Below are 72,089 nucleotides of genomic sequence, written 5' to 3' on the forward strand. Positions count from 1 at the left end.
GATTTAATGATCGGATGGAATTCCTATGTTATCTTTGATCTGTTTATCTTTTGTGCTATCATTGGTTACATTTGCCTTTAACACCATGTTTATTTGCCTTTAACACCATGTTTATTTATTTTTTCCAGTACCTGCTTGGTCAACGTGTATATTTTAATATTCATTATTGTTTCATATCCCTCATTCGCTTCTGGACCAACACTTTTTTCTGGTGGTGGTGGAGATCGCTTTTACACTCGTTTATTGTTTGTTTACCTTTTACACCTGTCTAAGAGGGGGCCGATATTTCTGTTCTATAGTCCTACGTTTATCACTACTACGCACGCAGCACGTTTACTAACTTCACCGACACTCTGAATGCTTGAGACGCTTCGCCGAAGGCAGATTGAGTTAGTCCACGGACTTCGATTTCAGTGAGTACCTCTACTGAGGACCTTAGTGAACTTGGCTATGTGGCGGTTTATCCACGTGTTGCGGTCACTCACGCGAGCTTTAACTTCTACGGGTTGGCATTACGGTTAACTGCTTATGTAAACATCCCCGTCAATACCAGTCACAACTAGGGGTGTTACGGACTTTGCATATCCGGGTTTCTGGTTGCTTTTAAACGGCTTATTTCACACTCCCTGCTTTAGCGTTTTTCTTGACTGCTGGCATACACAATTCTTTTCATTAATTCATCGATACTCGTTGTCACTGGGCTTTCTCAAATTTTTTTAATTCTTGGGTACTTTGGTTTGAATGTTCTCACCAACATTGTTCATCATTCATGATACCACTATTGAGTTTTCAGTATTACTTTTATGACACTGTGGCATATGTACAATTTTAGTTACATCTTGATATTTTCCTTTGGTTTGTAGAGCTGTCCCCTGAGGAAGGGCTTGACATCAGCCCGAAATGCATTGGGATTATTGATGATTGGATTACACTTACGTGGATTATGTTTATTTCATATGTTTTGAAACATTGATGAACCATACATGAAATACAATGAATATGGATTAAATTTGAGAAACAACGTGATTTTGTGAATTTAACGTTTGGATGAACTTTATTTAGAACTTTAGACTTCTTAGTGTCCTTTGTGCTGTGCACCGGGGAGTCTTCCTCCAAGTGGGGGAAGCCTTGTAGTAGTCTAGAGTGCAGTGTGCCAGGGCTATCATCCACAGGCAAGTTGTGCGTTTCTTCCCCCGCCATGTCAGCTGCTGCTGACTCCATTTCTAGAAGTGGGGCCACAACATGCCTCCTACTTGGATGTGATGCAGGTGTTGTGTCATGCTGTGGTGCTGCCATTTCTGGGGATGACAGCAACAGAGGGGATTGAGATTTTAGAGGGGACGCCTGCAACTCTGGAGCCATTTCTGAGTCTTGTGCAGGAGGATGGCTACTTGGTGCACCTGTGTCCTGTGGTACGTTCTGGGTAGTTGGACCTGGCTCCTGACTCTCCTCCCTCTCTGGTGGTGTGCCTTCAGTCTCCTGCGAACGCCTGCGAGACATTTCACCTGTGGACATATGAGCGTACATTAGCTAAGCGCTACTGTCTCACAGTCACTACAATTAAATATTTCACACTTTAGCTTTATTCTCTGTGAAATCATTTCCCTAACTTGGTGGTTGCTGTGCTGTATGACGTGTTCTTACATTTCCTGACTACATGTACCATGATGCATTGCTCCTGTATAGTGCTAGCAGTACTGGATTGGGGTTCACTTGACCACAAAGGGTACAGGTAAGGATGATGGTAGGGGGGAATGCTGTGCCTCTGTCTTACCTTTTCTGCTTGCAGCTCTGGCAGAGCTGTCTACTTCTCCCAGTCCGCAGACGCTGTCTGGTTCAATGGTTGAGGCCACCATCTCCTCCAGGTCAGTAACGGGGGGTGCTGGGTTCTTGCCTCCGCCAGTTTTTGTTGCCTGCTTGTGGTGTTCAGCCAATTTTTTCTTAGTTTTGCTCCTGAGATCGTAGAATCGCTTTTTCAGGTCCTCTGCGTCTCTGGTAGTCACCCCAACTGCATTAAATTTGTCCAGTATGTCCAGCCAGAGTTTCCTTTTGGCAGATTCTGCCACAGTGAGGGACTGCCTGCCAAACAGTTTTTGGTGCACCTTCACCACCTCCTCAACAAGGACCTGCAGCTCCATGCTGCTGAATTTGAGTTTCCTCCTCCTCTCTGTCTGCTCTTTTTCTTTGCTGCTTGCCATTTTGCAGTTTTAAAAGTGCTCAAAACTTTTTCTGCTGCTCAGGGACTCAGCTCAGCTCAAACTGCCTTTCCAGAAGCTTCTAATTAGTTGTAGCTGCCTGTGTAGCCACTTCCTGGTAGGGAGTGGGAGGGTGGTAGCACCTGATTGGCTGCCTACTCATGTTTCACTTTTGTTTGCTTTCCGATTCGGAAATTACCGAATCAGTATTTACCGAATCGTTATTTACTGAATCGGTATTTCCCATTCATTCCTATCGGCCAAAAGGCCCATAGGAATGAATGGGGAATACCGATTCGGTAAATACCGATTCGGTAATTTCCGAATGTCCGATTCCGAATTTTACTGATTCAGTATTTTTTACTGATTTTTTTTCTACATACCATTTACCAATTCTAAAATACAGATTCGGTAAAATTCATTATTTTTGAATCGGTAAAATCGGATTACCTACATCTGGCCCAATGTTGCTAAGCAGACTTAGTTATCAGCCCGATCCGCAGCAAGAGGGAGAAAGCTGAGTACGTAGAGGTTTCTATGGGGGCGTGACCTTACAACATGGGCAAGTAGTCGCACTTTGCAGAGCTATCGCCGGCATCAACAAATCCTGGGAAAAATTCCAAGACATCCAGGCCACCGTTGCCACAAGAACATCACAAAGGCACACAGGAAGGACAAGGGGCATTGTTGTATCGAGGCGCAACGGCCACTAGGCCCTGCAAAAGACCAAAGTGAGGGTTCTGCCACCGGACACCAATTCTGGTCAGGGAAGGGGACGGGGACAGTTTGAGGAGACCAGCGGAGTAGGAGGAAGTGCCTGTGAGCACCAAGAATTAAGTAATTGTAAACACCTGTGTCCTGTGATTCCTTGGGGGGTGGGGCAAGCGGGCGACATGACATCTGGTAACACGAAGGTGGGATTACCAGATCACCACCAGTCCTGTGTGCCCTTGTCCCAGCAAAAGAAACAAAACAGAGCCAGGATGCCATCTTGGTCTGCCTGCTGAAAAAGAGAAATGCTACATCGGTGTCCACCGTGGTCGCAAGGAGAGTCGCCAAGCCAGGAGAAGACCCTGGTCTGCCTACCCAAGAGAAAGCACAACATCGGGTGCCCACCCCAGTCGCAAGAAGAGCCACAGAGCCAGGAGCCCACCCTGGGCCGCTTGCTGAAAAGATAACGTGACGTCAGGTGCCCACCTCGGTCGCATGAAGAATCATGGAGCCAGGAGCTCACCCTGGTCTGCTTGCCAAGCAGAAGAAGGATTTGACATCGGCAGCCCACCCCGATGTGACCAGGGGTAAAATCCCCGACAACTGCCTACCAGCAATCTGTACTCACCTGTGTGATCGCAGACGCCTGCAGAGCAATCTGAAATCCCGAGCCTCCCGCAAAGATTTCTAGGCTGAAATCTCACGAAAACTCAGCGGGTATCTTGAAGCCAAGCGGGACAGCCAATAACAGAGGGAGGGGCTGGTCTCTTTGGAGTGTTCGCAATTGGCTGAGACCAGCCGCCAAAGTGGAGGTGTGGGCAAGGGTGTTGGTGTGCTTTGGTGCTGTTCCATGTGCCCCACTGGATGGTGCCAGTGGTTGGAAAGACTTATGCTTGCTGGTTAACACTAAAGTATTCAAGGGACACCATAATATAACGGCAATACTTATTTTTAGATGCCACCTCACAGTCACGGTGTGGCACAAAGTATACCATTGCACCCTATAGTCTTTAACTAAGTGCCTTCCCTGTCATTCGCAAAACAGACAGAGCTGATCCTAAGCTACAGTTTGATTTATGAAAAAAAAATAGGAGCCACCATGAAAGGCACAAAGATGGCAGAAGGGGTGCAGGGCACAACCTAACTGGAGGCAGGCAATGCCTTACATTTCATTTTAGCAGAGATACAACATATCCTATTTAAAATCAATGGAAAACTCAATGCTCTGTCATATCAGATGGATAGAATGTTGGAGCACCTGGGCAAACACACTGAACGTCTTGATATGGTGGAAAGACAGGTATCTGAAGTCAAGGATGAGCAGGTTACTGCCCCAGCATCTTTGAAGAAAGTGGAAAAGAACCGTACCAATCTACAAGCTATGGCAGAAGATCTTGAAACCAGATCGCAGCACAACAAATTAAGGATTGTCAGTCTGGTCGAATCCACCAACACTGGCAATTTTGAGAAATTTGTGGAACAGCTCCTGATGGACCTTAGGGGCGAGACACTTTTTCTGAGATATTTCTGATGGAGTGTTCAGACTAAACATTGGCGGAAAATCCGTTACGCTCGTGGATTTTGCAGATTTTCGGTAAATTTGCAATCCGCGAACGCTCGCGAATTTACCGAAAATCCGCAAATTCGCACGCAGCGGATTTTTTTTCTTCGCGGTGTAAGTTCGCAATAGCGAACATGTAGGTGGGCGGGCAGCAACAATCTCGCACTCGCGAAATTACAAAAATTGCAATTCTGCACAAGAAATCTACTAGCAAGCAGCATAGACCTTCTGAAAATGATGATTTTTATCAGAATAACTCCTCAGGTTGACATTTGCCTGCACTTTTTTGGATTTGAGGCCTTTTGATTTTCTTTGGATAACTTTTGGATTAGAAATCAAATTTCTCATATAAGCTTGGTGGGGCATTACAGTTGCTGTAATGCTGTTCTGCAGAAAAACGAGTTTTGCAAAAGTGAAAGCAGGTTCAAAAGTTCAAACTCATCATTAGTAACCGTTCCCTGTAGTGGTTCCTGACAAGGGCCCCTCCAGAGTTCAGTTGCTAGTTGCAACAATTGTATGACCCTGCTCTGACCCTCACAGCAGGCTCATAGAATAGCTACAAGTAGGCCACAAAGGTCCTGGAAAAAAAAATTGCACTGCAACAGAAAGCAAATTACAGATAAGGAAGCAGGTGCCAGACTGGAATTTTAAAACAGTGACACATTAATAAATCAACCCCAAATTAATTCATGTCAGTTGAAGCAGGCAGGTGTGCTTGCTTTTCCCCCCCATAATCTACAGTGATGATGAACCAGAGGGTGGCATTGATGTACCAGAGGGTGGCATGGGTGAAACAGAGGGTGGCAGGGGTGAAACAGAGGGTGCTGGGAACCTGTGATGATGAACCAGACGTAGAAACAACATAATCGAGACCGTTGCGAGCCGACATGTAAGTTCGCAATTGCGAACTGTTACAAAACCCTCGCGAACTGTCAGAAATCCTAGCGAACTGTCAGAAATCCTTGCGAACACAAAAAAAATCTGCAAATTCGCGAGAATTTGCGGATTTTGCGGATTGCGAGTTTGCAAATTCGCAAAATTCGCGAACGCCAGATTCGCAAAATTCGCCCATGCTTAGTTCAGACTGGTCCCTGGTGCAAAGGCTGGTGCATGGAGCGCAGCTGCATCCAATCATAGCAAGACTATTAAACTACAGAGACCAGGATACAGCGCTCTGCAGCTCACATAAACTGAAGGTGCTGCGGCACAAGTGTGCAATGATCTTGATCTACCCAGATTTCATGCAGTAGGTGCAGAAGGCTAGGAGACAATTCATTGTAGTCAAACATAAATTACAAGAGCTCCACTTAGACCACAGCATTGTCAAGAAGTTATTGTCCTGATATGTTTTAACCTCTAGAAAGATGAAGAGAAACATCAAATACCTTTGGAGTATGCAGTATCCAATGTGGATGACATTATACCCTTGCAGGTAGCTGTTATTTGAAGCACTATTAAAAGAACTGGAGCATCAGAATTATGCAATTTTCAAGATGGCCGCTTTTCCCTAGTGAAACGGTCATGCAGCCTGGTTGTTAGATTAGAATTGATCCAATGTGCATGCTCGAGTAATGCGCAACACACTTCAACTGGAATCTCTGAGGAGACAAGAAGTGTCTCTTCAGTGCACCTGAATTGTGAAAAGAGAAATTATCCTTGTAAGGTCATAGTTTCTTCCGCTCCAGTTCTGCAACTCTAATGTCTTGTTGTCATCGCACATGAGTAGAAATTAACTGCTTGAAGAGCCCGAGTTTCAACCGTTCAACTGCAGAAGAGCAATGTCAAGCCATCAGGCATGAGTAGAAATCGACTTTTTGAAGAGCTGGAGTTTCAACCACTCCAGTGCAGAAGAGCAATGTCTAGTCATCGCACAGAGTAGAAATTTGTGAGTAGTGTTCCAGTTCTCAGGCAGCAGTTTGAGGTAAAGACTTATTTTGGAAAAAGTTGTGTTTTCAAATTTCCTGCTTATTGATGTAGTGTTTCTGGTACTGTTGAGCAGCATTCCAGTGGAGAGCAAGAGCAAATCAATTCATATAGAAGAAAACACTATCAGGGAGTAGAGAATCCCCAGTCAGTAAACTGAGTTAGCAGAGATTAGTGTCTCTCTAAGAAAGGAGCAAGTGCATCATCAAGGCTGTGTCCAGAGAGAATATCACCCCAGAAAGACAGTGCAGAGCCTAGGAATCTTCCTCAAGCTCTTTCTAGGAAAAGACTCAGGGCCAGATGTAGGTAGCCCTTTACCGATCGGAATCGGCCGAAAATACCGATTTTGGAGATGTAGGGGCACATATTCGGTAATTTTACCGAATCGTTATTATTACCGAATCGGTAAATTTACCGATTCGGTAATATTTACTGATTCGGTAAAATTACCGAAAATGCAATGCGGGTAGCCAATTTTCCATTGGCACATGGCTTTCAGAATCGGTATTTTACCATGGAATACAAATCCATGGTAAAATACCGATTCCTGTGTCCATGCACATCTGTGCATGTACACATGTGCCATGTGACAGACAGACGTGCCCTTAGGGCATGTCTGTGTGCCACATTGCACACATGCCCGTTTTGGGGGTACTAGAGGGTGTCAAAGTGACACCCCCTGCACCCTTGACAAATTCGGTATTTACCGATTCGGTAAATACCTAATCGGTATTTGAATTGAATCCTATGGGCTTCAAGGCCCATAGGATTCAATAGCAAATACCGATTCGGTATTTTCCCGAATCGGTAAATACCGAATTTCAAGGTATCGGTAAAAAATCCAGATGTTGGTACCTACATCCCATTTACCGATTTTGAAATACCGAATCGGTAAAATTCGGTATTTCAAAATCGGTAAATGGGATTTACCTACATCTGGCCCTCAATTGTTAAGGATTTCAATATCTACTATATATGCCAAAAGATGTGTTTTATGTTTTTGTTACACGTCATTATTTATTCCACCTAAAGATGGGGCACTCTGTCGTGATCAAGGCTGCTGTGAGCAGTTGAAACGCGTTGACAGTTTATCACTCTTAGCGCTTTAATAAAGACTTTCTGAAAAACTCACAGAGGAGTTCCTCCGTATCTCTCTGTTTGCTAGTGGATACATTTTTTGCCGGAAACATGGTGCTACTCACATAGAGTTTTGGACATGAGCATGTCAGTACATATAGGCAAAAATCGGATAGATATGTCAGATGCTTCTCAATCTGCCTGTAAGTACTCATGATAGGAGAGAAGACTGTTTTTGACATTAATGCTGAATTTACATGCCTTACAGGACATGCAAGTACAGAAACCTTGTATGTTAGAGCCCCCTTGTTTAGTATCTGTTATTTCATTCACACACAATTTATCCCTTAAGGAGGTCCCTTTTCTATAAGAGATATTGGGATGATCTGCTAACACATTTGTCATGGTAGGCTCGGTTTTTAAGATCTCCCAATGTCTTGTGAGACATCTTTTCAGGTCTTGCCAGGTGGTGTTATATGTGAAAATAAATCTGATAACGCTCTCATCTGAGTTAGCATCCCTCATCTTAGGAGTGAGTACACTCTCGCGGCTCAAATTGGTAGCTTTGATGCGAGCTTTCTCAATGACCATCTCTGTGTAACCACAATCATTAAATCTAGCTGCAATACACTCATATTCCTCCCAAAAATTTGAGTCAGAACTGCAATTCCTCTGGGCCTGAAGGAACTCCCCATAAGGAATGCTATTTATCAAATTTCCTGGGGTGGCTCCTGTCTCATGAAGCAGTGTATTGCCAGCAGTTCTTATACGGAACAATCTTGATGTCACTTGAGGCTTAACTACGTTAATCTGTGTGTCTAAAAATGTAATACAGTTTTTACTGAAGTTACCCTCAAATCTCCAAATGTATTCATTGATGTTGAGCAAAAACTGTATTGTAGCCACCCCAGGAATTTGATAAATAGCATTCCTTATGGAGAGTTGCTGACGAGTCCCAGCTTTTATGAGGCATGTTAGATAAAGGATTTTGTTTGCCGGTTGAACGTGATACTGGAATTGCTGTTTGAAAAGGATAACACAAGGAGAACATAAGGAAACTGATCTTCATGCTAACGGAAGCAGAGTGGATGTGGAGGGATAGCGCTGGCATTAGTGCACCTGTTGAGCCTAGCACCGGAGTACCACAGCACTGGAGCAGGTGAGACGAGATGTTGGTGTCCGCTGCACGCCCTCCCTCCTTCATATCCCGTTCAACTACATTGTGTAGTTCAGCTTTTCAGTTTATCACAAGCTCTCCCAGGAAGTCTGGGTCTGTTAACGTGAGACCTGGGCATTTAGGCTTCCACGCACAGTGAGGCAAGGTAACCGCTTAACCACGGCGGCAATTCCGCCGCGGCGGTTCAGTGGAGTGGGCGGGGCCGCGTCAGCCAACAGATGTGCGCAGCACTACGAAGGTAGTGCTCGTGACGGCCGTTGGCCGACAGAAGCATGCAAGGGATTAATCTGGACTATGTTTGGCCTCAGGAGCATGGGGATAGTTATATGCAATTGGTAAAATCATTATATCAAGGATATTCAGTCAAAGCTGATATGGAAGAAATCACAGAAGCAAGATGAAGGCCGAAGAGCCAATACTATGTTTACCAGAGCTAGTAATCCAGTGCAAATCTCAGAAAGGCTGGTCCTCCCTACCGCACTAAATCAGACGTATCATAACCTAGAAAAGATTATGAAAAAGGAAACATCATAATGGTGGGAGGCCATAACTCTGGAGAAATATTTGGAAGAAGGAAGAGTCCTGCAAGGCTTGAGAATTCTGATTGCTCCCTCATATGAGGAACCTGACCGTGAGCTAACGAAGGAGTGGGCAACTAATCTGATGGACTGTTCAAATCGCATGATGTCCATCCTGAGTAAGTTTGCATGGAACGAATGTGAAGTCCTCCTAAGAGCAATTGAAGAACTAAAAGAGGAAATTAATAACGTATGGATGTATTCAAATTAAACTAGGAGATATAACCAAAAAGAATTGAAAAATACGAGGAAGAGATCATTTCGAAGGAGAGGAAATTTGCAAGAGACCAAATTGACTATCAAGTTGGGAGAATATTCACCTTTAGTGGCAGATATGACTCAATAAGAAATAAAATGAGAACAACACCATCCGAAGAACCCACGGCATTGGGTGTTCCTGAAAGCCAGCGAGAGTGATGTCTCTGAGGATGGCAAGACAGTGGGTGACAAAAATTCACCCTACCCAACAAATTTTGGGGAGGAATTTTGTTTGCTGCTGAATCAGAGCAGGAATCAACAAAACTGGCAGAAGGATCAAGGACGGGGCAGAGGAAGGGCTCAAAGCGTGAGAGGCAGAGAAAGAGGACAAATAATTGGAGAAAAAGTAAAATTTACATAAAAAAAACAAGGAGGGGCCGATGGGGCAAGAGCAGCAGTAACCCCAGTGGGATTGGAAACAAGGGGTCAGAAGTGACGAGGAAGAGGAAGAACAACAATGTGATAAATCTTTCTAAGCATCCATTACATTATATAGAACTGAAAGTTTTACAATATGGGCTTTCCTTTTGTCCAACCACACCTTCTAGTCATTCACAAGGTAGAATCAATCTATTTCACTTTGTGAGAAAATTGAAACTGCGCAAATGGCATAAACTGAAAGCTAAGTCGGCCATAATTCCCACCACCTCTACACGACCTAGCCCCAATGTTCTAACTTTTGGTGATGTTGATTAATTAATTTGGAATGGATTAAACATGGATTACCCTAATCACACACTTTCTGATGCACAAGCCATGGGTTTTGAAGTTGGTGGCAGTTGCCCTAATGATTTTAAACCTAAAATATTCTATTAACCCCTCTCTCCCCCCAAGTGCCATTGACAAGTTTGAAACATTGATGATCAAAGACTTGAAAAATTTGGCCTAAAAGAAAAATTGGTAAAATTATAATTATGACTAAGAAAGAGAGATTAGCATTGAAAAAAATTCTATTCCGATCACAGTGTGATTATTTGTCAATCGGACAAAGAGGGTAATGTTGTTTTGCAAAACACAGAAGATTACTTACAGGAGGGTATGCGACAACTGAATAATTATAAGTGTTATGAGAAAACTTCTAACAAAAATATCCAGAGCTCTAATACCTTCTATTTTGAAATGTTAAAAACATTGCACAAGAAAGGTCTTTTAGAGTGGGATGAGCATGCCTTCCTTTTGAATAGATCTACCAAAATAGCCACACTGTATCTTCTACCGAAACTCCACAAGGATCCTTTGAAACCGCCTTGGAGACAGACCTATTGTGTCTTCTATGGGGTCATTGTTGGAACATACCTCAAAATATATTGACTATTTTTATGTCCTTATATACAGATGTTACCATCTTACTTACAGGATGGTAAAGACTTTCTAAATAAAACCAGGGGTGTAGCCTGGGAAGACAACTTCCTCTTGATAACCTTGGATTAAACATGCGGATGACCTTCAGGCTTGCAGACATTTCTTAAAATCTTGTTCTACCTCTTTTTTGCCGCACACTGACATGTAAATATCAGTGATTCAATTTTGTTTGGAGAATTTTTTTTTTACTTTCAATTATACATTCTTTCAACAGAAACAGAAACAGGGGACTGCCATGGGCACCTACTTTGCTCCCAGCTATGCCAACCTTCTAATGGAGTTGTGCCCTAGACTTTTAAACAATATAACGACCAAGTAAAACTTTGGTTACTTTATATTGATGACCTTTTTCGCATATGGCAAGGCAGTCATGATTAGGCTACCAACTTTGTTTCTCTGCTCACATCAATGAATATAATTTGAGATTTGAGGGTAACCATCAGTAAAAACGATATTGAATTTTTAGATACACAGATTAATGTGGTTAACAATCAAGTGACATCTAGATTGTTTTGTAAAAGAACTGCTGGCAATACACTGCTTCATGCAGACAGTAGCCACAACAGGAAATTTGATAAATAGAATTCCTTATGGGGAGTTCCTTCGGGCCCGGAGGAACTGCAGTTCTGACTCAGATTTCCTGGAGGAATGTGAGTGTATGGCAGCTAGATTTAAAGATCGTGTTGCACAGAGATGGTCATTGAGAAAACTCGCTGAAAAGCTACCAATTTGAGCCGCGAGTGTACTCGCTCCTAAGATGAGGGATGCTAACTCAGACGAGAATGTTGTCAGATTAATTTCCACAGATAACACCACCTCGCAAGGCCTGAAATGATGTCTTACAAGACATAGTGAGATCTTAAAAACCGAGCAACCCCAGACAGATGTGTTAGAAGATCATCCCAATATCTCCTATAGGAAAGGGAACTCCTTTAGGGATAAATTGTGTGTGAATGAAATAACAGATGCTAAACAAGGGGGCTCTAATATACAAAGTTTCTATATTTGCATGTCCTGTAAGGCATGTAAATTCATCATTAATGTCAAAAAAGTATTCTCCCCTATCAATAGTACTTACAGGCAGATTGAGAAGCATGTGACATGTCTATCAGATTTTTGCATATATTTACTGACATGCCCCATGTCCGAAACGCTATGTGGGTAGCACCATGTTTCCTGCAAAGAAACGGATCTTGGAGCAAATACATGCCATTCAAAATAAAGACAAATAGCATATATATATATATATATATATATATATATATATATATATATATATATATATATATCTCTGCAAATACCTCGCAGCAGCGCTCCTTACAAAGAGACTCGAGGCAAGGACCAACTTTCCTTCAGCATTCTTTATTCAGCCATTAGGTAGTGTGTCATGACGTGTTTCGGCCGTCCCAGCGGCCTTGGTCACAGCATATATATATATATATATATATATATATATATATATATATATATATATATATATATATATATATATATATATATATATATATATATATATATATATATATATATTCACTGAAGAAACCATAGGTTTCACACATTTTATAGTTAGCTGGACATTTCACTCATACAAAACCATTGAAATTCCCCCGTTATAGTTAATTCTGCTAACTATAACTCGCACGCCCGCAATGCACTGCTTATGGCGTCACATATTACATCACTCATGACATGGTCAGTGACATCACTCATGACATCACTGATGATATCTCAAATGACATCACTGATGACATCACTGATGACATCATCCAGTCAATGTGTGCCTTTCTGAAAAATAAATATGTTTTATATATGTATATCTAAAGGTTGATGGAAGAAAAAATGTGTAAATAAGTGTCTAAATTGATTTTTTTTGTATAACTGACTTATTAAGTGTATCTTAGTGAATACATGTATTAGCGAGTAATATTTAAATATGTAAATATCTGTATCAGTGTCTCACTTTGTGTATAAGTGGCTGCATGGGTTGGTGACTAGCTACATGAGTGTTGATATGGGTTATTAGTTGGTTTTTAGAGTATCAGTATGAGTGTCTGTATGGTTTGGTGGGGTGTGGTTGATGACCTACTTACCGCATAAATGCTTGAATGGGTGACTCACTGTTTGTATGTGTTTTGAAGACAGCATGTGTGCAGGACTGTATGGGTGGATGAGTGTGTATATGGGTGTGTTAGTGAGTGAATCACTGTCTCAATAGTATCTTTATGAGTAACTACATATGTGTTAAACTAGTATATGTGAGTATTGATGTATATAAGTGAGTATATGTGAGAACGAGAGATTGTAAGAGCTCCTGTATAAATAAGTATGTGTTTCTATAAGTGATTGTTTAAGAGAGTAAGTATGTGTATGATTCTGTAGAAATAAGTGTAGTGGTGGGTGTATAGCTGTATATGCAAGTAAATGGATGTTTGATTTTCATTTGTGAGTTTGTGAGTGAGTAACTCTAGATGAGTGTCTGTGTGTAATAAGATGTATAGGTGTATGAGTACATATGATGAGTGAGTACATGTATGAGCGCCTATATAGAACTGTTAGTGAATGACTGGATGTCTATGTAGATTTTGGAATTACTGAATAGGTTGTTCTAACTGGAATTGGTATCTCCATTTTTTTGAAACTTTTTGTTTCTATTTTTGAATGTGTGTACCAAGGGTTATATTACGCTGATAGGAGGTCTGCCACTCTTTCACAAGAATGATGTCATCAGTGATGTCATCAGAGATGTCATTTGAGATGACATCAGTGATTTCATGAGTGATGTCACTGACCATGTCATGAGTGATGTAATATGTGATGTCATAAGCAGTGAATTGCAGGCGCGCAAGTTATAGTTAGCTGGATTAACAATAACGGGGGAATTTCAACGGTTTTGTATGAGTGAAATGTCCAGCTAACTATAACATGTGTGAAAACCTATGTTTTTTTCAGTGAATTTCTAAGGGTTTTTAAATGCTAATTCTTAACTATAACGTTTGTGAAACCTATGGTTTTTTCAGTGAATTTCTAAGGTTTTTAAATGCTAATTTTTAACTATAACGTTTCTGAAACCTATGGTTTTTTCAGTGAATTTCAAAGGTTTTGTAAATGATCATTTTTAAATGTATTAATTGTTATTTTTTTTATACTGATTTACTACATTATTTTAAACTATTTATTTTTAGATATTTTATTTGTTAAATTACATTACACATTTTTAATATGAATTTAAAAAAATGTTTTTAAAAACATTGAAATTGTAATATATTTTTTTATTTAATATTTTTTTAATTTATATATATTTTATATAGCAGGCAATGATATCCTATGGAAGGAAATTCGAGTTACTGGTAAGTACAGTTAAATTTACTTTTCAGGAATAGTAGTGAGCTAGATTGGGGAATTAATTCCTCCCACCAGGTACCTCCAGTATGCGACAGGCAGCTGTGTTGCAGAGAGTCGTTCAAAGGGCATGCCCCCTTTTTATAACACTCTGCAACACAGCTCCGTGGCGCTTACTGGAGATACCTGTTGGACTAGTTGCCCCTTAGAGGACCTCTGGTTTGAACAGGAATTAATTCCCCAACTTCAAACGCGTCTCAGGGCATGTTTGCACTCACATCACCTCAAGCCCCGCACCCTACCTTCATCACTGTGCTAACGTGCCCTGTAGAGTGTTCTAAGTTGGGGGATTAAGTACCCTTGCATACTGGGGGTTCCTGGGGGCCAACTAGCCCACCGTGAACCTCCAGTATGCGCCAGGAGGCCGCTTTGCAAAAACGTGTAATGAGGCCATGCCCCTTTTTACACCTCTCTGCAACGCAGCCCCCGGACGCGTTTGCAGACGGGGAACTAATTCCCTTTGCATACTGGGGGTCCCTGGGGGCCAACTAGCCCACCAGGAATCTCCAGTATGCACTAGGGGGCTGCATTGCAGAGAGGTGTAATGAGGCCATGCCCCTTTTTAAACCTCTCTGCAACGCAGCCCCTGGGCACGTTTGCAGAGGGGAAACTAATTTCCCTTGCATACTGGGGGTCCATGGGGGCCAACTAGCCCACCAGGAACCTCCAGTATGCGCCAGGGGGCTGCATTGCAGAAAGGTGTAATGAGGCCATGCCCCTTTTTAAACCTCTCGGTAACGCAGCCCCTGGCGTGTTTGCAGAGGGAGAACCAATTCCCCTTGCATACTTGGGGTCCATGGGGGCCAACTAGCCCACCTGAAACCTACAGTATGTGCCAGGGGGCCGTGTTGCTTTGCCCTGGGGGGTGGTGGTCCCCGGGGCAGTGTGGGGGGGATTGCCCCCCCCACACTACTTTTTCACTATGCCCCCGGGATTTGGTTCCCACGGGGGGTAATTTGAAAAAAAGCAGACCGGGTTTAAAAAAAAAAAATTGGGGGCCTTGGGGGTCTTTGTGGGACCATCTGAGCAGGCCTGGGGGGTCAAGCTGTTTCTACCCTGCCCCCTTTTTGCGTTCTACACGTTTGTTTTTCTGCTTTCTTGTGCCTTGGTCTACCGAGCACAAGATGGCTGCCAACACTTCCTAGTTTGGAGTGTTCACAGCCAATGAGCATGCAGCTCGTACTTGGAAAGGTACGCGTACGGTACTCGTACTGTACTCGTACCACGCGATTTTTTGTCAAAATGTTTTTGGGGGGGGCCTTGGGGGTCCTTGTGGGACCCCTGAGCAGGCCTAGGGGGTCAGGGTGTTTCTATCCTGCCCCCTTTTTGCGTTCTACACGTTTGTTCTTCTTCTTTCTTGTGCCTCAGTCTACCGGAGCACAATATGGCTGCCAACACTTTCTGGTGTGGAGTGTTGACAGACAGTTGACAGCCAATCAGCATGCAGCTCGTGCTCAGAAAGGGACAGAGTACAGTAAGCTTACAATAGGCTTTTTGTATGCACCTCTAGATATACTTATGATTTTACTTTTGATTTTCTCAGGAACTACTGAACGGATTTACACCATTTAACAAAAAGCGTGATCTGCGAACCGAACTCTGCCTTTTTCCCAAATTTGGTGTAATTCTGTTCAGCCGTTCGGGCTGTAGCCCTGGCTAAAGGTATTATGGAAAATTGCATGGGGAAAACACGTTTTGGGACCCCCCTTTTTTCTCAGCCCCCGCTGTACGAATCACCCCCAAACTTTCAGGGAAGGAGCGGAGTGGAGCAGGCCATTTTCTTGGAGAAATTCGCGAAGATTCGTACACCGGCGGCAAAGTTATTCCAAATAGAATGTTGCGGATTTCCTATGGAAACTAAGTTTTAACTATAACTACCTACTGGCGACTGCCAGTAGGTAATATATATATATATATATATATATATATATATATATATATATATATATATATATATATATATATATATATATATCAATTCGAGCGCGGTTACCAAATTCGTATGGAGCCACGAGAAGACTGTTCAGTTTCACTTCAGGTTTAATGGCAGCTCACACGCAATACAACCAGCAGTTCATTTCAGTAATAACAGCATGCCTGACGCGTTTCAGAACACTGAACTAAATTTGCCTCTGAAGAAAGGAAGTCTGTTATTCCTGAAACGCGTCAGGCATGCTGTTATCACTGAAATGAACTGCTGGTCCATGGGCAATTATTAAACTTCCATCCAATGTAACCCGGCATCATACTAATTTGTCCGTCAACAATAAATAGAAGTGCCCACATCCTAAAAATGATTAAAAACAGCATATTTTAAAAGCAAGCAGAATAATAAAGTGCGAAATAGTCAGCAGTCAAAATTCAATTACTCATACAGATGAATTGATAGCTCCTCACTTACATTAAGGCCTTTGGGTGTCGAACAATCAAAGTCTATGATATAACGGGACACTAGTTTGCGAAGTGACAGTTCTCTGTTACCACCTTGCACACCCAAATTTACACAATCAATTACAACCATCTGTACTAGATTCTCATCTTGCATGTGCATCTCTCGGAAATGGCGAGCAATGGGATATTGTTTATTATAACCCCTTATGGCACGTAGATGTTCAAGCACCCGTTTTTTGGCCTCATGCTTGGTGCTTCCAACGTACCACTTGTCGCAGGGACAGATTAAAACATATACACTGTATGGGGTGTTACATGACAGTTTTTTTCTGATGACAAATTCCCTAGATGTATTGGGAACTAGCAATGTCTTAACATCTTTACTGTTTTAGCATGCTTTACATTTGTGACAGCATCTAAAACCCTGGGACTTGGTATTTAAATCAGAGTTAGTGTTAGTCACGTAATTATGACTCAGTTCATCCCGTAGGGATCTGCTTTTCCTAAAGGTGATTTGTGGGTTGTCACTCAGTTCTCTCTTTAGGTGTTTCCGAAAGATTCTGTTATCTTGTTGGCCTGTCCTGAGAATGTAGTGATAAATCTCACACTATTAGCGTCTTCCTGGTCTTTGTTGGGGTATACTAATTCATCCCTGGATTTCATTTCTACTCTTGCAGCAGCATTGGTTATCATTTTCCTGCTGTACCCCCTCTCTAGAAATCTTTTATGCATCAGTTTTTCTTCCTCATTATAGGCTGCCAAGGTGCTACAGTTCCTTTTGGCGCGCAATAGCTCGCCATAGGGGATACTTTGCACCAGATTTCTAGGATGGCAGCTTTTCGCACTAAGAATACTGTTATCCGCAGTTTTTTTGCGGAAGCGTTTGGTTGTAAGTGCTTCATTGTGCACTTCCACCAACACATCCAGAAACTCCATTCTTTCTTTACTGACATGTTGGGAAAATAAAAAATATGTTGTCAATGTACCGCAGCCACTGGGCAACGTTGGAAAATTCTGGAAAAATCTGGAAAAATCTTTTTTATTTGGTCAGGGGACACAATGTCTGTGAATCATTTTATTGAGAAACTCAATAATAACACTCTGAATCTACAATTTTCCCAACATGCCACTTACCCGGAGTGCTTTGATCTTTTTCACAAAGGAATTGGATTATTGAGCTGCCATATATCTATATATATAGTTAGATATTTATATTTATATATACATAGTGTGAACAAGAGCATATATATATATATATATATATATATATATATATATATATATATATATATATATATATATATATATATGCTATTTGTCTTTATTTTGAATGGCATGTATTTGCTCCAAGATCCGTTTCTTTGCAGGAAACATGGTGCTACCCACATAGCGTTTCGGACATGGGGCATGTCAGTAAATATATGCAAAAATCTGATAGACATGTCACATGCTTCTCAATCTGCCTGTAAGTACTATTGATAGGGGAGAATACTTTTTTGACATTAATGATGAATTTACATGTCTTACAGGACATGCAAATATAGAAACTTTGTATACTAGAGCCCCCTGGTGAAAGGTAGGACCTCTCAAGCATTGTGGGGTGTTTGGTGTGCGAAAGCACTCAGTAGACGGAAGGTGATTAACACCCTTCAGCCCGAGTTATACTTTCAAGTGAAATCAGCGTTTCTTTCTTTCAACCTAATCAACATGTCGGCCGACACGTTAAAGGATCGAGAAGCGGCGGCACAGGGACTTTTCGTTAACATTGCCCAGGTTTGCGACCGCTCTGAACCCTCAGGACAAACTAATGACAAGCCTGACGATACCTTGAAAAACAAAATGAAAACATTGGAAGAGTTGATGCGAGGAGAGCAGGCAAAATGGTGGGAGCATAGATCACTGCAGAGCTATTTGGACGCTGGCAGAGTACCGAGGGGATTACGAATCTTATTGGCTCCAAGCTATGAACAGCCTAACCCCGAGTTAATGAAAGAGTGGGCACAAAAAAACCTCGACTCATCTAGAGAACTGGTAATCTTACTTGTCAAGTATGCAGAAATTGATCGCATCGAATTGCAAAAAAAGGTGGTAGCCTTAACGGACGAAATCGCACAAATGGGGACACCTGAAGAAATAAACAAGCTCAATGCAGAAATTACTACATGCCTTAGAAAAGAAGAAGAGAAAATTAAGGCGCGCAAAGCTTTTAAATTTCAGCGCGATCTTGCAGATTATGAATGCGGGCGTATCTTCACTTTTGCCCGCAAATTCGACTCCATTAAAAGTGGCAAATCCATGGGGAAAAATAAAAACAAAGCGCAAGAGGTACATCCTATGCCTCAAATGAATCCACACTCTCAGACTTCAGCTCTGCCGCTGAAAGTGACAATGAAGGCAATACCACCAGAACAGCACCTACCGACCCCAAGGCAATTCCGTCTCCAGGGGATGAAATTCTTTTTTTATCCATGGATCCACTGTCAACTCTGCGGCCCAGGAACCGGCAGACACAAGCCGCAAACGGAGAAACTACAAACGCGGCCAAAGGCGGAAAGCAAGGAAACGCGCCAGCAAACAACAATTACAGGGGCAAGAGAAAAGGTCGCTGGAACCGCCAGTAATGGCATATACAAACAATCGCAATTCGACAGCTCTCATTGACCGTAACACGGAAGATAATTTCAACAACTCTTCAGAAAAAACGGTCATTAATTTAACTGAGACAGTTCTAACAAAAGCAGAAACACAAATCTTATCCTTAGGACTCTCCTTCTGCAAAGAATCCAGCTTTGATTATGCCACCACTCGCATGGATGTGTATCAATTTATCCGCAAACTTAAATTGCGCAAATTTCACACCATCAATCAACTGAAAAAACCAGATAAGGACAGTGCTGTTCAGATGGAAAGCCAAATGTCCATTGGGACTCCACCTTGTACAGGATTACCTTCAACTTTGCTCACCGTTCTAACGGATCTTCATGCTCAAAATCGCACAGAATTTTCGCAACAATTTTCAGATAGTCAAATCTCCAGCCAATCCATCAAAGTGACCGCTGCAACTCCTTTCAAGAACAAATCCAAGTTCAATCCCATCATGCCACGAGATGGAATCGACATTTATAATGAAAGCGTGATTAATGAACTGAAAAAACTGAATCACAAAACCTGCGCTATGAAAAACAAAATATCTAGACGCAATAGAACATATGACAATCTGGTGGCCAAAATACAACAAAACAATCAGATTGTCATCCGAATTTCGGATAAAGGAGGCAATGTGGTACTATGGGATAAAAATCAATATATGACTGAAGCCATGTCCCAACTGAACGATCGTAAATGTTATAAAATTAGCAGTGCTTTGGCAGTCAAAGAGACTTCTAATTCATTCTATTTGAAGCTTCTAGCTTGGAAAAGTGCTGGCCTAATTACAAAGGACGAATACCTGTACATGAAAATTGATTATCCTACCATCCCCAACATTTACTTTATTCCCAAAGTTCATAAAGACCCTCTGCACCCCCCCGGAAAGCCCATCATTTCCGGTAGGAATAGTTTGTTGGAACACACCTCAAACTACATTGACTTTTTTTTACAAGACTGTGTAACTGGATTGGCCTCCTACCTAAGAGACACCAGTGATTTTCTTGATAAAATCAAGGGCTTTGTTTGGGATCCTGGGTTTCTTTTACTTACTTTGGATGTATCATCCCTTTATACTTGTATAGATCATAAGGATGGTATAAGAGCTTTGGATTACTTTCTCACCAAGAACAGACCCACTTCCCCTGAACACAGCAATATGCTGTTAGATATGGTGACTTTTTGTTTACATCATAATCTGTTCACCTTTAATCAAACTTTCTACCAACAAATGAGGGGGGTGGCAATGGGGGCCAGCTTCTCCCCCAGCTATGCCTGCATCTTTATGGGCTGGTGGGAGGAGCTGGTCCTGAAGGGCACACTTGGTGAATGGTATCACAAACATGTCAAAATGTATTATAGGTACATTGATGACCTTATCTTTGTCTGGAATGGCACCAGGGAAGAGGCCCAGGAGTGGGTCAACCTCTTGAACACTAATAACATCAATTTGAATTTCACCTGTACCATGAGCCATACTAGCATTCATTTTTTTAGACATAGAATTATACATTTCTGACAACGTATTGGAAACCAAGCTCTACAGAAAGGAGACAGCTGGCAATTCCATCTTACATTATACCAGTTTCCATCCTAAACACCTTATTCGCAGCATCCCCTACGGGGAAATGTTGCGAATAAAAAGGATCTTCAGCAATCCGACCGATTTGATGATGGCACAAAATGAATGTAAGGAGAGATTCCTCGCCAGAGGATACCCTATCCATATCATTCAAACAGCCATTAACAAAACTGCGGAACTGGATAGAACCCTTCTCCTTGTTCCTAAAACAACCAAAAACCCACCCATATCTGAATCTACCAAATCACCTGAGTCCAGCACGGTCAGACTTATTGTGCCCTATAGTGCCCAAAAAGGTGCGATAAACAAAATCCTTAATCAAAATTGGGCCCTCATTCGTTCTGACCCAGTAATAGGCCATACTATGCCAGCCAAGCCCAGTATCACCTACAAGAGAGCTATTTCTGTACACTACAGCCTGGTATCTAACTGCCCTGAAGTCACAAAGACTGGCTGAAAACCTCACAGGGGTTCATAAAATGTCATTCTTGTAAAGCATGTACTTACGGTATCAATAAAACCAGTTACCGTACAGCCTTCAGTAGCAAAGAAATTAACATCTCCAAATCCCTCCACTGCAAAACTGAGTACGCCATTTACATCTTGGAATGTACGTGTCCCTTAAGGTACGTAGGAAGTACCAAATTACCGGCTAATGTAAGGATATTGCAGCATATCAGGGCAATCACCAACTCTGACCCCACCTACCCAGTGGCGAGACATTTTCGGGAGGTCCACAATAACAACTTAATGGACCTCAAGTACTATGTCATCGACACGATTCCAAAAACTAAACAGGGAGGTGACCGTGAGCAAAAAATGCGCAAGTTGGAGACAAGGTATATCCTGAATTTCAGCAGCAAAAGCCCTGGAGGTCTAAATAACACTGAAGATTTACATACTTGTTTATGATCTAAACTATTTCATTGAGCCCCCCTGGAAGTGACCATTTTCTTTCCTCTCCCTTGACATTTTGATAACCTGCCCTTTGCGTCCTTTCCCTCCCTGTTTTCCTTGTGACTTACTGTTCACAGATTAAACTTTCTAGCCAGATTATTTTGTCAGATGGCATGCAAATACTTCAAAAACCAAATTCTTTGGCGTCTTGCCCCATGTGGCTGCCATTTGCTTCTCCCAAACCACAACCCTCATATCGGGGTTGTTTTTTAACTTATTTGCACTTTATTCACTTTCGGCACCTAATGGCACTTTAACTAATATTTTCCCCAAACCACTAACTGTTTTTGACTATGGGTCATTACACACCCATGAGGGTTTCTTACAATACGACATACCCAGACATACTACAATTAAGCATTTATGCTATGTTATGACCTACAAGCTTTAACCGTCAAGCTAAGATATCTGTGTAAATATATGAAATGAAAAAAACTTTTTATCAAATCTATTTTTGTATGAAAACTATAATTTTTATAAGAGGTATTCATATATTTCTACATGCACTTGATCAATTTCCCCTTAAATTCAATGTTGTGCAATGGTCTATGTATTTATACTGTCATTGATGCATTTAAGCTATGAGTTTTGTTTTTTGTAAATCTCGATGGTTAACAACCCTGGTCATTATATGCATTTTTTACCACGACTCCCTCAAATCAATCGGTGAATGTGTTTGCTTTTAATAGCTTCATTGTTTTTGTAAAGCAAGTCTTTTTTTCAAAAGAAGGAAAATATGTTACATTTCACCTTTTCTTTATGTTCATTATTTCCACAGTCACGTGCATAGGGTGCTAGCTGTCTTAATGGTCCATTCAATGTTTGAACGTTGTCATGTGATCAAGCCACTCCGGTGGTGAAACGCGTTATGGCTGACTAACGAGAAATAAACGCTACTGCTTGCACTCAATCTGGGCTCGTGTCTGCTTTTCGTTGCATGCATGCTGGAGACAACACGCTGCATTCGATTTCCTCAAGCGGCTCTCGAGAGATATATATATATATATATATATATATATATATATATATATATATATATATATATATATATATATATATATATATATATATATATTCACTGAAAAAACCATAGGTTTCACACCAGTTATAGTTAGCTGGAAATTTTACTGATATAAAACCATTGAAATTCCCACGTTATAGTTAGTCGGACTCACTATAACTTGCGCGTACAATGCACTGCTGATGACATCACTCATGACATCACTGATGAGACCATCCAGTGAATGTGTGTCTTTCTGAAAAATAAATTTGTTTTATATATGTATTTGTAAAGGTCGATGGAAGAATAAATGTTTAAATAAGTGTGTAAATGGATGTTTTTTTAAAAAAAATTGGTTGGGTAACTGGCATATTATGTGTATCTTAGTGAATACATATATTAGCGAGTATTGTTTAAATATTTAAATGTTTGTATCAGTGTTTCTCTTTGTGTATAAGTGGCTGCATGGGGTTGGTGACTGACTCACTGTTTGTATGTGTTTTGAAGACAGCATATGTGCAGGACTGTATGGGTGGATGAGTGTATATATGTGTGTGTTAGTGAGTGAATGACTGTCTCACTAGTGTCTTCATTAGTAACGACATATGTTTTAATCTAGTATATGTGAGTATTGATGTATATAAGTGAGTATAGTATATATAGTGAGAGATTGTAGGAGTTCCTGTGTAAATAAGTATGTGTTTCTATAAGTGATTGTTTAAGAGAGTAAGTATGGGTAAGTTTCCTTAGAAGTAAGGTGGCAGTGTGTGTATAAATGTATATGCAAAGAAATGGATGTTTAATAGTTTATTTGCATGTGTGAGTATGTGTGTGAGTAACTTTTGGATGATTGCTGATGTGTAACAGGATGTGTAGGTGTATCACTACATATGATGAGTGAGTATATGTATGAGTGACTATATAGAACTGTTGGTGAATGAGTGGATGTGTATATAGATGGTGGAATTACTGAATTGGTTGTTGTTACTGGTTTGGGTATCTCCATTTTTTAGAAAATGTTTGTTTCTATTTTTGAATATGTGTTTCAAGCGTTACATTACACTGAAATTAGGTCTGTCACTCTGTCACAAGGATGGTGTCATCAGTGATGTCATGAGTGATGTCATCAGCAGTGCATTGTACGCGCAAGTTATAGTGAGTCCGACTAACTATAACGTGGGAATTTCAATGGTTTTATATCAGTAAAATTTCCAGCTAACTATAACTGGTGTGAAACCTATGGTTTTTTCAGTGAATTTCATAGGTTTTTTAAATGCTAATTCCTAACTATAACTGGTGTGAAACCTATGGTTTTTTCAGTGAATTTCATAGGTTTTTTTAATGCTAATTCCTTTGTATATCGAGTTTCTAACCTTTTTTTTTTTTACAATTTGCTGTTTTTTTTAAGTATTCATTTTTTTTATAATTTTTTTCTTTTGCGCTCTGGGTGCGCGCTCCTGGAAGCTTTCAGCTAAGCTCTCCTGTAAGCTTCTCCGAGAGCTCATCTGAAAGCGCACCCAGAGCGCAACTGTCGTTCGTGAAAAAAAAATATGAATGAAAAGTTAATAATAATGCAAAACATTTCGTACCATACAAATAAAATTTGTTTTTTTTAATATTGAAAATGATTATGCATTTCTATTAAAGATTGATGACGTCACTTCAGCGCACAACGTACGTGCCCTCGGAAGCGCCTACGTGCGCGGCTCCTAAACGCACGCAAAAGCGCCTACGATCGCGCCACGTGTGCGCCCCGGAAGCGCCTACGATCGCGCCACGTGTGCGCCCCGGAAGCGCCTACGATCGCGCAGCGTAAACGCACCCGGAAGTGCACCCGAGCGCGCAGCGTAAGCGCGTCGGGTCATGTGACCCTAAAATAACACTTTTCATTGGTTGCTAACAGTTTTTTTTTACAATGAATGAAATCCCCACCCATTTCCTTCACTTCTTCTTTCACTTTTGTGACTGAAAGACCTGCTTTTTTGCTGCTCCTTTTTTCTTGGTTCATCATGGCTGCCAGATCATCCAGCAGTGAAGATGACTTCATTGATGAAGAGCCACCTACCCCAAAGGTGAAGGGACATTTCATTTGGAAATTTTTTAAGTTTCCAGAAGGCCAGAAGAAGGTGAATGCACCAAAAGTAGAGTGCAGGATCTGCAAAAAGGTCCTGTCACGGGGTAACCCCCTAAAAAAATACTCTTTTGGCAACTTCACGATGATTCGCCATGTGGAGACCAGGCACCCCCAGAATTTTGCCCGAGAAAGTGTCAGGGCTCTGGCACAGGAGGTTCCCTCTACATCAACAGGAGGAGCAACTTCTTCTGGAAGAGACCAATCTCAGGGGCAGGTAGCAAACATCCAACCTGCATTCAACCATGGGGTCGTCAGATGCAGATACTGCAATCAACTCCTCACCTATGGGGAGCAAAGTGTCCTGCTCATGGTTCGGGCATTAGAGAACCATCACTGCCCTTCCCACCCCTAATTTTTTTCTTTTCTTTTTGCTCCTGTTGAGCAGTTTCTATTCCCTGTTTTTGTTCCTCTTCAGTTAAAAGAAGAAAACCAAAAGTTCTTTTCAGAACTACCTCCAATTCTCATCAAAGAGCTATAATCTTAAAAAATGAAGAGTAAGTGAAATATAGTGCATTGATAATTGAAAGGAGAATGAGTAAGAAAGAACAGAAAGGTATGAGAGGTGAAAGGAAGTGAAGTAGGAGGACTGAAAGAAGGTGAGTGTTAGAAAAGAAATTTATGACACAGTGAATAAACTGGAGGCCTCATTTCTGAAAAGTGACGCATCGCTACGTGAAAATAGCGATGCGTCACTTATCTGGACGCACTCCTTATGACATTCCACATATGTCATATTTAATATATGACTAATCAATTCGCAAGGAGTTACAGATATGTCAGTATTTCTGACATATCTCTAAACACAAAAGTAACGCATTGCAGGAGTGCGTCACAAAAGTGACGCAACTCCAGTAATGTGTCCTTTCACATGGAAAAAGCACCATGTGAAAGGTTTGCTGAGAAGCAGGCGCAAGATTTTGGCGCAACTGCATCCTAAAAGTGACGCACTGCGTCATTATTACCAAGCTTTTTGCAAGGAACACCCCCTCTGCATGCATTATACCTGACACTATTTTTTAAAAAGTGACGCATCTAGGTACATGGGTCACTTTTTAAAACTCTGCGCCATATTGTATCTGCATCAGGTATAATGTATGCAGAGGGGGCAATCCCTCGCAAAAAGCTTGGTAATAACAACGTACTGAAATCTATGAGATTTCCCTGCGTCATTTTTTGGATGCTATTGCGTCAAAATTTTGCGCCGGCCTCGCATCACTTTTATGTTTACACATATGTCAGAAATACTGACGTATCTGTAACTCCTTGCAACATGATTCGTCATACATTAAATATGACACATCTGGAATGTCATAAGGACTGTGTACAGAAAAGTGACGCATCACACCAACAGTGTAATAAAATGTGCCTCGTTGCACTATATTTAAAGGATGCAACAGCATCCTAAAAGTGACGCAGTGAAATCTCAAACATTTCACTGCGTCGCTATTACAAAGCTTTTTGTGGGGGAACACCCCCTCTGCATACATTATACCTGACGCTATTTTTAAAAAGTGACGCATCTAGGTACATGGGTCACTTTTTAAAACTCTGCGCCATATTGTATCTGCAACATGATTCGTCATACATTAAATATGACACATCTGGAACGTCATAAGGAGTGCGCACAGAAAAGTGACGCATAACACCAGCAGTGTAATAAAATGTACCTCGTTGCACTATATTTAAAAAGTGACGCATCTAGATAGATGCGTCACTTTTTGAATATTGCATAACAATGCGCATTTTTTTACACCGCTGGTGCGTCACAAAAATTGACGCACAGGAAGCGCAAAACTAACAGCGCAAGGCCTTCATAAATATAGTCCTGGATTTAGGGGGTCAGAGGGGGTCTACTCTTCCCCCTTATGATCCAATCAGCTTCCTGCGCGCAAGTCGCTCGTCGCGCCTGGAGCGCTCTCCCGTGCGCGCACGGGAGAGCGCATATTCCCGCGCAAAACGAAAAAAAAATTTTAATGCCCTGCAGGACCCTATTTTAGTCCCTACATCAAACCTAGGGGGTCAGAGGGGGTCTACTCTTCCCCCTTATGGTCATTTGCCCCTTTTTTTTTCAAACCCCTTCTGTCTCGATTTTACCGAGACACAAGATGGCGGCCGCTCCGCACTGTTTAGAATGTTTACAGACAACTGAGATCCAATCAGCTTCCTGCGCGCAAGTCGCGTGTCGCGCCTGGAGCGCACTCCCGTGCGCGCACGGGAGCGCGGCTATAGATATATATATTTTTTTGAACCTTAATTACTTAAAATCCACTGGAGCACATATCTTGAGACATAGCAAAGGCACATCGGGCTACCAGTCCCTACAATTTTGCCAAGTTTGGTGGAAATCCATTCAGCCGTTCGGGCTAAAAGTGAAATCGACCGCCCTATGGAAATTAACATGGGGAAAACGCGTTTTGGGACCCCCCTTTTATCTCGGCCCCCGCTTGACGAATCCCCCCCAAACTTTCAGGGAAGGACCGGACCGCCATGAGACCATTTTCCTGAAAATTTCAGGCAGATTCGTCAACCGGCGCCAAAGTTATTCAAAATAGAATGTTGAGATTTAACATTGAAAATTATCCTAACTATAACTACCTACTGGCGACCGCCAGTAGGTAATATATATATATATATATATATATATATATATATATATATATATATATATCAACAGTTACAATCTAATAGTGACTAAAGCCCAAAGAAAAGGTTTTCTCTAACTCATTGAACATAGAGAACTTCAATGTTTCAACCAACAATTTCAGGCAAAAGTTAGAATATGCGATTCCAACAAAAATTGTTGTACACCAATCAACATTTACAGTGAGAAGCTATCCTCAGACATTAAGCAGGCAAATAAAGGAGTAGAATTTAATTACCATTCAATTAATGTGGTTGAGTGAGAGTGGCTATTAATGTGTCCCTAATAACTGCTGTGATAATAGGTGGGCTCTTGATATCTCAATTAAGAAGGTAGACCAGTCGAGAGAAGAAGCACCAGACGTCTCTCTGTTATCTCAAACCCCTTTCACCCTTGCTCATATTAGAGACAGATGCAAATAAACTGTAGCTGATAGAAGTAGTTGGGACTGTGGACTAATCACCTCTCATCTGCTGCACCTGAGGAAATTGATATCAGGTACCTCTCTTTGACAAGCATTCTCTACCTGGCACGACTGTGAGTGAAGATAGATTCGAAAGCCATATTCTTTAGAGATCCCAAACAGCTACAACAGTACTTAAGAAGTAGGCAGCTGCAGGGACTTGGCACCACTCGCCGCTGTCCGACGAGGGGGTGTCTGTAATATCACAAGACCCTAATAAGCAAGACTAAAGCCCTCTGGGACAAATTGACCCATCTTTTGCCCTTGGTGTACTGAGATGCCCTGTTCTGGAGCTGCCATACAGATTGCATGGACTGGTCTCATCCTCGACCATTTTGAGTGTGACCTGGTTTTTCCTCTTGGGCACTAATTGGTGACCTGCCTGCATTGAACTGGATATGACTGATTGTACTTGACCGAGGGACTCAGTAGGGCTGTTGGGATGGTACTCCATCAGTGGGCTGATTGGCCTTGGGCTTCTCAGCTGCTGCCCATCGGGAATAGTGGGCAGTGGTTGGTATACTATTCCTCTTATCATAGACTGTATGATGTTACAGCATTTTTAAAGTTTCTCACCTGGAATGTCAGGTGTTTGAATGATTGCAGGAAGGTATGCAAAGTGGTGGCTTATTTGCAAAGGTGTTGTATAGATGTCACCATTCTGTAGGTGATGCACCTAGCCCCTGGCAGTGGGCTGATGATCATTCAGCATCTCATGAAGGGAGGCTATTGCACAGCGGGCTTTACTGGGCAGGCAAGGGGGTGCTGTTTTGGATGCAAAGGGGGTTGGGCATTAAACTGCAGCAGGTATGTGCTGACTCTGGAGGACAAGTATTTGGTGGCACGCTGTTATAAAGATAATCTGGCAGAACTGCTGGTTTATGTATACATTACTAATTATGATGATCTGCAGTTCTTATACAACCTGCATGCCCAATTCGCCCAATATGGAGACTAGCCTCAGATATGGGGTGCAGACTAATTGTGTCTTGAACCTAGACTGAGACCAGTCTACAGGCCCATTGATGCTTCCTTTGGCACGGCTCGTGCCCTTCACAAAATCTCCGAATAATCTGACCTATGGGATATTTGACATCACAAACTCTCCATTGCAGTGGGATACACACACTGCTCCACAGTACATGACATTCACACACGCATTGACTACTGGCTGGGTAGGAGTTTGGTGTTGTATGTCAAAAAGTGCGAACATTTGCCACTCACCAAATCAGATCATTCAGCGTTTTTGCTGGAGCTCCCAGTGGACAACCCTAGCCCTCCGCATCTGCCTGGTGATTCCCTCCCTACTGTCTTTTGGACACAGTGTTCCGTGAGGAGCTTTGCGAATGATAGATGACTTCTTCAATAATAATATTGGCTCTGTAACAAAGTTTGAGACTGTCTGGGAAGTTTTTAACGTTTGTATCCAGGAGGGTCACAATCTCCACGTTGGTGTAATGAGATCACTTTAGGCAGGTTGACAAGGCTAGAATTCGAGATAGCTACCTTAGAGTGAGTGCGCAGTGAGACAGCTGAGAGGAGCGTCCTAGGGGAGATTAAGACTAAGCTGGAGGATTATCACGAGGTGGTGCACAGTGAAATCATATATTCGGGGAAGTACGTGACTGAGAGGGACCAAAAGGAGGGCGAACATGGTAACGCAGTGCTCTTAAGACCTCGTCAGGAAGACAACACGATTTTAGCTATCAAAGATGAGTCAAGGGTAACATTGCACACATTGCTGCAGGCTGCAGACCACATTCTTCTGTTATTATACACAACACGCCTTCTCCAATACGAACAAGCTACGGTGGACTCTAGTACATATTACAATGAATTGTCTTACTGGAGCACACAGAGAGCACCTTTTGGCCCGCTCTGCGCATCTGAGATAGTGACAGCACTCAAAAGATATTCCTGGCGGGAAACACCAGTTACTGGGGGTCTAACGGTGGCCTTTTACAAGGAATACGAGGCGAAACTGGTGCCCCACCTTGTCACACTTTATGAAGAACAAGCATTTACAATGCAATGGTTTTGCCTTTGTTAAAGTTAGAGCTATTGGCATTGCTCTTGACATTATTTTTATTTATGTTTTTTTTAACATAAATAAATGGCATTGTCATTTACAATGCCAATAGCTTAATCTCTCGCAAATGCCACACACAAACACCCACAGAGAGCCCCCCCACACACACACACAGCGCCCCCCCACACAACCACACAGCGCCCTCCACACATACACCCACACAGAGCCCCCCCCACACAGAGCAGAAGTATGCTACATTTAATGCGAGTCACAGGGCTTTAGATCTCATCCACAGAGGATACCAGACCCTTCTGGTGTGCATTAGTTATCATTCTGCGCAGTCTGTATTCGATCCATCAATCTCGGCGTCACTGGAGAGCGCGAGATACCCGGAAAAATAAACTGCGCGCGCATGACGCAGCCCCCACCTCCCAATCCTGACAGGAGCCGTTCAACACCCCCTTCGTACGCTGCGCTAGCCTCCAATTTTAAAGAGCAGTTTAGCTAAGAAATGGCACTTAAGTGAGGCACACTGATATATCCGCGGTAAACACAAGTACAATAACCGAGAATATGAAAATATATTTTTTTTAAACCCAGCAATAGAAGCTAAAGAATTGAAGCACTGAACATACAAAGTAAACTGTCGTAGTAGGTGAATGCACAACAATACACAGTGGGCAAAACTGGACTGCAAACCACAGGAAGACTGTCACAGATTGGGACGTCCTCCAGGATGTGAACAGGAGATACCACGCCACCAACAGAGATAAGAACACCACTTCGCCGAGGACACAAAGCAAAACGCACTTTAATAAAAAGCTGCCAACAACAACATTACTGTTTAAGCCGGATTTGTTTATTTTTATCTGTGTGCCTGCCAAAAAAGCTGCATTTCTAGCGCGACTACCACGCCCCGGGTAAAATTATTCCCTATTCTGCTTAAAATAACGTTTCCCATTCAGTGAAGTAATTTTCGGGGGGGGGGGGGCGGTGGCCCCTCCACGCTGAATGTGTCCTTTTATCCATTTCAAAATTCAGATAAATGTACTAATAAACACGGTGACTCAAAGTGGAGCATTTCCAGAATAACAGTGAAAAACGCAGGCAACGCCTGATGACAGATCTCAAGTGGTCACGTCAGGTGTGGATTCGTTTCCAGGGACTGTTTACCTGGGAATTCTGGAACGTGTGGTTGTGTATTTATTGCCATGGCGAAATGCACGTGTACAACAAGACGTTTGGCTTTTCCTGCCTTACTAAAAGAGACAGCACGTGTTTTAAAGTTAATATTTATCATTTTCCATGCTCCCTTCGAAACAAAGAAGAATGTCGGGAACGCCCCCGTGTCTGTAGTCCTTGCTTGCTAGAAAAACATATAAATCCATAACATAGTGAGGGGGTGTCCTTTGGGAGTTAGTAATAAGGACTAAGGTAAATATTTCCACATTCTACGCAACATCGGAGGCTTCCACATGTGCCCGCTTCCTAGTGCTGTTGTTCTACCTTCGGTGCTTAGTCAAGAGATAAGAATGCAGATATTTTGAGCGGACATCTCACCAGCCTGTTGCATTCTCAGTCGTGGGTCTCTCCAGAAGAAGCGGCAGAGGCCTTGGACTATGTCAATGACAGGCTGGCAAAAAAGACGCCAATCTATGCACCCGCCATTAACTTACCTTACTAAAAGAGACAGCACGTGTTTTAAAGTTAATATTTATCATTTTCCATGCTCCCTTCGAAACAAAGAAGACGTGTGCATGAGTATCACAATATGGCTGCCGCCTGTAACGCACCAGATACAGTGACTTTCATCATTTTCTTTTACAGAGAGCATCTTGTGACAGCCTCGTTCACAGTTCCATCATTAACTTTCCAAATAGACACAAGGTGCAGTCAGAGCGTCTCTTCCGTTTCTTTATAAGGTTTAGTCCCGGCAATAGATTAGCATGGTAGCAAAACTGTTCCTCCGTTCATGTGTACTGCTAAGACGGTTAGACAAGAAAACAGTAAGGTGTGCCTCATCTGGAACCAAGAATCCGCTCCAATCACCGGTCAGCCCGTGCAAGCCCAGAAGCAGCGAGGTCCATCCATCTTTTGAAATCTGCAGGAGCCGCTCGTCCAAGGGGATCTTCCAATGCACCACCCAACCCTAACCCGAGAACTAAAGGTGAGAAATCCCCAATGACCTACCGAAGTTTTGAAATTCTAGGCGTGGCAGCAGACAAAGAAGATTGACTATGCTGCCTGCCTCTACCCGAAAAATGACCTCTTAACTAGCGATAAATAAAGGATTTATATGCTGAGGCTGCTCAGCCCATTTTGCAAATATGTGCTTAAAAGCCAAGAGCTTTCCGTATTGGTGGTGCACGCAGCAGGCCCGACTAGTCAATTCCAGATCCCTAGCCAAAAGACTACTGTGTGTAAATCATTTAAGTAAAGGGTCTGGTTTTCCCTCAAACAAACACTGGCCACTAAAAGGATGTTCAGCACCTGGGTGTGGACGTTCCCTGTCAAGCCTTTAGATCTCATCTACGCATATCAGCTTCAAGCCAACACAATGGCCCGGTTGCAGCATCAACCACATCCAGATAAGTCTGCATGGCTCTTTCGCCACTTCAATACCAAGAAATCTCAGATGTGACTTCGCAAATAGTCATGTAAACTGAAGACCACCGTGGAGGGTAACTTCCACAACCCTTTTGCACTCTAGGTCCTCGGATGCAGAGCATTACATGATCTTAACAACAGACTACCTCATACAAACACCTTGGTCACCAGAATATCCAGTCTCTTAGCCTACTTATCAACGCACTAGAGTGATCCCTATAGATTTATCAACGCACCAGAGTGATCCCTTTATATATATCAGGCCCAAGTTATCCGAATCGGATCGGACCCTGCGAGCTCCCGTTAGACCGAGAGCCCTGCATGTTGTGCGTTAACCCGCCCGCCCTCTTGAATTGCCGAGATGGGGGTCGTTTCCCGTGGAGGTTGCACTGGCAGTAGCCGGTGCATTGATCCACCGAGCATCAACCAGGAGCTGCTGTGCCTGGCAAGGAGTGAAGCCGTTAACGAGGTTCCTGGCAGGGCATCGGTGAAACGGAGAGTGGCCGAGACCGGGTCTGGCAGGAGACAGCGCCGCTCCGAGACAGCCTCCCGCTCAGATGGCCGTGAATGTTTAATGCCCGGCCGTGGAGGGGGCAGGTTTACCGCAAGTTCACCTTTTAACCCTGCGGATTCCGATCCCGGTGCCGCCGGGGTCAGGTCTGCGGGAGGACATGACGAGCGACGAGTGAAGGTAGGAGACAGGGGGAGAGAGGTTGGGGCAGAAAGGCAGGGGAAGAGAGGAGGGAAAAAACAAAAAAAACAAATCGACTCACCTGCACCTTGCGACGGCGGCACTTCTCCGGTCTCCCTCTTCGGCATGGGAGACCGGCAACGTCGACAATCTCTCTGGCACTTCTCCGGTCTCCCTCTTCGGCATGGGAGACCGGCAACGTCCTCCGCATCTCCCGGGGTTCCCTCCAGGCCACGGGAGCCCCGCGGGCGCCGCCATACTTCTTGCCGTCTTCCTTCTTCCCCCGGGCTGCGGGGGGCGGGCACTTCCGGCCGGCCGCGCTAGGATTGGCCGTCCGGCCAGTCACGGGGCGGGAAACGGGGGAGGAGAGACGCAGAAGTGCCGGCAATGCCGGAACAGACTCGGGGGCGTTCCCGGCGTCGCGTGACGTCGGCAAAAGCCAAAGAATGTCGGGAACGCCCCCGTGTCTGGTCCGGCATTGATGGACAGGCCCCTCATCCAATGGCTAGGCTCCATTTACGGAGCCAGCCAATGAATGACGAGGGCCGACCCAAAGCACACTACAGTTCTCATCAGAGCGCATCTTTTTGGCGAGGCAAAACCTAAAAAGTGAGCGGGAGAAATGAGAGCGAATCTTTGACCTGCTCCTCCCTTGCTGCCAGCATGTCTACATGACTCTGCCTCACAGCTAACTGCATTCGCTTAGCCCACTGTCTGTTTCTGCTCCCATTTTTTTTACCAGCAAAGGAGTTTATTTTTCTGCATGTAAATTTGGTCAGTTATTTTCCTGCCACTCATTTTGTCCTTTATCTGTCTGTACTTTATACTGTTCCTTCCTGCATTAACCTATTTGTTATTTGCCCACCAAAGCCTGTATTAGCCTTATTTGTTACTTTTTTGCCACCTATTAGTGATTTGTTCACATCTGCTGTATTTTCTTTATTGTATGTGCCGTTTTAAAAAGCGCACTCCTTTTTCCCCTGGCTGTTCACCCCTCCCGCTTCCCACTACCCAGAACCCCTCCCAGGACCTACTTAATGGAGGCCATAGCGTGGGCGTGTAGCAGGCACTCTGCCGGAATGACGAAGGCTTGGCAAAGGAAAGCCTGTTTGTGTCAGTCAACAACTGGACCGCCCCTAGCGACAGGAACCCTAGCCTTCCTGCTACTCACAGATATGCAACTGCATCTTGTAGCCAGTGGGTGGTGATATCGGTGGTGGGGGAGGGGTTGATGCAGGTCTCTGTAATGATGGTGAAGCTGGGAGTGAGGGTGGTGATTGTGTCCTAGACTTCAGCGACGTGTTTGCAGAGTGATCGTGCATTGAGCAGGATGCACTGAAGTAGTACCAGGGCGGTCGTGGTTGGTGAGGTGGGTATGGTGATGGTTTCTGTGAGTGTGGGTGGTCCTGAGTTGCAGGTGAAGAGGCAGTGGCAGCAGGTGAAGAGTCCTACCATTGATCGAGGAGATGCAAGGCAGCAGCTGTTGCTACATTGTCCGGTGTTCAGGGTTCTCAACCCCTCCTAAACCACCAATATCACAACCCACTGGCTACAAGATGAGACACTGTGTCCGCACCAACAAACACGGAGGCAGCAACACCATCATCCACAAAGAAACCATCCCCTGCACCAGCACCAAAGACAACACTACACCTATTATGGAGCACCTCAATTTCCAACTCCAAAACGATGGAAGAACAACCATGAGAGACATCCTTGCCTACAGACCTCCAGGACCACACCCTGGCTTCTGTAATCCCATGCCCAAATTAATCGCACCACTTGCCATTGACTCAAAGCACTAAATCTTCCTTGGTGACCTCAACTTCCTCCTTGACGACCCCAAAGACACAAACACTGCCAACCTCCAGAAAAGCATGAGCAACATCGACCTCACCCAACTGGTCACCATCCCCATACACAGGGCCGGACACATGCTTGACCTGATCTTCACTGCCAGTGACAGAGTCAGGTACAGCCATGTCACCGAGCTTACCTGGACTGACAATACCATTGTCCATTTCACTATCGACGGATCCTCATGCACCGCCACCAAGCATCCGACCTCCTCCCACCGCAGCTGTAACAGACACCCTCAAGACCACCCATCCCGACCCTCTAACCAATCTGGAACATGCTGTTAAGAACTTATCGGCCTGGATCACCAACTGCACTGACAGAGTTGCCCCAATCAATCCTTTCAAGATGATGGAGTTTCATCAAAGATCCCACAGACCGAGCTACCTTCAAGTCAGCCCTCAAAAAATAATTTCAACACCTGAAAGAAATGAAAAGCTGCACAGCCTCCTCATACCAACTGATGCCACCTACAACCATCTGCTCACCACATGGAATGCGCTCACGACACAGAGCACCACAGCCATCATGAACTCCATCCACTCTGGAGCACCCACAGACCCCTGTCCCCACCACCCCTTCAACCTCTGAAGCAAGGAAATCAGCTGCAAACTCATCTCCATTATCAGCACCTCCATCACCACAATCACCTTTGCTGATCAATGGTAATGCAGAGGTCAGACCCCTCATCAAGAAACCCTCCGCCGACCCTAGTGAACACAAGAACTACTGACCCATCTCTCTGCTCCCCTTTCCAGCAAAGTCCTTGAGAAGGCCATCAACCACCAACTCACCATACACCTAGAGAGCAACAATCTGCTGGAAACCTCACAAACGCCACAGCACCAAGACCACCCTGATCGCCCCCACCGACAACATTAGGTTCCTCCTTGACTGCAGAGAAACAGCTGCCATGAACCTTCTGGACCTTTCAGCAGCATTAAACACTGTATCCCACCACTCCCTCATCAGAAGACTCCCTCACAGCGGAATCCAGGGAGACACCCTCAAATGGAGTGTATCCTTCTTGACAGGTCGTACCCAAAAGATCTGTCTACCACCCTTCACTTCAGAACCAAAGAGATTTTTCTGAGGCATCCCTCAAGGCTCATCCATCATCCATTCTTCACCCTGTTCAACAGCACATACATCAAGCCCAGCTGACATAATCAGAACCCATGGCCTCAACATTATATCCTACATAGACGACACCCAGCTGATTCTCTGACTCTCAGAAGATCCCTCCGCCGGGAAACACCCATTACATCGATGTAAATAAATTGCGGAGCAATCGCACCGCGACTTTAACATCGCATTGTCGTTGGCATCGCAGCCTTTTAGTGCGCATGCTACAACGGCGCCATGGCATTAACATCGCATGCAATTACAACGCATGCAATGTTAACATGCCATTATTTGCAACGCAAGAAAATGCGACTTTCATAAAAACAGAACTTTTGAGGATGCAAACGGAAACGGGCTAACATTTATGTTACAAGTACAATAATTAACAACTATACAAAACGGAAACAGTAACAAACGGGCTAAAAAATATTATATATACAAAACGGAAAAGGGGTGACACAAAACGTTTAAAAAAAGGAGAACAGAAGCCAATGGCCTTTTACTAAAAAAACGGGCTAACATATATCTTCGAATGACCGCATTGATGCCAGTGAGAGGAAGTGGCCTGAGGGATAGCTGTGCCGCCTTTGGTGCTGTCAACCACAGTTCGAGCCTCCTATCAATTCGCCAAAAGTAAAAGTGCAGCGCTACATTACATTTTTCATACCGTATGGGTGGATGGATGCATGTATAAGTGGATGGATGAATGGATGGCTGTATGGATGGATGCATGGATGGATGCTGTGTGGTGGGTGGATGGATGCATCGATAGGTGATGCATGGATGGGTAAAAGCCACGCAGCGCTAGATATGTTATAATGGTGCAGATGTCAGATTTAATCAATGGTTGGCGGATGGCAGGGTGGATGGATGCATGAATGAAGGCTGGGTGGAAGGATGTGTGTGTGGTGGGTGGATGGACGGATGAATGGATGGCGGATGGCTGTAAGGATGGATGCATGGATGGGTGGATGAATGGATGGCAGATGGGTGGGTGGATGAATGGATGCCGGATGGATGAATGGATGGCTGTATGGATGGATGCATGGATGAAGGCTGGGTCGAAGGATGTGTGTGTGGTGAGTGGGTGGGTGGGTGGATGGATGGATGGCTGTATGGATGGATGCATGGATAGGTGGATGGATGCATGGATGGCTGTATGGATGGATGCATGGATGGGTGGATGAATGGATGGCGGATGAATGAATGGATGGCTGTATGGATGGATGCTTGGATGGGTGAATGGATGGCGGATGGATGAATGGATGGCTGTATGGATGGATGCATGGATGGGTGGATGAATGGATGGCGCATGGATGAATGGATGGCGCGTGGATGAATGGATGGCGGATGGATGAATGGATGGCTTATTTACGTTTCCAAGTCGTTTATTTGATTTTCTGTATGCACGCAGCATACACCCAAGGATATCCGTCCCCAAGGTCACATTGTGGAATCGGGAGAAAAAACAGAAGCTGTCTTTTTCCTGAGAGAAGAAATTGTATCTGCGTTGCGTGTGCATGTGCGTGTTTATTAATAAACATTCGTGGCATTTCCCAGGTTGTTCAAGGCAGCACATAAGATTAACCTGTCACAAGTTTAGTAGCAGATATGTGATGAATTTCAAGCAGAGAAGAGAACTGGTCAGTGGTCGCTCCAGAATAGCATCCTGTCTAGTAAGTCTTCAGAGTTTGGACCAGGTTTTAGCACTATCAGACAAAGCCAACGGCACTGCTTACACTACACTGCACTGTCCTACAAGGCCACTTCCACTGCTTACCCTGCACTGCACCACGGTCACCTGCAGTGTTGCAATGCACTACAAGGCCACCCGCACTTCTTACACTACACTACAAGGGCACCTGCACTGCTTACACTGCACTACAGTACAAGGACAAATGCACTGCTTGCACTGCACTGCACTGCACTACAAGGCTACCTGCACTGCTTCTACTGCACTGCACTACAAGACTACCTGCACTGCTTACAGTGCACTTCACTATAAGGCCACCTACACTGTGCTGCACTACAGGGCCACCTGCACTGCTTATACTGCACTACAAGGCCACCTGCACTGCTTATACTGCACTGCACTACAAGACTACCTACACTGCTTACAGTGCACTGCACTACAAGGCCACCTACACTGCAATACAAGACCACCTGCACTGCTTAGAGTGCACTGCACTACAAGGCCACCTACACTGCGCTGCACTACAAGACCACCTGCACTGCTTACAGTGCACTGCACTACAAGGCCACCTACACTGCAATGCACTACAAGACCACCTGCACGGCTTACAGTGCACTGCACTACAAGGCCACCTACACTGCACTGCACTACAAGACCACCTGCACTGCTTACAGTGCACTGCACTACAAGGCCACCTACACTGCGCTGCACTACAAGACCACCTGCACTGCTTACAGCGCACTGCACTACAAGGCCACCTACACTGCACTGCACTACAAGACCACCTGCACTGCTTACAGTGCACTGCACTACAAGGCCACCTACACTGCGCTGCACTACAGGGCCACCTGCACTGCTTACACTGCACTGCAGTACAAGGCCACCTGCACTACTTACACTGTACTGCAGTACAAGGCCATCTGAACTTTTTACACTGCCCGTTCTACAATGCCACCTGCACTGCTTACACTCCACTGCACTGCAATGCACTACAAGGCCACCCGCATGCTTTCCAGGAGACCGTGGTGCCTGTTGCCGGAGCCTGCTGGTGGTGGAGACATCGGGCGATAGCTAAGGTCAAGCCTCCCGAAAGGATTAAAAAGACTACACAAACTCGCGGGGAGAGATCCTAAGCCCCAGACAAGTGTGACAGGCGAGGCAGGCGAGGCGGGGGAAACTGCGTGGAGTCGCGGACCACCCAGAGTGGCGCAGAGCCGGAGCCGCCAGAGCCGGAGCCGGAGCTGGAGCCGCTCGGAGACCAGAGACTGCAGCAGAGGAGAGACAGGGGGCCGAACAGAACAACTGTCTATTCCGCCTGCACCGAGGCGAGGGCGGTAGGCGAGGAGGTCTACGGAGCACGGAGCACGGAGACCGCTGCAAGGAGAGACGCTGGGCTAGTTGAGGTCGGGTGCCAGCTGACGTCACCACTGCCATTGGTGAGTAAAGCACCACAATACAGCACAGCTATAGTCTCCCAGCCCTCTCTGGTTTTTTTTTTTGCCGCGACGGGTGAGAGCTGCAGACTGCCACACACGAAATACATTCCCAGCGGTCCTCCTGCCTATCCTGCTCATCCGCCAATCACCTTCACCTCTTCCTCAGCACCCCCTTTGCGTGGCTACAGGTGCGGCTGTGCGGACCGGACACACAGGTCATCTTGGGGGCTGCTTGGACATGACGGACATGACGGATAGGACGGATTAAGAGGTACAGGTGAGGCACAGGGGAGACAGCACAACGGGCAGAGGACCCACGCCTTCCTGCAGCGGGTCACGGGAGCAGTGGAGCAGTGGACCAGCGCACCGCCAACGACACCCCCACACGATACATAGTGTCACAAAGGAGGAGACGGGACGTAGCAGCGAGCGGAGGAAGCAAACGCTCGAAGCCCGCCAGGAGCAAGCAAAACGGGGAGCCAGTAGAACAAAGGGACAGCGCACAAGAGCAGCTGAGGACATAGGACTTTTGGGAGCCCGAGAGAGAGTCCAAGAGAGCCTGTGCGCAAGGCCCAGGGAAGCGACGTGCCTAGCCAGGCTGGGCCACTTATTCAACTGAGCATTTGCTCACATACCCCACGACCTCGTCAAGACTACATCGTAATAATTACCACCAACCACGACTAGAGTCTCGACGGGGGTCAAAGGGACCCAATTGGGGAAATGAGATCGGGAAAAACGCGACAACCTGTGGAGAGCACAAAATCCCCCAAATAACTAAGAAAGACAACCACGGAACCCAATACGTCATCAGGTATAGGGCCTGAATTAAACCCCAGGGAAAGGCTGGTATCTGCACCAACCCCTGAGTTAAAACCAGACCCCTGAAGGAAATCTGGACTCCTAAAATTCTTTTATCTCAAGGATCCAATGGCGGCCATCTACGCACAGACTGCGGAGGCGGGTAAGTTACCAAGCCCCATCGCGCCATTGAACGCACCCTCCCCCCGGGCCAATATTTTGCAGAATACGCCATGTAGCGATACAGGGTGTGTACCCCCACCACCGTTTTTGGGCCCTAACTGTCAAGGCAAACATGAGTTAGTCATCGCCCAGGTGCATGGCCCCAACACACCCGCAGCTTCAAACTAAATAGAGGGAGGTAGCGCAGAAAAGAATACCACATGCCTCGAGAAGGACATCAGGCCGAGCGAGAACAAAAGTGAGGCAATCATGGAGCCAACAGAGAATAGAGATCATGGAATGGCGAGCAAGAGCGCGCAGGAGGCTAATACAGACCACAAAAACCAATCCATCACATCTGGGCAAGAAGGAGACCCATGGTTAAAGCCTCTCTTCCTATCCAATGACTCCCAACTTGAGGAACTCTCAGAGAGAATTATAAAGTATATTGATTCACAAGGAAGAACGTCACAAGAAGAATACGGTTTTGATGGCCGATATCTGAGTCCGGTTATGCGGGTCTCAACCCCGCGTGGCCTAGGGCCAAAAAGTGACCAAGAAAAAGGACGCATAAATGACAGCATTATCATGCAGGCAAATCAACCATACCGCGCCCATACCGACCCAATTACAATCTCATCAGGGAGCGCGTCGGACTTAGAGCCCAAGGACCCAAGTAACATCCAAAATGCCGAGCCCGCCGCATCATGGACCCAACCTTTGCTAAGCACTCTAGAGCAAGCAATAAGGGTGCTGAACTTTCAATCAAACAAAATGGAAGTCCAGATCGACCTCATCACTTTGATGGCTGGGCATATCTCAAGTATAAACACAACATTTGACTCCCTTTCATTGCTCCTGTCAACCCAGGGGAAATTAGAACCCAAAACTAGCTGGAGCAACCAACAACAAATCTGCGGATGTGAAAGTATTATTGAAAAGCTGGCAAGCCTCCCGGCCATTTTGATGGACATTTTAGGGGAAGTAAAACAATCTCGTGGGCACAGCCAGATGACAGAAACTAAGCTAACCCCGGAGAACTCTCAGTCGCTCAAGAGAAATCTCTCAAACGGCCCAAAGAAAAGCGAACAAATAAGGGATAAAGTACCATTACTAAAGGAATGTGGCCCAGATAAAGGAGACCCAAATATTGAAGAAATCGAACCATCCCACCAATCCACATTTGAGGAGCATCCTACAAAGAGACAAAGGAAAAGGGCAAGGAAGGCAAGGCTCAAATACAAGAACAATCAATATATAGATCAGGGCAAAACTTTCCCCATCTTTAACACCAATACCCACAAAGAAAAAAAATCTAACCTTTTGAATGGGCCGTCAGTGAGTGAGGAAATCCACATAGACCGACTCGACCACTCAAACACTTCATTCATATCAAGGGGTGATGGCCCCCGGTCAGGAGCCAAATCAACCAAATCCCCTTCCACAATGGAAATCATTAAAACGCTCACAATATTGAACCACCAATCACCAGCTCCAGAACCGGGAAAAGAACAAATAAAGCCAAAACAGGTGGTCAAACAGGGAGGCACCGAGCAACATGAGCTGACCACAGCCCGGGTAAAAAACAGTTTGGATTCCAAATGTGACTCCAAAGAGGGCCACAATGCCGGTACAAAAATTACAATTGAGCAACAACCTTCTACCATATTGGAAAGTAATGCATATGAACCTCATGGACCAGTAGCAATACCCGAATTTCAAACAGCCTCAACCCCCATACGAATCACAGTTCTAGCAAAGAAACGCAAATGTTCGTTATTACGAAGGGAGCAAAGTACGGCCCAAACAAAGTTAATCAACTCAGCCCAAACCCAAATGTAACCCTATAACGCACTACTTTGTAAAACCGGAACATCACAAATGGAGCCAAGTAATTACCCAGAGTTGTCTGACTTAAAGCTAACTTTTATCCCCGAATATGTAACTAGGGGGTCGCAGGATTTCTTAAATCGAGGCAACTTGTTAAAACTGTTTAACGAACTACCGGCTTTAAAATAAATCAGTTCCCAGGATCCAGGACCCAGGACTCTGTTGAATTTCAACAAAATGCTAACAATGGGGCAATTGAGGAAACAGTTACAACTTGGGCCTCAAAGGATCTGGTAGAAAGGATATATCTTGAAAAACCGCAGTTTGAAACATGGGAAATTTCTATAATGAGACATAAGCGCCCAAGGTACCCCCATCCCCTACAATCAAATACAATTGTTCAAGACAAAGGACATGGGAGCAGAGGTCAAAACATCTCTTGTCTACGTGGCGCCAGGGCTCCTACGATAGAGCCATTAAGCGAAAGTTGTAAAGCTCAAAGAAACGGTCTTCACCACGCTGATAGAACGGATTGGTCATGGATACCTAATGTCCTCGGCAATAAAGCTACCTAACCCAGATCCAAACTTCCCCGTAAACCAGCGCAACGAAACGCTCCCCCAGAACCTAACAAAGAACTCATCAGTTTCAATTTGTTCATGGAACATGCATGGTTATCGAGAAATGGCCCATGATAGTGAAACCAGAGTCTTTTTCCAACGACAAGATATAATTCTGATTCAGGAATCTTGGAAACTGCAATCAACCCCAGTCCAAGGTTTCCATGAACATCAAATATACGCAGAAAGACTCTCCATGCACGGCCATCCCTGTGGTGGACTATCAACTTACGTAACCCATAAATATAATTGGGTATCTGAGGAAATAGACGTTAGCCTGAAGTGGGCCCAAGTGATCAAAATCACCGAAGTATCGCCACTGGGGATTGAACCATGGAAATTGTTAATATTTAACGTCTATATCCATCCTGACAAAAAGGTACAAAAAGAAAAACACGCAACGTTATTGTCACTTATCAAGTCCATGCAAAGAACCTACTCGCAATACCCACTGGTAAATTCCGGGGACTTCAATAACGCCCTTATTGATCAAAACAAGGCGAAGGCGAAGATGACGGGAAATGGTAGTGGAAAAAAATTCGCATCCAGATTAAAAGATCATGGTCTGGCGATTATGAATGGCAATACTAAGGGGGACATGCCGGCAGCGGTTACATACTTGAGCGGCAGGGTACACTCAATAATCGACTACTCCTTAGTAAGTGACAAATTAACCCCCAACATCAAATCATTCCACATAGAACATCGGGTACAAAGCGACCACTTCCAACAAATACTAACCTTGAATATCGCACCAAGTATGGCCCCAACAACGACCGCCCTTCTGCATCATGCATCAAAGTTCGACTAGAAAAAATTAAAATGGCACGGGGAGGGGTTGGGCAAAATTAGGGACACAGTAAAATCACATCTAACCAATCTTGGAATTCAAAACGAAGAGGATCTCGTAATGAGCTGGGAGCAAATGATTCGAGTTCTGCAGCAAAAGTTCCCAGCAAGGGAAGGGAAGCATAGTAACCTCAACATCAAGAAGGAGCCCTGGTTCAACATGGACTTAAGAGACAAAAAAAGAAAGGTTGCTAAGGAAGTTCGAGCCGTCGCAAGCCAAAAAATGTCGGGGCTAGTGGTAAACAAATCTAATCTGAGGGGAGCAAGGAACATCTACAGGAAGGCATTGAGGGCCGCAAAGTATTCATACAAAGAATCTATTTGGAATAAACTGCTAATTGCGGGAAAACAACCTAATAGCAGGGTCTTTTGGGGCATCATAAACGAGCTTAACCAAGGGGCAAAAATCCTACAAGAAGCCGGGGTTGGAGCAGAAACCTGGATCAGACATGTGCAAATCCTATATAGCAAATACAAATACAGGCCTCGTTAAAGATTCAGGGGCAGTTAAAGCCAACATGGAGGAACCAAAAGTAGTGACGAAGAAGGACAATTGGAAATCCAACCAGGAAAATCCCCTCAAGGGGTCAACAGACTCAGCTGACTTAATCAACAAAACTGAACTAAGAGCTATAATTTCAAGACTAAAGTCAGAGGGTGCAGCAGGACCAAACGGGCTACCGAATGCGATATTTAAGCATGACCCGGATCTGTGGGCAGAAATTCTAATGCCACTGTTCAATCGAATATACAATCTCGCAGAGATACCCGCCTCTTGGGAGGGAAGTATTATCCACCCAATTTTTAAGCATGGCGATCATCGCAATCCTGCAAATTTTAGACTGATATCCTTACTAGACGTAGAGGCTAAACTCTACGCCTCTTGCATTCTACGTGAATTACAAGTCTGGATATCAGAAACAAAGATCATGCCAAAATTTCAAACAGGCTTCAGGCAAGGAATGGGAACAACAACTAACCTAACCTGCCTGTCTATCCTAACGGACCAAGCGATAGCAAATGGCACTCGCTTGTATGCCTGTTTCATAGACATTAAGTCTGCCTTCAATCGGCTTGTGGAGCAAACTAGAGAGTTGGGGGATGCCTTACCAACTCCTAAGAGCCATCAAAGCCCTTCATCACCGCACTTGGGTAAGAGTGAAGTTGGGAAATGGAGGCAGTACCACCAGTAGCATCCAAACGCACCAAGGCTTATAGCAAGGCTGTGTATTAGCCCCTACCCTTTTTAACCTTTTTCTCTCTGACCTCACAAGCGCGATCGAATCAGCAGATAACCATCCTCCATTTTTGGCAAACAATCCAATATATTACTTACAATATGCTGACGATATTGTATTATTGAGCAAGACACCTATTGGCTTACAAAGAGCTATTAATAAATTAACTCTGTACCTAGAACGGGAAGGCCTAGCATTTAACAAAGAGAAAACTAAAGTGGTCCGCTAAGTTGACCGGCAAAACCTAAAGTACAAATGGATGGCCCAAGGGGCACCAGTGAGAGAACAAGAACACTATAAGTACTTGGGAATTACAATAACAAAAGTAGCTAATTATAAAGACCACAAAATAGCCCTCAAAGCACAAGTCCAATCTTTAATCTTTGCGTATCGCTCTCTAAAGGAAAAAATGGATTGCCCCAACTACAATCATTTATTAAAAACAATGGCTGCACAGATTATGCCCACCCTATCTTATGGCTTAGTCACGTGGTGCGGCAAGGAGGTGGACCTTTTAAATGAACTACAAATTAAAATGTATAAAGGGGTCTTCAATCTTCCTAAATCTGCTTCAGCCGCACAAGTCAGGCTCGAATTTGGACTGCAAAATCAGAAATTCCGGAGCATGAGCGGCTTTGTGAACTTCTGCCACAAACTTAGAACTGCAGATCCAAATCCCTGGACTGGCTAAGCTGGGAGGAAATTAAAAAACGGGGGGAAACTGAATCCATGAACAATTGGGGAAAGTATTTGACATTCTGCGTGGAAAAGTTAGAGCTAGAAGTCGCTTGGAAATCAGGGACAGATAAAGTAAGTCTAAAAAAATCAGCCAATGCGGTAGCAAAATGGAAATCTTTTTTTGAGGACAAAGAGTTACTGGCAAATCGGCGGCATGCCTGGACCATCCTGAACAGCTTCACAACCCCAAAAACACACACATATCTAACATCCCACTTCAGTGGTCATCTAAAAAAGTCTTTTACAGCCTATCGGATGGGGATGCATGTCACAAAGGATTTACTACCGTCCTGGAAATCACCACACCAGACGAATCAATGTCGCCTTTGCGGGTACAAAACCGAAACACTTGTCCACCTTTTCTGCTTATGTCCGGCCCTGATAAGTCAGAGACGACTCTTATTGAAACCCATCTTCAATGCTCTAAACATTCGATCCTGCAGACACGCAGTCACAAGCTGGCTCGGTGGTTCCAACATAATTCTAGCATGCCGTGGAGTCAAATTCTTGGCAGAAGCAAGAAAACTTTTAGACCTAATAGAATATGAGGACCATCCAGTTGGTGGGCAAACAGGGCCAGCTTAACCGCAGGACTTCACAAGCCCCGCCCCTAAACAAAACAATAGCCAAGAGACAATAATTTTAGTAATTTTTTTAATCAATTTTGTATCGTTATTTTAATTATGCGAATTTTGTAACAATTTTAACTAATTATGCAAAGAAAAACTTTGACATTTGACATTTGAAATTTGGTGAAAATGTTCAAGTCGGTCATTTGGCATATATTTTGGGAAGGTCCTGTCGCCTGGGAATGGGCATGAGCTTATTTCCAAAGGTTCAACAACTGTTCCACGGAAACAGGTCCTGTCCGTTGTGATATATTGTGAGAAGGTCATATTGCCTGGCAATGGACAGGACCTCATTTGCGGCAGTTCAATGAATGTCTCATGGTAATGAGGCGCAGTCAATCATGTTATAATTTAGGAACATACAGTCTCCCGGGAATGGACTCCTTTTCGATGGTTCCGCAAGGGTCCCTTGGTAAAGAGGAGTGTGAGATATTACACTAATGGTCTCATCTTAACTGCTACAGCTTCCTTGGGCTCAAAGCACGCTCATCCTCAGAGATCTTTCTCCTGATTCTGAGTTTCTCTCTGAGAATAGCATGGAATGCTAAACCCTGGTTGTGGCAAGTGCCACTGAGCCTCAAGGAGCACACAGGAGCCAACAGGCGAAATGAAGCACCGCTATGCATTAAAACAGAAGCAACAATGGGGAGAGAGCAGGCGGCATATAACAAAAACCACGTTGTTTTCCACTGGGACGTAATGTTCTGCGGGGTGATGTTCGGGCCAATAGGAATGAATGTAATCGCGTTGCCAAGGTCAGCGATGTGTTGACTCACGATGTAATGGCCGGGCCGATGTGATAGACGCGATGTAAATGCACGCGATGAGTGTGGCCGCGATGTAGCGTCATACATCCCCCTCCGCCACCAGGACCAGCTTCCACAACTGCATGACAAGCGTTGCTGACTGGATAAGACCAACTGCCTGAATCTCATCACAGACAAAACGAAAGTGCTGATTTTTGGAAACAACACTTCCCTGTGGAATGACACCTGGTGGCCCTCCAAACTCAGGCCCACACTCACGACCATGTCTGTAGCCTTGGCATCATCCTGGACAGCAAATTCAGTGGAATGTTGTAGAATGGAGCCTTCGTAGAGTGGAGTGTTGTACGGATGTAAATTATGGTGTGCAGATTAACACAAGACAGCGATTTGAGCTGCCATGCGTTTCTCCAGATAGGCCAAGCATGGTGGCCTCGTGTTGCTTTGCAAATGTCACTAAAGTAGTGCGTTGCCCATGCAAGATCATGTGTGATGCAAGGGTAACAGAATATAATAATACATCTGGCCCTTTCTTATATATCGTGCCATAGTATACTGCAATATGTTTGCTGTATACTATGGCACATGCCGCTGACAAGGCAGTGTATAATTGGCTAATGACTGCCTTTACAAAATTAAAAGACAGAGATTTTTTCAAAATACACTTTACCTGTGTTCTGGGCCAGGGTCTTATCTATAGGTAAGAAGTAGGTTTTATTATTATTTTTACCTATTACCACTTTCTCTAAGTGTTAATATGTACGGAAATTAATTTATTTTTCAATATATATATATATATATATTTTTTTTTAGTTTACAGACTACTGCAGTAGAAGCTAGGGATTATATTTTTTAAGATATGTACAATTTGAGCTGTAATTTCTCAGTATTTCTGCAGAACTTCGTGAATTTTTACTTATAAAAACATAAATATATAAAAAATAAAAATACACTGCAGTGCATTATATTTGTGAACTATAGTGTATTAACAGTGTTATTTTTTTTAGATATCTATATATATTTTTTTAATTTTCCTAAGTAGCATGGTACGTCCTTGGAAGCACTATGGTGCTCCGTGACATTTTTTAAAAAATATATAGAAAAAATATATATAATTTTTCCCTACATAGTAACACTTTAAATAAATGGTAAAAGGTAAGAGAAAATGATAAACCTAATACCTATATTTAAGCCTCAATCCCAGAACACATGGAAAGTGGCCTTAAAACTAACATGACTGTCTTTAACTTTTGTAAATGCAGTCATTAGCAAATCACATAATAATTTGGCATTGCTTGGTACCATGGTACTTTTGTGAAATGCAGCGCAATTACTGCAAGGACAGCTATCACTAAGTTAAAGCCCCTTACATGTTATAAAATACATACCCTGCCTCCCCGTAGTACCCACAATCATCATCTACACACCATAATCTATATTCCTGCCAAGTTTCATTCTAAGCCGACAAGCCGTTTTCACACTATGAGTGAGTGCAAAGTATACGGAAATGCATTGGTGCCAAAATGGGTTTTGAAGCTCCCCTTTTTTATTTTCACCCCCTTGATGAATCTTGCCAAAACTTTCCATACTCTGCCAATGTAGAAAAAGGAATAGGTCTGCAAACTTTCGTGGGGATTCATCAAATGAGTGAAAAATTATTAATGGTGAAGAATCTGAGGAATTCCTATCTCTGGTAACTCTAACTATAACTACATTATGATAGGTAGTTATATTTGGGACCTAGTTTCCATAGGAAAAGCGTTCTTTGTTTTACCTAATAACATTGACACCATTCGACTAATCTTCACAAAATTTTCAAAACTGTAGCTGAGAAAACAGTGGGGGGGAGGGGTCCTAAAACAAGGTTTCCTCATATGATTTCCTAGAGAAATTTAAACATGACTGCAGCCCAAACTGCTGAACAGAATTTCACCATATTTGGCAGAAAGCTTGTTCCCAAAAGGTGCTTTTGGTAATTTATGTATTCCTAGAGATGTGGTGGGTACGCGGATCAAACAGATCTCGTACTGAGATCGGTTTGGCTGCCACCACTTCAACCATGAACAATGGTGCAGACAGGGAAAACTGTGTTTGCTCTCGCTTGGTGGAAGCAATTTCAAAACTCTCACCAAGAGGGAGCAGACATCAAGCCCACTGCCAGTGGGAGGGAGCATGAAAAATGCTCCTGCCCTCTAGGAGTGGACATTTTATCTGTTTCCCTGCCCGCACTGAAGCAGGTCAGGACACAGGTGAAAAAATTGCTCCTGCTTGCAGGGAGTAGCATTTTTAGCTGCTCCCTGCGGGTGGGAACAATGCTGGCTGGGGCCACAGGGGCCTTGGGGCTCCCCTCATGGGCCACAATTTAGTGTGAGGGGTGCCCTGGGTGGATACCAGGACATCTACCCTTTGTTGGCCAGGCCCCGGGATGGGGTCCCCGTGGCCAACATGAGCCCAGGAAGAGGGGTTTTGTGCCCCACTTCCCCTATTCCAATGTGGCTGGGCCCTTGGGGACGGGTCCCTGAGGCCGGAATTGGCCTGGAAGGAGGGCTGCATGGCCCACTCCCCCAAAAATATACGGTGGGCCCCGCAGGGTAGGGTTCCCAGGGCCAAACTTGACGCAGGGAGGGTGGCCACATGCCCCACTCCCCTAAACAATACACTGGGTTCTCTGGGGCCAATATCAGTCAGGGGAGCAGGGTCCTGTAGAATAGGGGCTGTGTGCAGGTATCTAGAGGGCCACAGGGTTCCCCTACTGGGGGGCTCCAAAAATTGGACAAGCTGTGTGCCCCCCGTGTGAGGCCAGGACAGATAATAACAACTTTTAAGAGAGCCTGTGAAAAACGATAATGAGTGGTCAGAGTTGCTTATTTATTATTTACTGCTCCCAGCGAGGAACTCCCGAAAATGCCCTTTGTGGGCTAATTTCCATATTTCTTGCTGCTTTGTGGTGCACCCAATATTGGGCATAGAGACCACCTCCATGTTTTCTGAGTATTGTAGGGAGCTGCAGGGAGTGCAGCAGCTCCCCAGAAATTATTTATTAAAAGTAATCTTATGTTTCAAGGGGACTATAGAACCTGACCCCAGGAAAAGTTAATGATGACTTTGAGCTTTCCCAAAGCTGAAACATTTGCTCTTCAGCTGAGGATTGCAGAGACTACTTGTGGTTGATTTTATAGCTGCATTAAGTGATCCCAGGTGTGTAAATGAAAGGTTCTACCACATGTTTAATGTTATGTTGAATAAAAATCCCTTATCCAAAGGATTTTTGACAAACATTGTAATATTTGTTCCTTGTAATTAATTGCTTTGAATATTCTTTCCAATTTTATTTGTTTTAATGTTGAAACCAAACATGTGATTAATATGTTATTAAGGTAGTGATTTTTTTTTACAAGGCCAAAATGTATGTATGTATGTATTGATTTTTATAAAGCGCACATTTCACCATTAGGTCTCACAGCGCTGGCAGAGGGTATGGGAAATGCGAAAGAAAAGGGTTGTTATGCCGTTGCCTTGAATAGTAATGTTTTGAGTTCTCTCCGGAAGATTTTATGGTTCTGGTTTGATCTTAAAGCCGTAGGCAGGGAGTTCCATGCCACAGGGCCCACCTTCGAGAAACTCCTATCTCCATTTCTGACAGTGCGAACTCTTGGTATTTTTAGGAGATTTCTGTTTGAAGAGCGCAATGTTCTTTCCGGGCAATATTCCTGAAGTTTGTTTTTTAAATATTTCGGGCCTTGTCCATTTAATGATTTGTGCACTAGGCAACAGATCTTGAACCTTATGCGCTTTCTGACTGGAAGCCAGTGCAGTTTCTTCAGGCACGGGGCAGAGGGAGTGCGCAGGGGTAGGTCGAGAGTCAATCTGGCTGCTGCATTTTGGAGTGTCTACAGTTTAGTTAGTGTGCCTTCATTTGCATCAGCGAGAAGTGCGTTACCATAATCGAGGCGGTTAGTGATTAAGCCTTGAATCAGTGGTTTACGGTAGAGCAGGGGTAGCCATTTGAATATTTTCCTTAGGCTCCTCATAAGACCTATGCAGGTGTGTACTAATTTGTCTGTGTGGGGAGCCATGGTCAGCTTGTAGTCAAGGGTGAAGCACAGGTTCCGAACAGTGTTTTTTGGGGATGGGCAGGGTCCAAGTTCCGGTGGCCACCACTCCAAAAGGCTAGCTATGAATATTGATGTGGTCACCCCTTGACAAAGTCAGTAGGCCGCCTTTTATATATATATATATATATAGAGAGAGAGAGACCCCTTGATAAAGCGGGTAGACGTGGCTTATTTATAATATCATCCCTTGATACTGTGATGTAGCTTCTGGTATAGGAGGGAGGAAAGTCATGACCCACTAGGGGTCAAATATGTTTTGAGAATGTCAATAAAGGCATTTAGATGTGCCATAATCTACTTATTGGAGTCATAAGCAGTACAAGACGGGTGTGAGTGTTATGGTTAATTCACCATACCATAACTGGCGATTTCAGTTTTTTTGGTTCCGTTTTGTAACCATAACTTCACTGACAATGGCATGGCAATGACAGTAGAAGTAAATTTATCCCAATAACTCACGTTATTTAGAGCAACTGTACTAATAAATGAATATTCTCAAATTTATTACTACAATGCAAAGGTCAAATTTAAATGTATTACAAAAGTGATGAGAACATCTTTGTTTACTGCCTCACAGATAGTATGTTACAATTAGTTTACATGGGTGTAGTAAATTAACAGCGATTAGATTAAGCATTAGCAAAAGACATTCGGTATTTCGAGACTATCTTGCCTGTTTTACGGAATCCATTTTGTATTTCTGTCGGCCATTTTGTATGCCATGTGCTCTGTCCTACCTTCCTGTCAACTGCTCTTGAAATCTGCCTAGAGACAAGATATATTTAGTCTTCTTTGCTTTGCACATGCCCAGTAAAACTTACAGTTGTTCCTAACTTGTAACTGTCAAGAGATGGCCACCAGAATTAGATTACTGTCAGCCCTTCCCACTTGTTGCTAGCACACTCTTTGTATGACCTTATATGTATTTGAAACTAACACTCTGTGACTTGTACCGCCTCCATTTCAGCCCCTGTGTGGGTATAAAAGGACCAAGCTCCTTTCAGTCAGTGTGCTACCTCATACTATACAGAAGGGTGTTGTGTGATTGTAGTTCCACCTCAAGAGGTTTAATATACTCTGTCTTTTCTATTCCAGTTTCTGTGCCAACTTCTTACCATTTGGTCTAAGGACTCTAAGCAGAAGGGTGAATCCCTTGCACTAGTAGGCCTGGCTGAGGATTGCTACTACATGGGGGGAACTCCAAATACGCATGAGGCCTGCCTTTTATAATTTTATCTTACTGTACAAATGTAACCATTTGAATCCTTTGGTTAAACACCTTTTTTATTTAATCTATTTATTCATCACTCTATCTATCTAGCCATATAGCTTTCTTTTTACTGAAAAAAACAAAGGTTAAAATGATGTTATAGCTAGATATAGAAACAAGAATTTAACTTACATGAAAAAAGTAAATATTCACTGAAAAAAACGAAAGTTAAATGGACATTATAGTTAGGTGATAATGATAGTCATAGTGTTATGTTTTAAACCTGAGAAACCACTGAAATTTGGCAGTTACTGTTCACTGAGCTAACTATAACTGGCCCCCCTGTCATGCACTGCCCATGACCTCACATATGAAATCACTCATGACATATTCAATGACATCATTGATGACATCTCAAATTAAATCTAATTTAAGACAATTTCTTTTGCAATGAACAGACTACGAAAACACATATATATATATATATATATATATATATATATATATATATATATATATATATATATATATATATATATATATATATATATATATATATATATATATATATATATATATATATATATATATATATATATATATATATATACTAAGTTTAGGAGATATGAGTGGCCAGCACTACTGCAATCAATCTATTTCCTACTATTTTCTTCTCCACAAGAAAAGATCCAAGAACAATAGGTTCAAGGACACACATAAACATACCACTGTGGGAAAGTAGGATCAGCTTCTTATGGTTACCCCCACTTTTTGCTTGATGTCTCATTGTTTTTGACTAGTTTGACAGGGATCCTGCTAATCAGGACCCCAGTCTATCTGCTTTTCCCCTAAATTGACATACATGTACTTTGGTACACTCCAGATTGGATACTGGGGTACCCTTATCAGTCCCTAGTAGATGGTATCCATGTACCCAGGGCATAGGTACCCCAGAGGCCTCCCATGGGCTGAAGCATGTATTATGCCACCCACGAAAGGCTTTGAAAAATGGAACTCTAGGTCTGCTACTACAGCCTGTGTAAGATGGTGCTTGCACCACTTACTTTAGATATAGGTTCGTTATATTTAATGGTCACTAAACTTAAAACTTATAAGTCATTACTGTAGCTTGCCTTAACAATCCTGAAGGCAGGGTACTGGGTTGTATGTGAGAGGGTGTCCCTGCATGAGCAGAGCCCCTCTGCAGGCTTCGGAGACCATTCTCCTGAGTTGTCTGTGACTCAGCAAGACATATAAGCAGAGGTGCATTATAACCTTGTGGTAAATGCCATGTTTGGTATCAAACACCATGGAATCATATCTCCACACCAGTAACTGGTGAGGGAGGTATGATTCCACCCTTCAGAAGCGAGCTTCGTGGGGTCACTGGTCTATCCGGTGCCAGTCTTCTTGACCTGGACAGCACAAAATGGATGCTGCCGACCAGAGACACATTTCTGCCCTCTGCTGCTGAGCCAAGATTGAGCAGAGGAAGGCAGTACAATAGGCATCCTGTCGCAGGGAGGTGTTGTAGGAAGGTAGATACCTGACTATGGTTACCCCCAACTTTTTTGCCTGGTGTTTTGCTGGTTTTCCGACTTAGTTGACCTGGGGCCCTGCCAATCAGGACCCCAAGCTTACTGCTCTCTCTCTAAAATGGATTCCATGTACCTTAGGTACATTTCCAATTGGTACTGGGCCACCTTATCAGACCCTGTAACTCAGGGCATAGGTGTACCCAGGGCCTACCAGGGGCTGAAGCATGTATTATGCCACCCCTGGATGGCCATCTAAATCTGACACAACTGGCTGCACGACAGCTGGGGCAAGGTGGTGTAATCACCCTTTGCTTTAGATATAGTATACCTATATCTAACCCTAAAAATGGACACACAGATTCCTATCAGTCACTCCTATGGCAGGCCTTGACAATCCTGAAGGCAGAGTGCTTGGAATCGTGTGAGATGGTGCTCTGGCATGAGCTGAGCCTGTTTGCAGCTTGCGGAACCAAGTCTTAATAGCTGTTCCATGATAACGCATACCATATACTCTTAAGTGCATTATAATCCTCGCGGTTAAATGCTATCTTTGGTATTGCTTTATCAAAACATGTCGAGTAAGGTGTCATACGAATTGGAATACTAACCCCTCGCCAATTCTGGTGACGGGGTTAGCATTCCACCCTTCTAGAGGGGCACGACATGTATGTAACTGTGAACCCCGGTTAAAGTTAACTGAAGCCTCAGCTCCACAAAATGGATGCTGCCACCACAGACACGAGTCTGACCTCCTGCTGCTGGGAGTCCTTCCAGCGAGGAGAGCTTGGACAAAGGGTTTCCTGTCAGGGGCGGTGCTAGCACCATCCCAGACAGGGTTTTGTGTATCCTGGGTAGGCAGGGCTTCACAGGAAGGTGACTGCAGAGTGGCACCCCGGTGCTCACTACGCATCTGCCGGCTAGAACCAGTTCCAGGGGCACACCAGCCCCTGGCCTTGGGAAAGTCCGGCATGGGAGAGGGGTGTAACCACCCCCCTTCCTGGTCCCACCCCTAGGGCAGGACCTAGTCGCATACCCACCCCTTTCTTTAGGATAAAGGCAGGAGCGGGGACCCTTCCAAATTAGATCATCTTTGAATCAAGAAACTACTTTCTACGAAAGGAGCTCTCGACTTCTTCTCAAGATTTCTCCCTTGTGGCTAAGGAGTAGTCACTGTGCACCCGCAGGCACCATCTAAGAACTCTGCGGTTTGCTGCACATCCTTCCTCAGGAATCCGACCGACCAGCACGATGAGACCCGGCTTCCCTGGCACCTCTGACCTCTACCTACCTCTACAGCTAAGCTGAGAACCGTAGGTGCGACGAAACCTCGAGGGACCGGCCATCATCAGAACTGCACGACTTCTATCCAGCACGACCGCCGGGGGATCCTCTGGTGAGTGCTTTGGGGTCCGAGAAGCCCCGACCCTGAGCAGCTCCAGCACCGAAGTCCAGCCTCCCAGCATCCACGAGATCTGCGTGGGGCCCTTCTGCTTTTTGCTGCTCACCGCGTTGTTTGGCTACTAGCCCGCTGGCTTGTGGCCTTCCTAACGACGCCCGACGACATCACTGCTGCTGGTCTGGTTGCTCTAAACTGGCCCTTGCTCCCTTCTAAAAGAGGAGCACCCCGGACCCTCCTGGTCCACTCCAGACGCCATTTTAGGTCCACCGCGTGGGCTTGAATTTGCCAAGACTTGTTGCCCCAATCCTGGGTCCAGCGACGTCGACAGCATCATCCATCGTGGGACAGCTCGCACCTCCATCCTGGTCGCCGACAACGCCTCCTGGTCCGTGAGACTGCAGAGCCCAGCGTCGCCCACTCACCTAGTCGAGGTGACTACCATCCGGTGCCTCCTGGTGCCATCTGACTACTGGCTAGTGGTCACAAACTTGGTCCCCTCTGCTTTCAGGTGTCATCCATCTTCGATCCAGGCTTGGATCACTCGAACAATCTTCACTGGTCCCCTGCCAGCAACTTCTTTCTTCAGGCTCCTGGTTCGTCTACGAGGATTCCCGACGTCTTTTCAGACATATGCAGCTGCAGCCCCTGGGCTAGGTAAACTCGGCATTTCGGTGCCCCAGCATAGCCTCACTATCCAAGGGTCAGGATCCACTATCGTTTTCGATCTACCTTATCGGGTTCGCCCGAGAACACTAACTTTGCTTTTACTAGCTCCCATAGACTTTGTCCCGCATCCCGCGTGAGAGTGCACACTCTGCACCCGAGTTCCCTAGGCCTCCTACTAGTAATCTGAAGGTTCAGTAACGTAGTCCTAGCGATTCCAAAGCCTATTAGTCCAGTACTTACCTGCTAGTAATTTCGCATTCCACTTCCATAGTATATGGTTTTCCGTGCCCCTCGGGCATTTGTGTAAATTGTGCAACTTAAAGTATTTTCATAAGAGTTTTGTTGTGTGCTTAGTACACTGTCCTCATAAAGAGTACAGGGCTGTTGTGATTTAAATAAATACACTGTTTATTTTCATAACACTTGTGTGGTGTCCTTTCACTTGGTGTTCAAGGGGTATATGTGATGGTATAACAGCTGGCTTAACACGCCCTCTAGAGTTTAGCCCGAAAACTGCTCGTATCCACGCTACTAGGATAGCTGGTCTATAAGGTTGACTTACAACCAATCACCATAAGGGTTGTTTGGACTGATGCATAGTGATCACTAGAATAGAGAGCACTGCATATCAGGCCAACTTCTCACATTGGTGAGCAGCGGTTGGGATTTGAGCTTGCTGTTGTTTTACCACACGTATCCTAAGAATATCTTGTAAAAGATCACATAAGTACTCCAGGTACATATAACTTAGCTTAGAATACTCTGAGTTCTACTGAACCAGCTGTTGTAGCTCCTCAAGGCTTAGCACACCTTGGCTACAACTCTTAGCAAGGGATCAGTAGGCAAACATATAGTGTAGGTAGGTGCATCACTTACACCACACTAGAAGCAGCATGTCAGACAAAGGAGGAAACTCTGAGTCTCCCCTTGTGTCAGTTGACCCTCCACAGGTCATGTCCAGATATGCAGCACTTAGCTTCCAGGAGATGAGACAAATCTGTACATCCAGGAAGCTAAAACAGGGTGCAAACCCTACCATTCCTTTTCTGATTGGTCTCTTAGAGACTTATGATGCTAGGAGGGCTGGTAACACAGAACCTTCTCATCCAGATGGGAATATGCCTCTCCTAGAGGGAACCACAGGTGGCCCTGACCTTATCCATCTCTCTGCAGAAGGTGAAGAGGAGGATGAGGATCTAGAGCCATCTGAGGATGAGGCAGACAAAGGTCCAGAAATAGTTAGCCAGCTAACTAGGGACAACTTAAGCAGGCATGAGAATGGTACTAGGAGACCCCTGGGGCCCCTCTCAGGCCAGCTTAACATTGGGAATGGACGAGTTAGGTCTCTATCCAGAGGCTCTAACAGATCCATTTGAACCAATGGCTCTCAGGCCTCTTCTCACAGAGGGATGACATCCCCTCAGAGCAGAGTGTATGAAGCTAAAATGAAGGAAGTCAATCTGAGGATTGAAAGGGAAGAACTTGCCCTGGCCAAAGAGAGACTTGCCTTTGCTAGAGAGCAGAACTTGTGTGGGGCAGACCCCACTGGTGGCAGCATTCTCCCAAGAGAAAAAGACAGGAGTTTAGACACTAGACACCTGAGTAAGATAGTGCCCCCCTTTAAACAAGGGGATGACATCCACAAATGGATGACTGCTTTGGAGAGGGCTTGCACTGTTCAGTGTGTCCCCCAGAGTCAGTGGGCACCTATCTTGTGGCTCTCCTTTGAAGGCAAAGGTAGAGATAAGTTCCTCACTACTAGAGCTGAGGATGCTAACAATTACCAAGTCCTGAAGAATACACTGATTGATGGGTTTGGTTTAACCACTGAACAGTACAGGCTGATGTTCAGAGACACCCAGAAAACTCAGTCTCAGGATTGGACTGACTTTGTTGATTGTGCCACTAAGGCTTTTGAAGGCTGGCTACTGGGAAGTTAGGTTACTGATTTTAAAGGATTATACAATCTAATTATGAGAGAGCAAATCTTAAGTAATTGTCAGAACCAGTTATTACACCAACACCTGGTAGACTCTGATCTGACCTCTCCACAAGAATTGGGTAAGAGGGCAGACAAATGGGTCAGAACCAGGGTCAGGCCTAAGAACCAGGGTGGTGACCAAAAGAAGGAATCAACCAAGCCTCAAGAGAAGGGTGGGAATAAATCTTCTGATCAAACCACAGGGCCCCAAAATTCCTCTGAAAAGGGTGGGTCCCAAACTTCTCCCAAAACCCAAAAGAAACCTTATTGTCATACCTGCAAACAGGTAGGCCATTACAAAACTGACAGCAGTTGTCCCAAGGCCAACAACAATAAGGAGAACATACCCCCAAATAAAGCTTCCCAGCCTCCTGTTACTACTAGTAGTAATCCCCCAGGTGGTGGGAGTGCCCCCAAGAATCTGGGTGCATTTTCTTTGGGAGTGCCTGGGGACTCTGGCCTAACCAGGTCCCCTGACTTAGATACTCTTGTCTGTGAGACTGGCATGGGGTTTGCCAACTTCACAGCCTGTCCCAACACTTTGGGCAGGTACAGACAGGAGCCCCTCATCAATGGTTCAAAAGTTGAGGCCTACAGAGACACAGGGGCTAGCATCGCCATGGTGGCTGAGAGCCTAGTCCCCTCAAGGCAACTTATGCCTGGTGCCACATACAAGGTAGTGAACATTGATGGAGTGCAGAGAGATCATCCCATAGCAGTGGTAAATCTCAGCTGGGGAGGTGTCACTGGTCACAAGAGAGTGGCAGTGTCACCAAACTTGCCTGTAGATTGCCTACTGGGGAATGATTTAGAGACCTCAGCCTGGGCTGGGGTAGAGCAAGAAACCCATTTTAAAATGGTAAACCTCCATGGTAAGGTTAGTGGGGCAGTGATAGCCACAGCCCCAGTCCAAGATGTCCTCCCTGAACAGGTCGGGAGGGCTGTGCCAGTCACAGCCCTATCCCAGAAAGATGCCTTTCCTGAACAGGTTGGCAAGGCTGTGATGGTCACAGCCCATACCCAAACCGAGTCCCTTCCTGAAAAGGTTGGTGGAGTTGTGATGGCCACAGCTCAAACTCAGACAGATAACAGTGTTGTGAAGCCTGAAACTATGGATCACTCCACTCAGACAGAGAGCATTGAGGAGGAAGAAAAGTCTTCCCCCTCCCAGACACTAGGTGAGAGCCAGCCTCCTCAGGGAACTGACTCTACTCCTGGTGAAGGAACTGCCCCAGAGGTAGTCAGGCCTAGCCTGGCAGAGCACCTGATGACAGTGGAACCTTCCCAGGTGGGACCCAGTCTGGAGCAGGTAACCTGCCCCTCTCTACCCTGCCGCAGTCAGCCCAGGGCTTTAGAGGTCAGGGAGGCCAGTGGTGGACCCCAAAGGGCCCCCTGTTCAAAAGAACTTCACAATCAGCAGATTAGGATCACTGAAGCTAGTAGTCCTAGCCAAGTAAAAATAAAACACACTCCTGAGGGATCCCCCTTAAATTTAGTTAGGGAACTCCCACAGCTGGACACTGTTGGGCACAGCCAAACCTGGGGCCTAAAACCCCCAAACCTGACCTGTCCCTCCAGTAAGCCAAACAGAGGGACTCAGCCTCCAGCTTTAGGTAGCCAGAGGTTGACCCTGAGAGCTCATAGCTACTCAATACTGGAAAGAAAGGCACATATGGTGGATAGTGATTGGAGGAAGTTGAGCCCAACAATAGTGGAGTCTCACTTCAATACTCCATTCCCACACCAGCCTTTTACTTTGCCAAAGCACACCACAGGTAGTGATTCCCTATGGCGGAGACCCTCAGATACCCTTAGGGTGAGGGGTTGCTTAGTGGACCATGATACAGGGGGTAACCATGCCAGTGCATGTAACACCTCATATGGCCACTCAGGCAATATAGGCTTACCTGGTCAAGGATAGCCTTATCTCCTTTCGTTTGGGGGGGTGGGGGGGTTGTGTAGGAAGGTAGATACCTGACTATGGTTACCCCCAACTTTTTTGCATGGTGTTTTGCTGGTTTTCCGACTTAGATGACCTGGGGCCCTGCCAATCAGGACCCCAGGCCTACTGCTCTCTCTCTAAAATGGATTCCATGTACCTTAGGTACATTTCCAATTGGTACTGGGCCACCTTATCAGACCCTGTAACTCAGGGCATAGGTGTACCCAGGGCCTACCAGGGGCTGAAGCATGTATTATGCCACCCCTGGATGGCCATCTAAATCTGACACAACTGGCTGCACGACAGCTGGGGCAAGGTGGTGTAATCACCCTTTGCTTTAGATATAGTATACCTATATCTAACCCTAAAAATGACACACAGATTCCTATCAGTCACTCCTATGGCAGGCCTTGACAATCCTGAAGGCAGAGTGCTTGGAATCGTGTGAGATGGTGCTCTGGCATGAGCTGGGCCCGTTTGCAGCTTGCGGAACCAAGTCTTAATAGCTGTTCCATGATAACGCATACCATATACTCTTAAGTGCATTATAATCCTCGCGGTTAAATGCTATCTTTGGTATTGCTTTATCAAAACATGTCGAGTAAGGTGTCATACGAATTGGAATACTAACCCCTCGCCAATTTCTTGCGACGGGGTTAGCATTCCAGCCTTCTAGAGGGACACGACATGTATGTAACTGTGAACCCCGGTTAAAGTTAACTGAAGCCTCAGCTCCACAAAATGGATGCTGCCACCACAGACACGAGTCTGACCTCCTGCTGCTGGGAGTCCTTCCAGTGAGGAGAGCTTGGACAAAGGGTTTCCTGTCAGGGGCGATGCTAGCACCATCCCAGACAGGGTTTTGTGTATCCTGGGTAGGCAGGGCTTCACAGGAAGGTGACTGCAGAGTGGCACCCCGGTGCTCACTACCATCTGCCGGCTAGAACCAGTTCCAGGGGCACACCAGCCCCTGGCCTGGGGAAAGTCCGGCATGGGAGAGGGGTGTAACCACCCCCCTTCCTGGTCCCACCCCTAGGGCAGGACCTAGTCACGTACCCACCTCTTTCTTTAGGATAAAGGCAGGAGCGGGGACCCTTCCAAATTAGATCATCTTTGAATCAAGAAACTACTTTCTACGAAAGGAACTCTAGACTTCTTCTCAAGATTTCTCCCTTGTGGCTAAGGAGTAGTCACCCTGTACCCGCAGGCACCATCTAAGAACTCTGCGGTTTGCTGCACGTCCTTCCTCAGGAATCCGACCGACCAGCACGACGAGACCCGGCTTCCCTGGCACCTCTGACCTCTACCTACCTCTACAGCTAAGCTGAGAACCGTAGGTGCGACGAGACCTCGAGGGACCGGCCATCATCAGAACTGCACGACTTCTATCCAGCACGACCGCCGAGGGATCCTCTGGTGAGTGCTTTGGGGTCCGAGAAGCCCCGACCCTGAGCAGCTCCAGCACCGACGTCCAGCCTCCCAGCATCCAAGAGATCTGCGTGGGGCCCTTCTGCTTTTTGCTGCTCACCGCATTGTTTGGCTACTAGCCCGCTGGCTTGTTGCCTTCCTAACGATGCCCGACGACATCACTGCTGCTGGTCTGGTTGCTCCAGACTGGCCCTTGTTCCCTTCCAAAAGAGGAGCACCCCGGACCCTCCTGGTCCACTCCAGACGCCATTTTAGGTCCACGGCGTGGGCTTGAATTTGCCAAGACTTGTTGCCCCAATCCTGGGTCCAGCGACGTCGTCAGCATCATCCATCGTGGGACAGCTCGCACCTCCATCCTGGTCGCCGACAACGCCTCCTGGTCCATGAGACTGCAGAGCCCAGCGTCGCCCACTCACCTAGTCGAGGTGACTGCCATCCGGTGCCTCCTGGTGCCATCTGACTACTGGCTTGTGGTCACGAACTTGGTCCCCTCTGCTTTCAGGTGTCATCCATCTTCGATCCAGGCTTGGATCACTCGAACAATCTTCACTGGTCGCCTGCCAGCAACTTCTTTCTTCAGGCTCCTGGTTCGTCAACGAGGATTCCCGACGTCTTTTCAGACATAAGCAGCTGCAGCCCCTGGGCTAGGTAAACTCGGCATTTCGGTACCCCAGCATAGCCTCACTATCCAAGGGTCAGGATCCACTGTCGTTTTCGATCTACTTTATCGGGTTCGCCCGAGAACACTAACTTTGCTTTTACTAGCTCCCATAGACTTTGTCCCGCATCCCGCGTGAGAGTGCACACTCTGCACCCGAGTTCCCTAGGCCTCCTACTAGTAATCTGAAGGTTCAGTAAGGTAGTCCTAGCGATTCCAAAGCCTATTAGTCCAGTACTTACCTGCTAGTAATTTCGCATTCCACTTCCATAGTATATGGTTTTCCGTGCCCCTCGGGCATTTGTGTAAATTGTGCAACTTAAAGTATTTTCGTAAGAGTTTTGTTGTGTGCTTAGTACCCTGTCCTCATAAAGAGTACAGGGCTGTTGTGATTTAAATAAATACACTGTTTATTTTCATAACACTTGTGTGGTGTCCTTTCACTTGGTGTTCAAGGGGTATATGTGATGGTATAACAGCTGGCTTAACACGCCCTCTAGAGTTTAGCCCGAAGACTGCTCGTATCCACGCTACTAGGATAGCTGGTCTATAAGGTTGACTTACAACCAATCACCATAAGGGTTGTTTGGACTGATGCATAGTGATCACTAGAATAGTGAGAACTGCATATCAGGCCAACTTCTCACATTGGTGAGCAGCGGTTGGGATTTGAGCTTGCTGTTGTTTTACCACACGTATCCTAAGAATATCTTGTGAAAGATCACATAAGTACTCCAGGTACATATAACTTAGCTTAGAATACTCTGAGTTCTACTGAACCAGCTGTTGTAGCTCCTCAAGGCTTAGCACACCTTGGCTACAACTCTTAGCAAGGGATCAGTAGGCAAACATATAGTGTAGGTAGGTGCATCACTTACACCACACTAGAAGCAGCATGTCAGACAAAGGAGGAAACTCTGAGTCTCCCCTTGTGTCAGTTGACCCTCCACAGGTCATGTCCAGATATGCAGCACTTAGCTTCCAGGAGATGAGACAAATCTGTACATCCAGGAAGCTAAAACAGGGTGCAAACCCTACCATTCCTTTTCTGATTGGTCTCTTAGAGACTTATGATGCTAGGAGGGCTGGTAACACAGAACCTTCTCATCCAGATGGGAATATGCCTCCCCTAGAGGGAACCACGGGTGACCCTGACCTTATCCATCTCTCTGCAGAAGCTGAAGAGGAGGATGAGGATCTAGAGCCATCTGAGGATGAGGCAGACAAAGGTCCAGAAATAGTTAGCCAGCTAACTAGGGACAACTTAAGCAGGCATGAGAATGGTACTAGGAGACCCCTGGGGCCCCTCTCAGGCCAGCTTAACATTGGGAATGGACGAGTTAGGTCTCTATCCAGAGGCTCTAACAGATCGATTCGAACCAATGGCTCTCAGGCCTCTTCTCACAGAGGGATGACATCCCCTCAGAGGAGAGTGTATGAAGCTAAAATGAAGGAAGTCAATCTGAGGATTGAAAGGGAAGAACTTGCCCTGGCCAAAGAGAGACTTGCCTTTGCTAGAGAGCAGAAATTGTGTGGGGCAGACCCCACTGGTAGCAGCATTCTCCCAAGAGAAAAAGACAGGAGTTTAGACACTAGACACCTGAGTAACATAGTGCCCCCCTTTAAACAAGGGGATGACATCCACAAATGGATGACTGCTTTGGAGAGGGCTTGCACTGTACAGTGTGTCCCCCAGAGTCAGTGGGCAGCTATCTTGTGGCTCTCCTTTGAAGGCAAAGGTAGAGATAAGCTCCTCACTACTAGAGCTGAGGATGCTAACAATTACCAAGTCCTGAAGAATACACTGATTGATGGGTTTGGTTTAACCACTGAACAGTACAGGTTGATGTTCAGAGACACCCAGAAAACTCAGTCTCAGGATTGGACTGACTTTGTTGATTGTGCCTCTAAGGCTTTTGAAGGCTGGCTACTGGGAAGTAAGGTTACTGATTTTAAAGGATTATACAATCTAATTATGAGAGAGCAAATCTTAAGTAATTGTCAGAACCAGTTATTACACCAACACCTGGTAGACTCTGATCCGACCTCTCCACAAGAATTGGGTAAGAGGGCAGACAAATGGGTCAGAACCAGGGTCAGGCCTAAGAACCAGGGTGGTGACCAAAAGAAGGAATCAACCAAGCCTCAAGAGAAGGGTGGGAATAAATCTTCTGATCAAACCACAGGGCCCCAAAATTCCTCCGAAAAGGGTGGGTCCCAAACTTCTCCCAAAACCCAAAAGAAACCTTATTGTCATACCTGCAAACAGGTAGGCCATTACAAAACTGACAGCAGTTGTCCCAAGGCCAACAACAATAAGGAGAACATACCCCCAAATAAAGCTTCCCTGCCTCCTGTTACTACTAGTAGTAATCCCCCAGGTGGTGGGAGTGCCCCCAAGAATCTGGGTGCATTTTCTTTGGGAGTGCCTGGGGACTCTGGCCTAACCAGGTCCCCTGACTTAGATACTCTTGTCTGTGAGACTGGCATGGGGTTTGCCCACTTCACAGCCTGTCCCAACACTTTGGGCAGGTACAGACAGGAGCCCCTCATCAATGGTTCAAAAGTTGAGGCCTACAGAGACACAGGGGCTAGCATCACCATGGTGGCTGAGAGCCTAGTCCCCTCAAGGCAACTTATGCCTGGTGCCACATACCAGGTAGTGAACATTGATGGAGTGCAGAGAGATCATCCCATAGCAGTGGTAAATCTCAGCTGGGGAGGTGTCACTGGTCACAAGAGAGTGGCTGTGTCACCAAACTTGCCTGTAGATTGCCTACTGGGGAATGATTTAGAGACCTCAGCCTGGGCTGAGGTAGAGCAAGAAACCCATTTTAAAATGGTAAACCACCATGGTAAGGTTAGTGGGGCAGTGATAGCCACAGCCCCAGTCCAAGATGTCCTCCCTGAACAGGTTGGGAGGGCTGTGCCAGTCACAGCCCTATCCCAGAAAGATGCCTTTCCTGAACAGGTTGGCAAGGCTGTGATGGTCACAGCCCATACCCAAACCGAGTCCCTTCCTGAAAAGGTTGGTGGAGTTGTGATGGCCACAGCTCAAACTCAGACAGATAACAGTGTTGTGAAGCCTGAAACTATGGATCACTCCACTCAGACAGAGAGCTTTGAGGAGGAAGAAAAGTCTTCCCCCTCCCAGACACTAGGTGAGAGCCAGCCTCCTCAGGGAACTGACTCTACCCCTGGTGAAGGAACTGCCCCAGAGGTAGTCAGGCCTAGCCTGGCAGAGCCCCTGATGACAGTGGAACCTTCCCAGGTGGGACCCAGTCTGGAGCAGGTAACCTGTCCCTCTCTACCCTGCCTCAGTCAGCCCAGGGCTGTAGAGGTCAGGGAGGACAGTGGTGGACCCCAAAGGGCCCCCTGTCCAAAAGAACTTCCCAATCAGCAGATTAGGATCACTGAAGCTAGTAGTCCTAGCCAAGTGAAAATAAAACACACTCCTGAGGGATCCCCCTTAAATTTAGTTAGGGAACTCCCACAGCTGGACACTGTTGGGCACAGCCAAACCTGGGGCCTAAAAACCCCAAACCTGACCTGTCCCTCCAGTAAGCCAAACATCTCAAGTTGAACCCGGATAAAACTGAGTTGGTTCTCACCGGTGGTTCTTCCAGTCCCTGGAACTCTCTCTTCTGGCCCTCCTCCCTTGGTCCCGCCCGCACTCCTTCAACCATGGTCAAAACACTGGGTGTTAAAATGAACAACCAGCTGACCCTTCATTCACAAATCAGCTCTGTAGTCTCCTCCTGTTTCCTCACCCTCCGAACCATCCGCACTGTCTCCCGCTTTTTTTCTCCCCAGGCACTCAAGTTGATCATGGCCGCACTGGTGATATCGCGGCTGGACTATGCCAATGCCCTTTACAACGGCATCCCAGCATACAGCCTGCGGAGGCTCCAGATGGTCCAGAACCAGGCGGCCCGGTTGGTCTATGGTCTTTCACGTTATCACCACTCCACACCCCTCCTCAGGGAGCTTCACTGGCTCCCTGTTAAGGAACGTTCCCTCTTTAAGACCGGCTGCATGGTTTTCCAGGCCCGCCAAGGCACTGCCCCCGCCTTCATTTCCTCGCTAATAAAAAAATACGTCCCCACCAGAGAGCTTCGCTCTTCTTCCAAGTCTCTCCTTCAAATCCCACGTTTCAAACGTAAAAAGTGGGGTGGGACCAACTTTTTTACCTTAGCTCCCACTTTCTGGAACTCCCTCCCCGACCACCTTCGTTCTGCCACTCATTATCTTTCTTTCCGCAAAGACCTAAAAACGTTCCTTTTCAAACAGGCCTTCTCCGCGTAACTTCCCCTTCTTCTCTACGACAGGTTTTATTTTGCCTCTGTTGCCGAACCCTCTACTAGCGCCAAGAAACCGTACGGTGCACGCTGCGCTCTATAAATGTTTTAAATTGGAAATTAGAGGGACTCAGCCTCCAGCTTTAGGTAGCCAGAGGTTGACCCTGAGAGCTCATAGCAACTCAGTACTGGAAAGAAAGGCACATATGGTGGATAGTGATTGGAGGAAGTTGAGCCCAACAATAGTGGAGTCTCACTTCAGTACTCCATTCCCACACCAGCCTTTTACTTTGCCAAAACATACCACAGGTAGTGATTCCCAATGGTGGAGACCCTCAGATACCCTTAGGGTGAGGGGTTGCTTAGTGGACCATGATACAGGGGGTAACCATGCCAGTGCATGTACCACCTCATATGGCCACTCAGGCAATATAGGCTTACCTGGTCAAGGATAGCCTTATCTCCTTTCGTTTGGGGGGGGGTTGTGTAGGAAGGTAGATACCTGACTATGGTTACCCCCAACTTTTTTGCCTGGTGTTTTGCTGGTTTTCCGACTTAGTTGACCTGGGGCCCTGCCAATCAGGACCCCAGGCCTACTGCTCTCTCTAAAATGGATTCCATGTACCTTAGGTACATTTCCAATTGGTACTGGGCCACCTTGTCAGACCCTGTAACTCAGGGCATAGGTGTACCCAGGGCCTACCAGGGGCTGAAGCATGTATTATGCGACCCCTGGATGGCCATCTAAATCTGACTCAACTGGCTGCACGACAGCTGGGGCAAGGTGGTGTACTCACCCTTTGCTTTAGATATAGTATACCTATATCTAACCCTAAAAATGGACACACAGATTCCTATCAGTCACTCCTATGGCAGGCCTTGACAATCCTGAAGGCAGAGTGCTTAGAATCGTGTGAGATGGTGCTCTGGCATGAGCTGAGCCCGTTTGCAGCTTGCAGAACCAAGTCTTAATAGCTGTTCCATGATAACGCATACCATATACTCTTAAGTGCATTATAATCCTCGCGGTTAAATGCTATCTTTGGTATTGCTTTATGAAAACATGTCGAGTAAGGTGTCATACGAATTGGAATACTAACCCCTTGCCAATTCTGGCGACGGGGTTAGCATTCCACCCTTCTAGAGGGACACGACATGTATGTAACTGTGAACCCCGGTTAAAGTTAACTGAAGCCTCAGCTCCACAAAATGGATGCTGCCACCACAGACACAAGTCTGACCTCCTGCTGCTGGGAGTCCTTCCAGCGAGGAGAGCTTGGACAAAGGGTTTCCTGTCAGGGGCGGTGCTAGCACCATCCCAGACAGGGTTTTGTGTATCCTGGGTAGGCAGGGCTTCACAGGAAGGTGACTGCAGAGTGGCACCCCGGTGCTCACTACGCATCTGCCGGCTAGAACCAGTTCCAGGGGCACACCAGCCCCTGGCCTGGGGAAAGTCCGGCATGGGAGAGGGGTGTAACCACCCCGCTTCCTGGTCCCACCCCTAGGGCAGGACCTAGTCGCGTACCCACCCCTTTCTTTAGGATAAAGGCAGGAGCGGGACCCTTCCAAATTAGATCATCCTTGAATCAAGAAACTACTTTCTACGAAAGGAACTCTCGACTTCTTCTCAAGATTTCTCCCTTGTGACTAAGGAGTAGTCACCCTGGACCCGCAGGCACCATCTAAGAACTCTGCGGTTTGCTGCACGTCCTTCCTCAGGAATCCGACCGACCAGCACGACGAGACCCGGCTTCCCTGGCATCTCTGACCTCTACCTACCTCTACAGCTAAGCTGAGAACCGTAGGTGCGACGAGACCTCGAGGGACCAGCCATCATCAGAACTGCACGACTTCTATCCAGCACGACCGCCGAGGGATCCTCTGGGGAGTGCTTTGGGGTCCGAGAAGCCCCGTCCCTGAGCAGCTCCAGCACCGAAGTCCAGCCTCCCAGCATCCACGAGATCTGCGTGGGGCCCTTCTGCTTTTTGCTGCTCACCGCGTTGTTAGTCTACTAGCCCGCTGGCTTGTGGCCTTCCTAACGATGCCTGACAACATCACTGCTGCTGGTCTGGTTGCTCCAGACTGGCCCTTGCTCCCTTCCAAAAGAGGAGCACCCCGGACCCTCCTGGTCCACTCCAGACGCCATTTTAGGTCCACCGCGTGGGCTTGAATTTGCCAAGACTTGTTTCCCAATCCTGGGTCCAGCGACGTCGACAGCATCATCCATCGTGGGACAGCTCGTACCTCCATCCTGGTCGCCGACAACGCCTCCTGGCCCGTGAGACTGCAGAGCCCAGCGTCGCCCACTCACCTAGTCGAGGTGACTACCATCCGGTGCCTCCTGGTGCCATCTGACTACTGGCTAGTGGTCACGAACTTGGTCCCCTCTGCTTTCAGGTGTCATCCATCTTCGAGCCAGGCTTGGATCACTCGAACAATCTTCACTGGTCGCCTGCCAGCAACTTCTTTCTTCAGGCTCCTGGTTCGTCTACGAGGATTCCCGACGTCTTTTCAGACATATGCAGCTGCAGCCCCTGGGCTAGGTAAACTCGGCATTTCGGTGCCCCAGCATAGCATCACTATCCAAGGGTCAGGATCCACTGTCGTTTTCGATCTACCTTATCAAGTTCGCCCGAGAACACTAACTTTGCTTTTACTAGCTCCCATAGACTTTGTCCCGCATCCCGCGTGAGAGTGCACACTCTGCACCCGAGTTCCCTAGGCCTCCTACTAGTAATATGAAGGGTCAGTAACGAAGTCCTAGCGATTCCAAAGCCTATTAGTCCAGTACTTACCTGCTAGTAATTTCGCATTCCACTTCCATAGTATATGGTTTTCCGTGCCCCTCGGGCATTTGTGTAAATTGTGCAACTTAAAGTATTTTCGTAAGAGTTTTGTTGTGTGCTTAGTACCCTGTCCTCATAAAGAGTACAGGGCTGTTGTGATTTAAATAAATACACTATTTATTTTCATAACACTTGTGTGGTGTCCTTTCACTTGGTGTTCAAGGGGAATATGTGATGGTATAACAGCTGGCTTAACACGCCCTCTAGAGTTTAGCCCGAAGACTGCTCGTATCCATGCTACTAGGATAGCTGGTCTATAAGGTTGACTTACAACCAATCACCATAAGGGTTGTTTGGACTGATGCATAGTGATCACTAGAATAGTGAGCACTGCATATCAGGCCAACTTCTCACAGGTGTGACCACCTCCCAGACAGCGTTTAGTCTATTGGGGCTGGTGGAAGCACTCTGAGAGTGCCTGAAAGTCTTCACTCAGGGCGCATTTGGTATCCCTGTGTGTAGTCCAGCTCAAACCAGTTCTGGGAGCCATTAGCTTCTGCTCTGGTGTGCAACTGGACAAAGGACATGTAAATAACCTCCCCTAAGCACTGCCCCTCCCCTAGGAGTGTCCCCTGAATCAGTCCAATCCTCTCACATGGGTACAAAAGGGCTTACCTGGCTGTAAGACTTTAGGTTTTACGTGGACAGGATTCTATAAGAAGAAGTCACTGACCTTTGACCGTCTGGACATGCTGGACTTCGCTGGACCTTGACTGGGTTCAACTTCATCCCTCTTTCCGTCCAAAGCTTAGTTTGTGTCTTTGATCCCTACAGGCTCCTTGCAGGACCTGTGGTGCACTTAAGACAACCGAAGAATCTCCCTTGGAGTGAAGGAGTCACTCCCCTGCATTTGCAGGCACCTTAACCCAACTGACTGATCTACTGCTCCTGAGCTCCTGTGGACTCCGAAGATTTCAGCAACACAAGAGGTAGGTTTCTGAATGTCCCTGAGGTCGATCTGCCCTCTCACTGAGTTTGAGGCCAGTATCCCTAGTGGAGACTGAATAACCCAAACCCCTTTGCACTGTGTCCATTTGAATAGGCTTGTTGGCTATTCCAGAGCTTGTATATTGGACTCCATGATTTCCTGATCCTGAGCAGTATTTGCACCAAAGAACTCCGGCCTCCTTGCACCGAGTGCTCCGTGGGCTGGTGCTTTGCAATCTTGCTCCAACTCCTCATTCGGCCTGTGGGTACTCCTGAGGGTCATCTTGATTGTTCTTGGTCTTTCCTGGTTGCTCCAGATGTGCCCTGACTTCCCATTGCTTGGTGAGTTCCCTGGACCTTGCTGGTCCACACCGTAACCTGTTTGACCTTCCTGTGTGGGTTGCTTCTGCCAAGGCGTGTTGGTGCTACAGCCGGAAACCGACCCCTCAGCCCTCGACATCCTTTGTGGTACAGCTCGCATTCATCTCCTGGTCATCCTGAACATCTCCTGCTCCTCTTGGCTGCAGAGTCAAGCATCCTTTCTTCACACCTAAGCACCCGACATCGGTGGGCATTCGTCTACGAGCTCCTGGTCACTCTGAAGTGACCCAGACTCTGTCCCCTCTGCTTTCAGGTTCCTTCCATCTAGAATCCAGGCTTGGTTTCCAGTGGACCCTTTTCACCTTCATGGCAGCAGTACTTCTTCACAGCCTTCCATTGAAAACAACAGAGGTTTCCAACAGCACTTAAGACCTATGCACCCGGCTCACCAAGGATTGGTAACTCGGGTACTACGGTATCGACGGGTGGGGTGGCTCTCTCACCTCTTAAGTTCCAAAGGGTTTGCTTGAAGTCCTCCTAGAAGGGTCCTTAAACTTTAACTTTCCAACCGCAACTTTCCCATAGAGTTGTACAGAGCACTGGGACATGTTTCCTCACTGCACCCGTCCTCCGTGGGCTCCCGGTGTCATCACCTTGGGTGGTTCCTTGGGGCGTTAGCGATTCCACGTGCCCTATGCACTGTCTCTAGTCAAGTCATGTTTGTTATACCACTATTTTAGTATATGGTTTGGTCTCCCCCTGGAGCCCACTGTGTATTGTGCTACTTACAACTGTTCTATGGATCTCGTATTGTTTACTTTGTTGTCTATCCTCGTGTAGAGGATAGTAGAGAGTGTTATATTAATAAATACACATTTGTATATAACTACGATGTGGTTCTACTTCATTTAGTCATTCAGGAGGTGATATTCTGGTAAAAAAAAGCTGCTTTACATTCCTTCAAGATTAAGCCTGAAGGCTGCTCTCCACAGCTACCACTAGGATAGCTTTCTAAAGGTTATCTTTGACTTCATACATCATCGGGGTCATTTGGACTGCTGCAAGGTGCCCACTTTAATTAGTGGACAGCATATACCAGGCCAACTTCTCACAACCACTTCCAGATCTTAACTGCTAAGGGAGCATGTCTCCTAAAGAGGCTAGAATTGTGTAAGCATTAAAGGGCTAGGTCTACACGAGTCTGCCGACCAGTTTACAAAATTTTACATAGCTGATGCACACAGAGAATATGACCCTCTCCATAAATATTTAGACTCTTCTGACAAGAAGCTGGGTTTAACCACACACCAGGCACAAAATACTGTTCTAAGAAGTAGGAGAGTCATTGCATCATCAAACCAAGGCTTGTGGGGATGGGAAGACAGCCGTAGCTCACATACTCTTACCATGCATGGTAAAGACATGTGTGGTAAAGGCATGCCTGTTAAAGGCTGCATGGAAAATTATTGCATAGCAATTGCATGCCTTATAATGTCATGGAAGCAGGAATATTTGATTTAATGTACTACCAATGTTCCCACAGTGAAGGGCTTCTGTCAGGGGTGTAAACAAGGCCCCTGCAGCCCCAGTAGCGGAGGGGGGCACCCAACCCTTCAGAGCCCCCTTTTGATTCAGA

The sequence above is a fragment of the Lissotriton vulgaris genome, chromosome 11, assembly GCF_964263255.1.
Source record: "Lissotriton vulgaris chromosome 11, aLisVul1.2, whole genome shotgun sequence".
NCBI classification, from domain to species: domain Eukaryota; kingdom Metazoa; phylum Chordata; class Amphibia; order Caudata; family Salamandridae; genus Lissotriton; species Lissotriton vulgaris.